This window comes from Triturus cristatus, chromosome 8 (genome assembly GCF_964204655.1).
Source record: "Triturus cristatus chromosome 8, aTriCri1.1, whole genome shotgun sequence".
Classification (NCBI taxonomy): Eukaryota; Metazoa; Chordata; class Amphibia; order Caudata; family Salamandridae; genus Triturus; species Triturus cristatus.
In genome coordinates, this window is record NC_140591.1 from 1572289962 (window position 1) to 1572362050 (window position 72089).

A 72089-nucleotide genomic window follows, 5' to 3' on the forward strand; every position below is an offset into this window, starting at 1 on the left:
GGAAACAAGCATCCTAGGACCGGTTTCGGGGTTTCACCCCTCTTCAGCCAGGATAGCTTGATTCCAGTGGCATGGAGAGCACAGGACCCACGTCTGGGCATACCCTTCCCACTCGGGGTGACAAATGCAAAAACAACAGTTGATGGACAGAATGCAGAACAATGTCATACATTCACCCCAGTACAGAGATCTGGGCCTAAATCCATTGTTGTTTTCCTCACCATTCCGTTCCAGTTTGTACCCAGCAATTTGCAAATCAGTCTAGACCCTAGGCCTCATGGGGACAGTCCAGCCTGAACTGCCAAGCCAGCTACACCCCGGACTGGAAACAAGCATCCTAGGACCGGTTTCGGGGTTTCACCCCTTTTCAGCCAGGACAGCTTGATTCCAGTGGCATGGAGAGCAGGGGACCCACGTCTGGGCAAACCCTTCCCACTCGGGGTGACAAATGCAAAAACAACAGTTGATGGACAGAATGCAGAACAATGTCATATATTCACCCCAGTACAGAGATCTGGGCCTAAATCCATCGGTTTTTTTCCTCACCATGCCGTTCCAGTTTGAACCCAGCCATATGCAAATCAGTCTTGACACTGTGCCTCATGGGTACAGTCTAGCCCAAACTGCCAAGCCAGGTCCTTTCTGGACTGGAAACAAGCATCCTAGGACTGGTTTCGGGGTTTCCCCCTCTTCAGCCAGGATAGCTTGATTCCAGTGGCATGGAGAGCACGGGTCCCACGTCTGGACATACCCTTCCCACTCGGGGTAACAAATGCAAAAACAACAGTTGATGGACAGAATGCAGAACAATGTCATACATTCACCCCAGTACAGATATTTGGGCCTAAATCCATCTTTTTTCTGCTCACCATGCCATTCCAGTTTAAACCCAGCTATTTGCAAATCAGTCTTGATCCTGTGCCTCATGGGTACAGTCCAGCCCGAACTGCCAAGCCAGGTCCTCCCTGGACAGGAAACAAGCATCCTAGGACCAGTTTCGGGGTTTCACATCTCTTCAGCCAGCATAGCTTGATTCCAGTGGCATGGAGACTACGGGACCCACGTCTGGGAATAAGCTTCCCACTCGGGGTGACAAATGCAAGAACAACAGTTGATGGACTGAAAGCAGTACAATGTCATACATTCACCCCAGTATAGAGATCTTGGCCTAAATCCATTATTTTTTTGATCACCATGCCATTCCAGTTTGAACCCAGCCATATGCAAATCAGTCTTGACCCTGTGCCTCATGGGTACAGTCTAGCCCAAACTGACAAGCCAGGTCCTTCCTGAACCGGAAACAAGTATCCTAGGACCGGTTTCGGGGTTTCACCCCTCTTCAGCCAGGATAGCTTGATTCCAGTGGCATGGAGAGCACAGGACCCACGTCTGGGCATACCCTTCCCACTCGGGGTGACAAATGCAAAAACAACAGTTGATGGACAGAATGCAGAACAATGTCATACATTCACCCCAGTACAGAGATCTGGGCCTAAATCCATCGTTGTTTTCCTCACCATTCCGTTCCAGTTTGTACCCAGCAATTTGCAAATCAGTCTAGACCCTAGGCCTCATGGGGACAGTCCAGCCTGAACTGCCAAGCCAGCTACACCCTGGACTGGAAACAAGCATCCTAGGACCGGTTTCGGGGTTTCACCCCTTTTCAGCCAGGACAGCTTGATTCCAGTGGCATAGAGAGCAGGGGACCCACGTCTGGGCAAACCCTTCCCACTCGGGGTGACAAATGCAAAAACAACAGTTGATGGACAGAATGCAGAACAATGTCATATATTCACCCCAGTACAGAGATCTGGGCCTAAATCCATTATTTTTTTGATCACCATGCCATTCCAGTTTGAAGCCAGCCATATGCAAACCAGTCTTGACCCTTTGCCTCATGGGTACAGTCCAGCCCGAACTGCCAAGCCAGGTCCTCCCTGGACTGGAAACAAGCATCCTAGGACCGGTTTCGGGGTTTCACCCCTCTACAGCCAGGATAGCTTGATTCCAGTGGCATGGAGACTACGGGACCCACGTCTGGGAATAAGCTTCCCACTCGGGGTGACAAATGCAAAAACAACAGTTGATGGACTGAAAGCAGTACAATGTCATACATTCACCCCAGTACAGAGATCTTGGCCTAAATCCATCGTTTTTTTGATCACCATGCCATTCCAGTTTGAACCCAGCCATATGCAAATCAGTCTTGACCCTGTGCCTCATGGGTACAGTCTAGCCCAAACTGCCAAGCAAGGTCCTTCCTGGACTGGAAACAAGCATCCTAGGACCGGTTTCGGGGTTTCACCCCTCTTCAGCCAGGATAGCTTGATTCCAGTGGCATGGAGAGCACGGGACCCACGTCTGGGCATACCCTTCCCACTCGGGGTGACAAATGCAAAAACAACAGTTGATGGACAGAATGCAGAACAATGTGATACATTCACCCCAGTACAGATATTTGGGCCTAAATCCATCTTTTTTCTGTTCACCATGCCATTCCAGTTTAAACCCAGCCATTTGCAAATCAGTCTTGATCCTGTGCCTCATGGGTACAGTCCAGCTCGAACTGCCAAGCCAGGTCCTCCCTGGACAGGAAACAAGCATCGTAGGACCAGTTTCGGAGTTTCACATTTCTTCAGCCAGCATAGCTTGATTCCTGTGGCATGGAGAGCAGGAGACCCACGTCTGGGCATACCCTTCCCACTCGGGGTAACAAATGCAAAAACAACAGTTGATGGACTGAAAGCAGAACAATGTGATACATTCACCCCAGTACAGATATTTGGGCCTAAATCCATCTTTTTCCTGCTCACCATGCCATTCCAGTTTAAACCTAGCCATTTGCAAATCAGTCTTGATCCTGTGCCTCATGGGTACAGTCCAGCCCGAACTGCCAAGCCAGGTCCTCCCTGGACAGGAAACAAGCATCCTAGGACCAGTTTCGGGGTTTCACATGTCTTCAGCCAGCATAGCTTGATTCCAGTGGCATGGAGACTACGGGACCCACGTCTGGGAATAAGCTTCCCACTCGGGGTGACAAATACAAAAACAACAGTTGATGGACTGAAAGCAGTACAATGTCATACATTCACCCCAGTATAGAGATCTTGGCCTAAATCCATTATTTTTTTGATCACCATGCCATTCCAGTTTGAACCCAGCCATATGCAAATCAGTCTTGACCCTGTGCCTCATGGGTACAGTCTAGCCCAAACTGACAAGCCAGGTCCTTCCTGAACCGGAAACAAGCATCCTAGGACCGGTTTCGGGGTTTCACCCCTCTTCAGCCAGGATAGCTTGATTCCAGTGGCATGGAGAGCACAGGACCCACGTCTGGGCAAACCCTTCCCACTCGGGGTGACAAATGCAAAAACAACAGTTGATGGACAGAATGCAGAACAATGTCATACATTCACCCCAGTACAGAGATCTGGGCCTAAATCCATCGTTGTTTTCCTCACCATTCCGTTCCAGTTTGTACCCAGCAATTTGCAAATCAGTCTAGACCCTAGGCCTCATGGGGACAGTCCAGCCTGAACTGCCAAGCCAGCTACACCCTGGACTGGAAACAAGCATCCTAGGACCGGTTTCGGGGTTTCACCCCTTTTCATCCAGGACAGCTTGATTCCAGTGGCACGGAGAGAACTGGACCCACATCTGGGTATACCCTTCCCACTCTGGGTGACAAATGCAAAAACAACAGTTGATGGACTGAAAGCAGAACAATGTCATACATTCACCCCAGTACAGAGATCTGGGACTAAATCCATTATTTTTTTGATCACCATGCCATTCCAGTTTGAACCCAGCCATATGCAAATTAGTCTTGACCCTGTGCCTCATGGGTAGAGTCCAGCCCGAACTGCCAAGCCAGGTCCTCCCTGGACTGGAAACAAGCATCCTAGGACCGGTTTTGGGGTTTCACCCCTCTTCAGCCAGGATAGCTTGATTCCAGTGGCATGGAGAGCACGGGACCCACGTCTGGGAATAAGCTTCCCACTCGGGTGACAAATGCAAAAACAACAGTTGATGGACAGAATGCAGAACAATGTCAAACATTCACCCCAGTACACAGATCTGGGCCTAAATCCATCCGTTTTTTCCTCACCATTGCATTCCAGTTTGAACCCAGCCATATGCAAATCAGTCTTGACCCTGTGCCTTATGGGAACAGTCCAGCCTGAACTGCCAAGCCAGGTCCTCCTTGGACTGGAAACAAGCATCCTAGGACTGGTTTCGGAGTTTCACCCCTCTTCAGTCAGGGTAGCTTGATTCCAGTGGCATGGAGAGCACGGGACCCACGTCTGGGCAAACCCTTCCCACTCGGGGTGACAAATGCAAAAACAACAGTTGATGGACAGAATGCAGAACAATGTGATACATTCACCCCAGTACAGATATTTGGGCCTAAATTCATCTTTTTTCTGCTCACCATGCCATTCCAGTTTGAACCCAGCCATATGCAAATCAGTCTTGACCCTGTGCCTCATGGGTACAGTCCAGCCCTAACTGCCAAGCCAGGTCCTCTCTGGACTGGAAACAAGCATCCGAGGACCGGTTTCGGGGTTTCACCCCTCTTCAGCCAGGATAGCTTGATTCCAGTGGCATGGAGAGCAAGGGACCCACGTCTGGGAATAAGCTTCCCACTCGGGGTGACAAATGCAAAAACAACAGTTGATGGACTGAAAGAAGAACAATGTCATACATTCACCCCAGTACAGAGATCTTGGCCTAAATCCATCGTTTTTTGATCACCATGCCATTCCAGTTTGAATCCAGCCATATGCAAATCAGTCTTGACCCTGTGCCTCATGGGTACAGTCTAGCCCAAACTGCCAAGCCAGGTCCTTCATGGACTGGAAACAAGCATCCTAGGACCGGTTTCGGGCTTTCACCCCTCTTCAGCCAGGATAGATTGATTCCAGTGGCATGGAGAGCACGGGACCCACGTCTGGGCATACCCTTCCCACTTGGGGTGACAAATGCAAAAACAACAGTTGATGAACAGAATGCAGAACAATGTCATAAATTCATCCCAGTACCCAGATCTGGGCCTAAATCCATAGTTTTTTTCCTCACCATGGCATTCCAGTTTGAACCTAGCCATATGCAAATCAGTCTTGACCCTGTGCCTTATGGGAACAGTCCAGCCTGAACTGCCAAACCAGGTCCTCCCTGGACTGGAAACAAGCATCCTAGGACCGGTTTCGGGGTTTCACCCCTCTTCAGCCAGGATAGCTTGATTCCAGTGGCATGGAGAGCACGGGACCCACGTCTGGGCATACCCTTCCCACTCGGGGTGACAAATGCAAAAACAACAGTTGATGGACAGAATGCAGAACAATGTGATACATTCACCCCAGTACAGATATTTGGGCCTAAATCCATCTTTTTTCTGCTCACCATGCCATTCTAGTTTAAACCCAGCCATATGCAAATCAGTCTTGACCCTGTGCCTCATGGGGACAGTCCAGCCCGAACTGCCAAGCCAGGTCCTCCTTGGACTGGAAACAAGCATCCTAGGACCGGTTTCGGGGTTTCACCCCTCTTCAGCCAGGATAGCTTGATTCCAGTGGCATGGAGAGCAGGGGACCCACGTTTGGGCAAACCCTTCCCACTCGGGGCGACAAATGCAAAAACAACAGTTGATGGACTGAAAGCAGAACGATGTCCTACATTCACCCCAGTACAGAGATCTGGGCCTAAATCTATCGTTTATTTGATAACCATGCTGTTCCAGTTTGAACCCAGCCATATGCAAATCAGTCTTGACCCTGTGCCTCATGGGTACAGTCTAGCCCGAAGTGCCAAACCAGGTCCTTCCTGGACTGGAAACAAGCATCCTAGGACCGGTTTCGGGGTTTCACCCCTCTTCAGCCAGGATAGCTTGCTTCCAGTGGCATGGAGAGCAGGGGACCCACGTCTGGGCAAACCCTTCCCACTCGGGGTGACAAATGCAAAAACAACAGTTGATGGACAGAATGCAGAACAATGTCATATATTCACCCCAGTACAGAGATCTGGGCCTAAATCCATCGGTTTTTTCCTCACCATGCCGTTCCAGTTTGAACCCAGCCATATGCAAATCAGTCTTGACACTGTGCCTCATGGGTACAGTCTAGCCCAAACTGCCAAGCCAGGTCCTTTCTGGACTGGAAACAAGCATCCTAGGACTGGTTTCGGGGTTTCCCCCTCTTCAGCCAGGATAGCTTGATTCCAGTGGCAAGGAGAGCACGGGACCCACGTCTGGACATACCCTTCCCACTCGGGGTTACAAATGCAAAAACAACAGTTGATTGACAGAATGCAGAACAATGTCATACATTCACCCCAGTAGAGCGATCTGGGCCTAAATCCATTGTTTTTTTCCTCACTATGCAGTTCCAGTTTGAACCCAGCCATATGCAAATCTGTCTTGACCCTGTGCCTCATGGGTACTGTCCAGCCCGAACTGCCAAGCCAGGTCCTCCCTGGACAGAAAACAAGCATCCTAGGACTAGTTTCGGGGTTTCACATCAATTCATCCAGCATAGCTTGATTCCAGTGGCATGGAGAGCAGGGGACCCACGTCTGGGCATACCCTTCCCACTCGGGGTGACAAATGCAAAAACTACAGTTGATGGACAGAATGCAGAACAATGTCATACATTCACCCCAGTACAGAGATCTGGGCCTAAATCCATCGTTGTTTTCCTCACCTTTCCGTTCCAGTTTGAACCCAGCAATATGCAAATCAGCCTTGACCTTATGCCTCATGGGGACAGTGCAGCCCGAACTGCCAAGCCAGCTACTCCCTGGACTGGAAACAAGCATCCTAGGACTGGTTTCGGGGTTTCACCCCTATTCAGCCAGGACAGCTTAATTCCAGTGGCATGGAGAGTACTGGACCCATATCTGGGCATACCCTTCCCACTCTGGGTGACAAATGAAAAAACAACAGTTGATGGACAGAATGCAGAACAATGTGATACATTCACCCCAGTACAGATATTTGGGCCTAAATCCATCTTTTTTCTGCTCAACATGCCATTCCAGTTTAAACCCAGCCATATGTAAATCAGTCTTGACCCTATGCCTCATGGGGACAGTCCAGCCCGAACTGCCAAGCCAGGTCCTCCCTGGACTGGAAACAAGCATCCTAGGACCGGTTTCGGGGTTTCACCCCTCTTCAGCCAGGATAGCTTTATTCCAGTGGCATGCAGAGCACGGGACCCACGTCTGTGCATACCCTTCCCACTCGGGGTGACAAATGCAAAAACAACAGTTGATGGACAGAATGCAGAACAATGTGATACATTCACCCCAGTTTGGGCCTAAATCCATCTTTTTTCTGCTCAACATGCCATTCCAGTTTAAACCCAGCCATATGCAAATCAGTCTTGACCCTGTGCCTCATGGGTACAGTCCAGCCCGAACTGCCAAGCCAGGTCCTCCCTGGACAGGAAACAAGCATCCTAGGACCAGTTTCGGGGTTTCACATCAATTCATCCAGGATAGCTTGATTCCAGTGGCATGGAGAGCAGGGGACCCACTTCTGGGCATACCCTTCCCCCTCGGGGTGACAAATGCAAAAACAACAGTTGATGGACTGAAAGCAGAACAATGTCATACATTCACCCCAGTACAGAGATCTGGGCCTAAATTAATGATTTTTTTGATCACCATGCCATTCCAATTTGAACCCAGCCAAATGCAAATCAGTCTTGACCCTGTGCCTCATGGGTAGAGTCCAGCCCGAACTCCCAAGCCAGGTCCTCCCTGGACTGGAAACAAGCATCCTAGGACCGGTTTCGGGGTTTCACCCCTCTTCAGCCAGGATAGCTTTATTCCAGTGGCATGCAGAGCACGGGACCCACGTCTGTGCATACCCTTCCCACTCGGGGTGACAAATGCAAAAACAACAGTTGATGGGCAGAATGCAGAACAATGTGATACATTCACCCCAGTACAGATATTTGGGCCTAAATCCATCTTTTTTCTGCTCAACATGCCATTCCAGTTTAAACCCAGCCATATGCAAATCAGTCTTGACCCTGTGCCTCATGGGTACAGTCCAGCCCGAACTACCAAGCCAGGTCCTGCCTGGACAGGAAACAAGCATCCTAGGACCAGTTTCGGGGTTTCACATCAATTCATCCAGGATAGCTTGATTCCAGTGGCATGGAGAGCAGGGGACCCACGTCTGGGCATACCCTTCCCACTCGGGGTGACAAATGCAAAAACAAAAGTTGGTGGACAGAATACAGAACAATGTCATACATTCACCCCAGTACAAAGATCTGGGCCTAAATCCCTCGTTTTTTTGCTCACCTTGCCGTTCCAGTTTGAACCCAGTAATATGTAAATCAGTCTTGACCCTGTGCCTCATGGGTACAGTCCAGCCCGAACTGCCACTGGACTGGAAAGAAGCATCCTAGGAGCGATTTCGGGGTTTCACCCCTCTTCAGCCAGGATAGCTTGATTCCAGTGGCATAGAGAGCACGGGACCCACATCTTGGCATAAGCTTCCCACTCGGGGTGACAAATGCAAAAACAACAGTTGATGGACTGAAAGCAGAACAATGTCATACATTCACCCCAGTACAGAGATCTGGGCCTAAATTAATAATTTTTTTGATCACCATGCCATTCCAATTTGAACCCAGCCATATGCAAATCAGTCTTGACCCTGTGCCTCATGGGTAGAGTCCAGCCCGAACTGCCAAGCCAGGTCCTCCCTGGACTGGAAACAAGCATCCTAGGACCGGTTTCGGGGTTTCACCCCTCTTCAGCCAGGATAGCTTGATCCCAGTGGCATGGAGAGCACGGGACCCACGTCTGTGAATAAGCTTCCCACTCGGGGTGACAAATGCAAAAACAACAGTTGATGGACAGAATGAAGAACAATGTCAAACATTCACCCCAGTACACAGATCTGGGCCTAAATCCATCAGTTTTTTTCCTAACCATGGCATTCCAGTTTGAACCCAGCCATATGCAAATCAGTCTTGACACTGTGCCTTATGGGAACAGTCCAGCCTGAACTGCTAAGCCAGGTCCTCCCTGGACTGGAAACAAGCATCCTAGGACCGGTTTCGGGGTTTCACCCCTCTTCAGCCAGGATAGCTTTATTCCAGTGGCATGCAGAACACGGGACCCACGTCTGTGCACACCCTTCCCACTCGGGGTGACAAATGCAAAAACAACAGTTGATTGACAGAATGCAGAACAATGTGATACATTCACCCCAGTACAGATATTTGGACCTAAATCCATCTTTTTTCTGCTCAAAATGCCATTCCAGTTTAAACCCAGCCATATGCAAATCAATCTTGACCCTGTGCCTCATGGGTACAGTCCAGCCCGAACTGCCAAGCCAGGTCCTCCCTGGACAGGAAACAAGCATCCTAGGCATCCTAGGACCAGTTTCGGGGTTTCACATCAATTCATCCAGGATAGCTTGATACCAGTGGCATGGAGAGCAGGGGACCCACGTCTGGGCATACCTTTCCCACTCTGGGTGACAAATGCAAAAACAACAGTTGGTGGACAGAATACAGAACAATGTCATACATTCACCCCAGTACAGAGATCTGGGCCTAAATCCATCGTTTTTTTGCTCACCTTGCCGTTCCAGTTTGAACCCAGTAATATGTAAATCAGTCTTGATCCTGTGCCTCATGGGTACAGTCCAGCCCGAACTGCCAAGCCAGGTCCTCCCTGGACTGGAAAGAAGCATCCTAGGAGCGATTTCGGGGTTTCACCCCTCTTCAGCCAGGATAGCTTGATTCCTGTGGCATAGAGAGCACGGGACCCACATCTTGGCATAAGCTTCCCACTCGGGGTGACAAATGCAAAAACAACAGTTGATGGACTGAAAGCAGAACAATGTCATACATTCACCCCAGTACAGAGATCTGCGCCTAAATTACTAATTTTTTTGATCACCATGCCATTCCAATTTGAACCCAGCCATATGCAAATCAGTCTTGACCCTGTGCCTCATGGGTAGAGTCCAGCCCGAACTGCCAAGCCAGGTCCTCCCTGGACTGGAAACAAGCATCCTAGGACCGGTTTTGGGGTTTCACCCCTCTTCAGCCAGGATAGCTTGATTCCAGTGGCATGTGGAGCACGGGACCCACGTCTGTGAATAAGCTTCCCACTCGGGGTGACAAATGCAAAAACAACAGTTGATGGACAGAATGAAGAACAATGTCAAACATTCACCCCAGTACACAGATCTGGGCCTAAATCCATCAGTTTTTTCCTCACCATGGCATTCCAGTTTGAACCCAGCCATATGCAAATCTGTCTTGACCCTGTGCCTTATGGGAACAGTCCAGCCTGAACTGCCAAGCCAGGTCCTTCCTTGACTGGAAACAAGCATCCTAGGACCGGTTTCGGGGTTTCACCCCTCTTCAGCCAGGATAGCTTTATTCCAGTGGCATGCAGAGCACGGGACCCACGTCTGTGCATACCCTTCCCACTCGGGGTGACAAATGCAAAAACAACAGTTGATGGACAGAATGCAGAACAATGTGATACATTCACCACAGTACAGATATTTGGGCCTAAATCCATTTTTTTTCTGCTCAACATGCCATTCCAGTTTAAACCCAGCCATATGCAAATCAGTCTTGACCCTGTGCCTCATGGGTACAGTCCAGCCCGAACTGCCAAGCCAGGTCCTCCCTGGACAGGAAACAAGCATCCTAGGACCAGTTTCGGGGTTTCACATCAATTCATCCAGGATAGCTTGATTCCAGTGGCATGGAGAGCAGGGGACCCACGTCTGGGCATACCCTTCCCACTCGGGGTGACAAATGCAAAAACAACAGTTGGTGGACAGAATGCAGAACAATGTCATACATTCACCCCAGTACACAGATCTGGGCTTAGATCCATCGTTTTTTTCCTCACCATGGCATTCCAGTTTGAACCTAGCCATATGCAAATCAGTCTTGACCCTGTGCCTTATGGGAACAGTCCAGCCTGAACTGCTAAGCCAGGTCCTCCCTGGACTAGAAACAAGCATCCTAGGACCGGTTTCGGGGTTTCACCCCTCTTCAGCCAGGATAGCTTTATTCCAGTGGCATGCAGAGCACGGGACCCACGTCTGTGCATAACCTTCCCACTCGGGGTGACAAATGCAAAAACAACAGTTGATGGACAGAATGAAGAACAATGTCAAACATTCACCCCAGTACACAGATCTGGGACTAAATCCATCAGTTTTTTCCTCACCATGGCATTCCAGTTTGAACCCAGCCATATGCAAATCAGTCTTGACCCTGTGCCTTATGGGAACAGTCCAGCCTGAACTGCCAAGCCAGGTCCTTCCTGGACTGGAAACAAGCATCCTAGGACCGGTTTCGGGGTTTCACCCCTCTTCAGCCAGGATAGCTTTATTCCAGTGGCATGCAGAGCACGGGACCCGCGTCTGTGCATACCCTTCCCACTCGGGGTGACAAATGCAAAAACAACAGTTGATGGACAGAATGCAGAACAATGTGATACATTCACCCCAGTACAGATATTTGGGCCTAAATCCATCTTTTTTCTGCTCAACATGCCATTCCAGTTTAAACCCAGCCATATGTAAATCAGTCTTGACCCTATGCCTCATGGGGACAGTCCAGCCCGAACTGCCAAGCCAGGTCCTCCCTGGACTGGAAACAAGCATCCTAGGACCGGTTTCGGGGTTTCACCCCTCTTCAGCCAGGATAGCTTTATTCCAGTGGCATGCAGAGCACGGGACCCACGTCTGTGCATACCCTTCCCACTCGGGGTGACAAATGCAAAAACAACAGTTGATGGACAGAATGCAGAACAATGTGATACATTCACCCCAGTACAGATATTTGGGCCTAAATCCATCTTTTTTCTGCTCAACATGCCATTCCAGTTTAAACCCAGCCATATGCAAATCAGTCTTGACCCTGTGCCTCATGGGTACCGTCCAGCCCGAACTGCCAAGCCAGGTCCTCCCTGGACAGGAAACAAGCATCCTAGGACCAGTTTCGGGGTTTCACATCAATTCATCCAGGATAGCTTGATTCCAGTGGCATGGAGAGCAGGGGACCCACTTCTGGGCATACCCTTCCCCCTCGGGGTGACAAATGCAAAAACAACAGTTGATGGACTGAAAGCAGAACAATGTCATACATTCACCCCAGTACAGAGATCTGGGCCTAAATTAATGATTTTTTTGATCACCATGCCATTCCAATTTGAACCCAGCCAAATGCAAATCAGTCTTGACCCTGTGCCTCATGGGTAGAGTCCAGCCCGAACTCCCAAGCCAGGTCCTCCCTGGACTGGAAACAAGCATCCTAGGACCGGTTTCGGGGTTTCACCCCTCTTCAGCCAGGATAGCTTTATTCCAGTGGCCTGCAGAGCACGGGACCCACGTCTGTGCATACCCTTCCCACTCGGGGTGACAAATGCAAAAACAACAGTTGATGGGCAGAATGCAGAACAATGTGATACATTCACCCCAGTACAGATATTTGGGCCTAAATCCATCTTTTTTCTGCTCAACATGCCATTCCAGTTTAAACCCAGCCATATGCAAATCAGTCTTGACCCTGTGCCTCATGGGTACAGTCCAGCCCGAACTACCAAGCCAGGTCCTGCCTGGACAGGAAACAAGCATCCTAGGACCAGTTTCGGGGTTTCACATCAATTCATCCAGGATAGCTTGATTCCAGTGGCATGGAGAGCAGGGGACCCACGTCTGGGCATACCCTTCCCACTCGGGGTGACAAATGCAAAAACAAAAGTTGGTGGACAGAATACAGAACAATGTCATACATTCACCCCAGTACAAAGATCTGGGCCTAAATCCCTCGTTTTTTTGCTCACCTTGCCGTTCCAGTTTGAACCCAGTAATATGTAAATCAGTCTTGACCCTGTGCCTCATGGGTACAGTCCAGCCCGAACTGCCACTGGACTGGAAAGAAGCATCCTAGGAGCGATTTCGGGGTTTCACCCCTCTTCAGCCAGGATAGCTTGATTCCAGTGGCATGGAGAGCAGGGGACCCACGTCTGGGCAAGCCCTTCCCACTCGGGGTGACAAATGCAAAAACAACAGTTGATGGACTGAAAGCAGAACAATGTCATACATTCACCCCAGTACAGAGATCTGGGCCTAAATTAATAATTTTTTTGATCACCATGCCATTCCAATTTGAACCCAGCCATATGCAAATCAGTCTTGACCCTGTGCCTCATGGGTAGAGTCCAGCCCGAACTGCCAAGCCAGGTCCTCCCTGGACTGGAAACAAGCATCCTAGGACCGGTTTCGGGGTTTCACCCCTCTTCAGCCAGGATAGCTAGATCCCAGTGGCATGGAGAGCACGGGACCCACGTCTGTGAATAAGCTTCCCACTCGGGGTGACAAATGCAAAAACAACAGTTGATGGACAGAATGAAGAACAATGTCAAACATTCACCCCAGTACACAGATCTGGGCCTAAATCCATCAGTTTTTTTCCTAACCATGGCATTCCAGTTTGAACCCAGCCATATGCAAATCAGTCTTGACACTGTGCCTTATGGGAACAGTCCAGCCTGAACTGCTAAGCCAGGTCCTCCCTGGACTGGAAACAAGCATCCTAGGACCGGTTTCGGGGTTTCACCCCTCTTCAGCCAGGATAGCTTTATTCCAGTGGCATGCAGAACACGGGACCCACGTCTGTGCACACCCTTCCCACTCGGGGTGACAAATGCAAAAACAACAGTTGATTGACAGAATGCAGAACAATGTGATACATTCACCCCAGTACAGATATTTGGACCTAAATCCATCTTTTTTCTGCTCAAAATGCCATTCCAGTTTAAACCCAGCCATATGCAAATCAATCTTGACCCTGTGCCTCATGGGTACAGTCCAGCCCGAACTGCCAAGCCAGGTCCTCCCTGGACAGGAAACAAGCATCCTAGGCATCCTAGGACCAGTTTCGGGGTTTCACATCAATTCATCCAGGATAGCTTGATTCCAGTGGCATGGAGAGCAGGGGACCCACGTCTGGGCATACCTTTCCCACTCTGGGTGACAAATGCAAAAACAACAGTTGGTGTACAGAATACAGAACAATGTCATACATTCACCCCAGTACAGAGATCTGGGCATAAATCCATCGTTTTTTTGCTCACCTTGCCGTTCCAGTTTGAACCCAGTAATATGTAAATCAGTCTTGATCCTGTGCCTCATGGGTACAGTCCAGCCCGAACTGCCAAGCCAGGTCCTCCCTGGACTGGAAAGAAGCATCCTAGGAGCGATTTCGGGGTTTCACCCCTCTTCAGCCAGGATAGCTTGATTCCTGTGGCATAGAGAGCACGGGACCCACATCTTGGCATAAGCTTCCCACTCGGGGTGACAAATGCAAAAACAACAGTTGATGGACTGAAAGCAGAACAATGTCATACATTCACCCCAGTACAGAGATCTGCGCCTAAATTACTAATTTTTTTGATCACCATGCCATTCCAATTTGAACCCAGCCATATGCAAATCAGTCTTGACCCTGTGCCTCATGGGTAGAGTCCAGCCCGAACTGCCAAGCCAGGTCCACCCTGGACTGGAAACAAGCATCCTAGGACCGGTTTTGGGGTTTCACCCCTCTTCAGCCAGGATAGCTTGATTCCAGTGGCATGTGGAGCACGGGACCCACGTCTGTGAATAAGCTTCCCACTCGGGGTGACAAATGCAAAAACAACAGTTGATGGACAGAATGAAGAACAATGTCAAACACTAAATCCATCAGTTTTTTCCTCACCATGGCATTCCAGTTTGAACCCAGCCATATGCAAATCTGTCTTGACCCTGTGCCTTATGGGAACAGTCCAGCCTGAACTGCCAAGCCAGGTCCTTCCTTGACTGGAAACAAGCATCCTAGGACCGGTTTCGGGGTTTCACCCCTCTTCAGCCAGGATAGCTTTATTCCAGTGGCATGCAGAGCACGGGACCCACGTCTGTGCATACCCTTCCCACTCGGGGTGACAAATGCAAAAACAACAGTTGATGGACAGAATGCAGAACAATGTGATACATTCACCACAGTACAGATATTTGGGCCTAAATCCATTTTTTTTCTGCTCAACATGCCATTCCAGTTTAAACCCAGCCATATGCAAATCAGTCTTGACCCTGTGCCTCATGGGTACAGTCCAGCCCGAACTGCCAAGCCAGGTCCTCCCTGGACAGGAAACAAGCATCCTAGGACCAGTTTCGGGGTTTCACATCAATTCATCCAGGATAGCTTGATTCCAGTGGCATGGAGAGCAGGGGACCCACGTCTGGGCATACCCTTCCCACTCGGGGTGACAAATGCAAAAACAACAGTTGGTGGACAGAATGCAGAACAATGTCATACATTCACCCCAGTACACAGATCTGGGCTTAGATCCATCGTTTTTTTCCTCACCATGGCATTCCAGTTTGAACCTAGCCATATGCAAATCAGTCTTGACCCTGTGCCTTATGGGAACAGTCCAGCCTGAACTGCTAAGCCAGGTCCTCCCTGGACTGGAAACAAGCATCCTAGGACCGGTTTCGGGGTTTCACCCCTCTTCAGCCAGGATAGCTTTATTCCAGTGGCATGCAGAGCACGGGACCCACGTCTGTGCATAACCTTCCCACTCGGGGTGACAAATGCAAAAACAACAGTTGATGGACAGAATGAAGAACAATGTCAAACATTCACCCCAGTACACAGATCTGGGACTAAATCCATCAGTTTTTTCCTCACCATGGCATTCCAGTTTGAACCCAGCCATATGCAAATCAGTCTTGACCCTGTGCCTTATGGGAACAGTCCAGCCTGAACTGCCAAGCCAGGTCCTTCCTGGACTGGAAACAAGCATCCTAGGACCGGTTTCGGGGTTTCACCCCTCTTCAGCCAGGATAGCTTTATTCCAGTGGCATGCAGAGCACGGGACCCACGTCTGTGCACACCCTTCCCACTCGGGGTGACAAATGCAAAAACAACAGTTGATGGACAGAATGCAGAACAATGTGATACATTCACCCCAGTACAGATATTTGGGCCTAAATCCATCTTTTTTCTGCTCAACATGCCATTCCAGTTTAAACCCAGCCATATGCAAATCAGTCTTGACCCTGTGCCTCATGGGTACAGTCCAGCCCGAACTGCCAAGCCAGGTCCTCCCTGGATAGGAAACAAGCATCCTAGGACCAGTTTCAGGGTTTCACCCCTCTTCAGCCAGGATAGCTTGATTCCAGTGGCATGGAGAGCACGGGACCCACATCTGGGCATACCCTTCCCACTCGGGGTAACAAATGCAAAAACAACAGTTGATGCACTGAAAGCAGAACAATGTCATACATTCACCTAAGCACAGAGATCTGGGTCTATATCCATCGTTTGTTTGATCATCATGCTGTTCCAGTTTGAACCGAGCAATATGCAAATCAATCTTGAGCCTGTGCCTCATGGGTACAGTCCAGCCCGAACTGCCAAGCCAGCTACTCCTGGACTGGAAACAAGCATCCTAGTACCGGTTTCAGAGTTTCACCCCTCTTCAGCCAGGATAGCTTGATTCCAGTGGCATGGAGAGTACGGGACCCACGTCTGGGTATACCCTTCCCACTCGGGGTAATAAATTCAAAAACAACACTTGATGGACTGAAAGCAGAACAATGTCATACATTCACCTCAGTACAGAGATCTGGGCCTAAATCCATCTTTTTTTTTATCACCATGCCGTTCCAGTTTTAACCCAGCCATATGCAAATCAGTCTTGACCCTTTGCCTCATGGGTACAGTCCAGCCCGAACTGCCAAGCCAGGTCCTCCCTGGACTGGAAAGAAGCATCCTAGGAGCGATTTCGGGGTTTCACCCCTCTTCAGCCAGGATAGCTTGATTCCTGTGGCATAGAGAGCACGGGACCCACATCTTGGCATAAGCTTCCCACTCGGGGTGACAAATGCAAAAACAACAGTTGATGGACTGAAAGCAGAACAATGTCATACATTCACCCCAGTACAGAGATCTGCGCCTAAATTACTAATTTTTTTGATCACCATGCCATTCCAATTTGAACCCAGCCATATGCAAATCAGTCTTGACCCTGTGCCTCATGGGTAGAGTCCAGCCCGAACTGCCAAGCCAGGTCCTCCCTGGACTGGAAACAAGCATCCTAGGACCGGTTTTGGGGTTTCACCCCTCTTCAGCCAGGATAGCTTGATTCCAGTGGCATGTGGAGCACGGGACCCACGTCTGTGAATAAGCTTCCCACTCGGGGTGACAAATGCAAAAACAACAGTTGATGGACAGAATGAAGAACAATGTCAAACATTCACCCCAGTACACAGATCTGGGCCTAAATCCATCAGTTTTTTCCTCACCATGGCATTCCAGTTTGAACCCAGCCATATGCAAATCTGTCTTGACCCTGTGCCTTATGGGAACAGTCCAGCCTGAACTGCCAAGCCAGGTCCTTCCTTGACTGGAAACAAGCATCCTAGGACCGGTTTCGGGGTTTCACCCCTCTTCAGCCAGGATAGCTTTATTCCAGTGGCATGCAGAGCACGGGACCCACGTCTGTGCATACCCTTCCCACTCGGGGTGACAAATGCAAAAACAACAGTTGATGGACAGAATGCAGAACAATGTGATACATTCACCACAGTACAGATATTTGGGCCTAAATCCATTTTTTTTCTGCTCAACATGCCATTCCAGTTTAAACCCAGCCATATGCAAATCAGTCTTGACCCTGTGCCTCATGGGTACAGTCCAGCCGAACTGCCAAGCCAGGTCCTCCCTGGACAGGAAACAAGCATCCTAGGACCAGTTTCGGGGTTTCACATCAATTCATCCAGGATAGCTTGATTCCAGTGGCATGGAGAGCAGGGGACCCACGTCTGGGCATACCCTTCCCACTCGGGGTGACAAATGCAAAAACAACAGTTGGTGGACAGAATGCAGAACAATGTCATACATTCACCCCAGTACACAGATCTGGGCTTAGATCCATCGTTTTTTTCCTCACCATGGCATTCCAGTTTGAACCTAGCCATATGCAAATCAGTCTTGACCCTGTGCCTTATGGGAACAGTCCAGCCTGAACTGCTAAGCCAGGTCCTCCCTGGACTGGAAACAAGCATCCTAGGACCGGTTTCGGGGTTTCACCCCTCTTCAGCCAGGATAGCTTTATTCCAGTGGCATGCAGAGCCCGGGACCCACGTCTGTGCATAACCTTCCCACTCGGGGTGACAAATGCAAAAACAACAGTTGATGGACAGAATGAAGAACAATGTCAAACATTCACCCCAGTACACAGATCTGGGACTAAATCCATCAGTTTTTTCCTCACCATGGCATTCCAGTTTGAACCCAGCCATATGCAAATCAGTCTTGACCCTGTGCCTTATGGGAACAGTCCAGCCTGAACTGCCAAGCCAGGTCCTTCCTGGACTGGAAACAAGCATCCTAGGACCGGTTTCGGGGTTTCACCCCTCTTCAGCCAGGATAGCTTTATTCCAGTGGCATGCAGAGCACGGGACCCACGTCTGTGCACACCCTTCCCACTCGGGGTGACAAATGCAAAAACAACAGTTGATGGACAGAATGCAGAACAATGTGATACATTCACCCCAGTACAGATATTTGGGCCTAAATCCATCTTTTTTCTGCTCAACATGCCATTCCAGTTTAAACCCAGCCATATGCAAATCAGTCTTGACCCTGTGCCTCATGGGTACAGTCCAGCCCGAACTGCCAAGCCAGGTCCTCCCTGGACAGGAAACAAGCATCCTAGGACCAGTTTCAGGGTTTCACCCCTCTTCAGCCAGGATAGCTTGATTCCAGTGGCATGGAGAGCACGGGACCCACATCTGGGCATACCCTTCCCACTCGGGGTAACAAATGCAAAAACAACAGTTGATGCACTGAAAGCAGAACAATGTCATACATTCACCTAAGCACAGAGATCTGGGTCTATATCCATCGTTTGTTTGATCATCATGCTGTTCCAGTTTGAACCGAGCAATATGCAAATCAATCTTGAGCCTGTGCCTCATGGGTACAGTCCAGCCCGAACTGCCAAGCCAGCTACTCCTGGACTGGAAACAAGCATCCTAGTACCGGTTTCGGAGTTTCACCCCTCTTCAGCCAGGATAGCTTGATTCCAGTGGCATGGAGAGTACGGGACCCACGTCTGGGTATACCCTTCCCACTCGGGGTAATAAATTCAAAAACAACACTTGATGGACTGAAAGCAGAACAATGTCATACATTCACCTCAGTACAGAGATCTGGGCCTAAATCCATCTTTTTTTTTATCACCATGCCGTTCCAGTTTTAACCCAGCCATATGCAAATCAGTCTTGACCCTTTGCCTCATGGGTACAGTCTAGCCCCAACTGCCAAGCCAAGTCCTTCCTGGACTGGAAACAAGCATCCTAGGACCGGTTTCGGGGTTTCATCCCTCTTCAACCAGGATAGCTTGATTCCAGTGGCATGGAGAGCACAGGACCCACGTCTGGGCATACCCTTCCCACTCGGGGTGACAAATGCAAAAGCAACAGTTGATGGACAGAATGCAGAACAATGTCATACATTCACCCCAGTACAGATATTTGTGCCTAAATCCAACCTTTTTTTTGATCACCATGCCGTTCCAGTTTGAACCCTGTCATATGCAAATCAGTCTTGACCCTGTGCCTCATGGGTACAGTCTAGCCCGAACTGCCAAGCCAGGTCCTTCCTGGACTGGAAACAAGCATCCTAGGACCGGTTTCGGGGTTTCACCCCTCTTCAGCCAGGATAGCTTGATTCCAGTGGCATGGAGAGCACAGGACCCACGTCTGGACATACCCTTTCCACTCGGGGTGACAAATGCAAAAACAACAGTTGATGGACAGAATTCAGAACAATGTCATACATTCACCCCAGTACAGAGATTTGGGCATAAATCCATTGTTTTTTTGCTCACCATGCTGTTTCAGTTTAAACCCAGCCATATGCAAATCAGTCTTGACCCTGTGCCTTATGGGTACAGTCCAGCCCGAACTGCCAAGCCAGGTCCTCCCTGGACAGGAAACAAGCATCCTAGGACGGGTTTCGGGGTTTCACCTCTCTTCAGCCAGGATAGCTTGATTCCAGTGGCATGGAGAGCAGGGGACCCACTTCTGGGCATACCCTTCCCACTAGGGGTGACAAATGCAAAAACAACAGTTGATGGACAGAATGCAGAACAATGTCATACATTCACCCCAGTACAGAGATCTGGGCCTAAATCCATAGATTTTTGCTCACTATGCTGTTACAGTTTGAACCCAGCCATATGCAAATAAATCTTGACCCTGTGCCTCATGGGTATAGTCCAGCCCGAACTGCCAAGCCAGGTCCTCCCTGGACAGGAAACAAGCATCCTAGGACCAGTTTCGGGGTTTCACATCAATTCATCCAGGATAGCTTGATTCCAGTGGCATGGAGAGCAGGGGACCCACTTCTGGGCATACCCTTCCCACTCGGGGTGACAAATGCAAAAACAACAGTTGGTGGACAGAATGAAGAACAATGTCATACATTCACCCCAGTACACAGATCTGGGCTTAAATCCATCGTTTTTTTCCTCACCATGGCATTCCAGTTTGAACCTAGCCATATGCAAATCAATCTTGACCCTGTGCCTTATGGGAACAGTCCAGCCTGAACTGCCAAACCAGGTCCTCCCTGGACTGGAAACAAGCATCCTAGGACCGGTTTCGGGGTTTCACCCCTCTTCAGCCAGGATAGCTTGATTCCAGTGGCATGGAGAGCACGGGACCCACATCTGGGCATACCCTTCCCACTCGGGGTGACAAATGCAAAAACAACAGTTGATGGACAGAATGCAGAACAATGTGATACATTCACCCCAGTACAGATATGTGGGCCTAAATCCATCTTTTTTCGGCTCACCATGCCATTCCAGTTTAAACCCAGCCATATGCAAATCAGTCTTGACACTGTGCCTCATTGGGACAGTCCAGCCCGAACTGCCAAGCTGAGTCCTCCCTGGACAGGAAACAAGCATCATAGGACCAGTTTCGGGGTTTCACCTCTCTTCAGCCAGGATAGGTTGATTCCAGTGGCATGGAGAGCAGGGGACCCACTTCTGGGCATACCCTTCCCACTAGGGGTGACAAATGCAAAAACAACAGTTGATGGACAGAATGCAGAACAATGTCATATATTCACCCCAGTACAGAGAGCTGGGCCTAAATCCATTGTTTTTTTGCTCACCATGCTGTTCCAGTTTAAACCCAGCCATATGCAAATCAGTCTTGACCCTGTGCCTTATGGGTACAGTCCAGCCCGAACTGCCAAGCTAGGTCCTCCCTGGACAGGAAACAAGCATCCTAGGACTGGTTTCGGGGTTTCACCTCTCTTCAGCCAGGATAGCTTGATTCCAGTGGCATGGAGAGCAGGGGACCCACTTCTGGGCATACCCTTACCACTAGGGGTGACAAATGCTAAAACAACAGTTGATGGACAGAATGCAGAACAATGTCATATATTCACCCTAGTACAGAGATCTGGGCCTAAATCCATCGTTTTTTTCCTCACCATGCCGTTCCAGTTTGAACCCAGCCATATGCAAATCAGTCTTGACACTGTGCCTCATGGGTACAGTCTAGCCCAAACTGCCAAGCCAGGTCCTTCCTGGACTGGAAACAAGCATCCTAGGACTGGTTTCGGGGTTTCCCCCCTCTTCAGCAAGGATAGCTTTATTCCAGTGGCATGGAGAGCACGGGACCCACGTCTGGACATACCCTTTCCAATCGGGGTGACAAATGCAAAAACAAACGTTGATGGAAAGAATGCAGAACAATGTCATACAATCACCCCAGTACAGAGATCTGGGCCTAAAGTCATCGTTTTTCTGCTCACCATGCTGTTCCAGTTTAAACCCAGCCATATGCAAATCAGTCTTGACCCTGTGCCTCATGGGTACAGTCTAGCCCGAACTGCCAAGCCAGGTCCTCCCTGGACAGGAAACAAGCAGCCTAGGACCGGTTTCGGCGTTTCACCCCTCTTCAGCCAGGATAGCTTGATTCCAGTGGCTTGGAGAGCACGGGGCCCACGTCTGGGCATACCCTTCCCACTCGGGGTGACAAATGCAAAAACAACAGTTGATGGACAGAATGCAGAACAATGTGATACATTCACCCCAGTACAGAGATCTGGCCCTAAATCCATCGTTTATTTGATCACCATGCCGTTCCAGTTTGAACCCAGCCATATGCAAATCAATCTTCACCCTGTGCCTCATGGTTACAGTCTAGCCCGAACTGCCAAACCAGTCCCTTCCTGGACTGGAAACAAGCATCCTAGGACCGGTTTCGGGGTTTCACCCCTCTTCAACCAGGATAGCTTGATTCCAGTGGCATGGAGAGCACAGGACCCACGTCTGGGCATACCCTTCCCACTCGGGGTGACAAATGCAAAACCAACGGTTGATGGACAGAATGCAGAACAATGTCATACATTCACCCCAGTACAGATATTTGTGCCTAAATCCAACCTTTTTTTTGATCACCATGCCGTTCCAGTTTGAACCCTGTCATATGCAAATCAGTCTTGACCCTGTGCCTCATGGGTACAGTCTAGCCCGAACTGCCAAGCCAGGTCCTTCCTGGACTGGAAACAAGCATCCTAGGACCGGTTTCGGGGTTTCACCCCTCTTCAGCCAGGATAGCTTGATTCCAGTGGCATGGAGAGCACAGGACCCACGTCTGGACATACCCTTTCCACTCGGGGTGACAAATGCAAAAACAACAGTTGATGGACAGAATTCAGAACAATGTCATACATTCACCCCAGTACAGAGATTTGGGCATAAATCCATTGTTTTTTTGCTCACCATGCAGTTCCAGTTTAAACCCAGCCATATCAAATCAGTCTTGACCCTGTGCCTTATGGGTACAGTTCAGCCCGAACTGCCAAGCCAGGTCCTCCCTGGACAGGAAACAAGCATCCTAGGACTGGTTTCGGGGTTTCACCTCTCTTCAGCCAGGATAGCTTGATTCCAGTGGCATGGAGAGCAGGGGACCCACTTCTGGGCATACCCTTCCCACTAGGGGTGACAAATGCAAAAACAACAGTTGATGGACAGAATGCAGAACAATGTCATACATTCACCCCAGTACAGAGATCTGGGCCTAAATCCATAGATTTTTGCTCACTATGCTGTTACAGTTTGAACCCAGCCATATGCAAATCAGTCTTGACCCTGTGCCTCATGGGTACAGTCCAGCCCGAACTGCCAAGCCAGGTCCTTCCTGGACTGGAAACAAGCATCCTAGGACCGGTTTCAGGGTTTCACCCCTCTTCAGCCAGGATAGCTTGATTCCAGTGACATGGAAAGCACGGGACCCACGTCTGGGCATACCCTTTGCACTCGGGGTGCCAAATGCAAAAACAACAGTTGATGGACAGAATGCAGAACAATGTCATACATTCACGCCAGTACAGAGATCTGGGCCTAAATCCATAATTTTTTTCCTCACCATTCCGTTCCAGTTGGAACCCAACCGTATGCAAATCAGTCTTGACCCTGTGCCTCATGGGTACAGTGCAGCCCGAACTGCTAAGCCAGGTCCTCCCTGGATTGGAAACAAGCATCCTAGGACCGGTTTCGGGGTTTCACCCCTCTTTAGCCAGGATATCTTGATTCAAGTGGCATGGAGAGCACGGGACCCACGTCAGAGCATACCCTTCCCACTCGGGGTAACAAATGCAAAAACAACAGTTGAGGGACTGAAAGCAGAACAATGTCATACATTCACCTAATCACAGAGATCTGGGCCTAAATCCATCGTTTTTTTGATCACCATGCTGTTCCAGTTTGAACCGAGCAATATGCAAATCAAACCTTGACCCTGTGCCTCATGGGTACAGTCCAGCCCGAACTGCCAAGCCAGCTACTCCCTGGACTGGAAACAAGCATCCTAGTACCGGTTTCGGGGTTTCACCCCTCTTCAGCCAGGATAGCTTGATTCCAGTGGCATGGAGAGTACGGGACCCCCGTCTGGGCATACCCTTCCCACTCAGGGTAACAAATGCAAAAACAACAGTTGATGGACTGTAAGCAGAACAATGTCATACATTCACCCCAGAACAGAGATCTGGGCCCAAATCCAACCTTTTTTTTGATCACCATGCTGTTCCAGTTTGAACCCTGTCATATGCAAATCAGTCTTGACCCTGTGCCTCATGGGTACAGTCTAGCCCGAACTGCCAAGCCAGGTCCTTCCTGGACTGGAAACAAGCATCCTAGGACCGGTTTCGGGGTTTCACCCCTCTTCAGCCAGGATAGCTTGATTCCAGTGGCATGGAGAGCACAGGACCCACGTCTGGACATACCCTTTCCACTCGGGGTGACAAATGCAAAAACAACAGTTGATGGACAGAATGCAGAACAATGTCATACATTCACCCCAGTACAGAGATCTGGGCCTAAATCCGACCTTTTTTTGATCACCATGCCGTTCCAGTTTGAACCCAGTCATATACAAATCAGTCTTAACCCTGTGCCTCATGGGTTTAGTCTAGCCCGAACTGCCAAGCTAGGTCCTTCCTGGACTGGAAACAAGCATCCTAGGACCGGTTACGGGGTTTCACCCCTCTTCAGCCAGAATAGCTTGATTCCAGTGGCATGGAGAGCACAGGACCCACGTCTGGGCATACCCTTTCCACTCGAGGTGACAAATGCAAAAACAACAGTTGATGGACAGAGTGCAGAACAGTGTCATACATTCTCCCCAGTACAGAGATCTGGGCCTAAATCCATAGTTTTTTGCTTACCATGCAGTTCCAGTTTGAATCCAGCCATATGCAAATCAGTCTTGACCCTGTGCCTCATGGGTGCAGTGCAACCCGAACTGCTAAGCCAGGTCCTCCCTGGATTGGAAACAAGCATCCTAGGACCAGTTTCGGGGTTTCACCCCTCTTCAGCCAGGATAGCTTGATTCCAGTGACATGGAGAGCACGGGACCGACATTTGGGCATACCCTTCCCACTCGGGGTAACAAATGCAAAAACAACAGTTGATGGACTGAAAGCAGAACAATGTCATACATTCACCTAAGCACAGAGATCTGGGTCTAAATCCATAATTTTTTCGATCATCATGCTGTTCCAGTTTGAACCGAGCAATATGCAAATCAATCTTGACCCTGTGCTCATGGGTACAGTCCAGCCCGAACTGCCAAGCCAGCTACTCCTGGACTGGAAACAAGCATCCTAGTACCGGTTTCGGGGTTTCACCCCTCTTCAGCCAGGATAGCTTGATTCCAGTGGCATGGAGAGTACGGGACCCACGTCTGGGCATACCCTTCCCACTCGGGGTAACAAATTCAAAAACAACACTTGATGGACTGAAAGCAGAACAATGTCATACATTCACCTCAGTACAGAAATCTGGGCCTAAATACATCGTTTTTTTTTATCACCATGCCGTTCCAGTTTGAACCCAGCCATATGCAACTCAGTCTTGACCCTGTGCCTCATGGGTACAGTCTAGCCCCAACTGCCAAGCCAGGTCCTTCCTGGACTGGAAACAAGCATCCTAGGACTGGTTTCGGGGTTTCACCCCTCTTCAGCCAGGATAGCTTGATTCCAGTGGCATTGCGAGCACGGGACCCACGTCTGGGCATACCCTTTCCACTCGGGGTGACAAATGCAAAAACAACAGTTGATTGACAGAATGAAGAACAATGTCATACATTCACCCAAGTACAGAGATCTGGGACTAAATCTAACCTTTTTTTTGATCATCATGCTGTTTCAGTTTGAACCGAGCAATATGCAAATCAATCTTGACCCTGTGCCTCATGGGTACAGTCCAGCCCGAACTGCCAAGCCAGCTACTCCCTGGACTGGAAACAAGCATCCTAGTACCGGTTTCGGGGTTTCACCCCTCTTCAGCCAGGATAGCTTGATTCCCGTGCCATGGAGAGTACGGGACCCACGTCTGGGCATACCCTTCCCATTCGGGGTAACAAATTAAAAAACAACACTTAATGGACTGAAAGCAGAACAATGTCATACATTCACCTCAGTAGAGAGATCGGGGCCTAAATCCATCGTATTTTTGATCACCATGCTGTTCCAGTTTGAACCGAGCAATATGCAAATCAGTTTCGACCCTTTGCCTCATGGGTACCTTCCAGCCCGAACTGCCAAGCCAGCTTCTCCCTGGACTGGAAACAGGCATCCTAGGACCGGTTTCGGGGTATCACCCCTCTTAAGCCAGGATAGCTTGATTCCAGTGGCATGGAGAGTACGGGACCCACGTCTGGGCATACCCTTCCCACTCAGGGTAACAAATGCAAAAACAACAGTTGATGGACTGTAAGCAGAACAATGTCATACATTCACCCCAGTACAGAGATCTGGGCCCAAATCCAACCTTTTTTTTGATCACCATGCCGTTCCAGTTTGAACCCTGTCATATGCAAATCAGTTTTGACCCTGTGCCTCACAGGTACAGTCTAGCCCGTACTGCCAAGCCAGGTCCTCCCTGGACAGGAAACAAGCATCCTAGGACTGGTTTCGGGGTTTCCCCTCTCTTCAGCCAGGATAGCTTGATTCCAGTGGCATGGAGAGCAGGGGACCCACTTCTGGGCATACCCTTCCCACTAGGGGTGACAAATGCAAAAACAACAGTTGATGGACAGAATGCAGAACAATGTCATACATTCACCCCAGTACAGAGATCTGGGCCTAAATCCATAGATTTTTGCTCACTATGCTGTTCCAGTTTGAACCCAGCCATATGCAAATCAGTCTTGACCCTGTGCCTCATGGGTACAGTCCAGCCCGAACTGCCAAGCCAGGTCCTTCCTGGACTGGAAACAAGCATCCTAGGACCGGTTTCAGGGTTTCACCCCTCTTCAGCCAGGATAGCTTGATTCCAGTGACATGGAAAGCACGGGACCCACGTCTGGGCATACCCTTTGCACTCAGGGTGCCAAATGCAAAAACAACAGTTGATGGACAGAATGCAGAACAATGTCATACATTCACGCCAGTACAGAGATCTGGGCCTAAATCCATAATTTCTTTCCTCACCATTCCGTTCCAGTTTGAACCCAACCGTATGCAAATCAGTCTTGACCCTGTGCCTCATGGGTACAGTGCAGCCCGAACTGCTAAGCCAGGTCCTCCCTGGACTGGAAACAAGCATCCTAGGACCGGTTTCGGGGTTTCACCCCTCTTTAGCCAGGATAGCTTGATTCAAGTGGCATGGAGAGCACGGGAGCCACGTCAGGGCATACCCTTCCCACTCGGGGTAACAAATGCAAAAACAACAGTTGAGGGACTGAAAGCAGAACAATGTCATACATTCACCTAATCACAGAGATCTGGGCCTAAATCCATCGTTTTTTTGATCACCATGCTGTTCCAGTTTGAACCCAGCAATATGCAAATCAATCTTGACCCTGTGCCTCATGGGTACAATCCAGCCCGAACTGCCAAGCCAGCTACTCCCTAGACTGGAAACAAGTATCCTACTTCCGGTTTCGGGGTTTCACCCCTCTTCAGCCAGGATAGCTTGATTCCAGTGGCATTGCGAGCACGGGACCCACGTCTGGGCATACCCTTTCCACTCGGGGTGACAAATGCAAAAACAACAGTTGATTGACAGAATGCAGAACAATGTCATACATTCACCCCAGTACAGAGATCTGGGACTAAATCTAACCTTTTTTTTGATCATCATGCTGTTCCAGTTTGAACCGAGCAATATGCAAATCAATCTTGACCCTGTGCCTCATGGGTACAGTCCAGCCCGAACTGCCAAGCCAGCTACTCCCTGGACTGGAAACAAGCATCCTAGTACCGGTTTCGGGGTTTCACCCCTCTTCAGCCAGGATAGCTTGTTTCCCGTGCCATGGAGAGTACGGGACCCACGTCTGGGCATACCCTTCCCACTCGGGGTAACAAATTCAAAAACAACACTTAATGGACTGAAAGCAGAACAATGTCATACATTCACCTCAGTAGAGAGATCTGGGCCTAAATCCATTGTATTTTTGATCACCATGCTGTTCCAGTTTGAACCAAGCAATATGCAAATCAATCTTGACCCTTTGCCTCATGGGTACCTTCCTGCCCGAACTGCCAAGCCAGCTTCTCCCTGGACTGGAAACAAGCATCCTAGGACCGGTTTCGGGGTTTCACCCCTCTTAAGCCAGGATAGCTTGATTCCAGTGGCATGGAGAGTACGGGACCCACGTCTGGGCATACCCTTCCCACTCAGGGTAACAAATGCAAAAACAACAGTTGATGGACTGTAAGCAGAACAATGTTATACATTCACCCCAGTACAGAGATCTGGGCCCAAATCCAACCTTTTTTTGATCACCATGCTGTTCCAGTTTGAACCCTGTCATATGCAAATCAGTCTTGAACCTGTGCCTCACGGGTACAGTCTAGCCCGAACTGCCAAGCCAGTTCCTTCCTGGACTGGAAACAAGCATCCTAGGACCAGTTTCGGGGTTTCACCCCTCTTCAGCCAGGATAGCTTGATTCCAGTGGCATGGAGAGCACAGGACCCACGTCTGGACATACCCTTTCCACTCGGGGTGACAAATGCAAAAACAACATTTGATTGACAGAATGCAGAACAATGTCATACATTCACCCCAGTACAGAGATCTGGGACTAAATCCAACCTTTTTTTTGATCACCATGCCGTTCCAGTTTGAACCCAGTCATATGCAAATCAGTCTTGACCCTGTGCCTCATGGGTACAGTCTAGCCCGAACTGCCAAGCTAGGTTCTTCCTGGACTGGAAACAAGCATCCTAGGACTGGTTTCGGGGTTTCACCCCTCTTCAGCCTGGATAGCTTGATTCCAGTGGCATGGAGAGCACAGGACCCACGTCTGGGCATACCCTTTCCACTCGAGGTGACAAATGCAAAAACAACAGTTGATGGACAGAGCACAGAACAATGTCATACATTCTCCCCAGTACAGAGATCTGGGCCTAAATCCATAGTTTTTTTGATCACCATGCTGTTCCAGTTTGAACCCAGCAATATGCAAATCAATCTTGACCCTGTGCCTCATGGGTACAGTCCAGCCCGAACTGCCAAGCCAGCTACTCCCTAGACTGGAAACAAGCATCCTACTACCGGTTTCGGGGTTTCACCCCTCTTCAGCCAGGATAGCTTGATTCCAGTGGCATTGCGAGCACGGGACCCACGTCTGGGCATACCCTTTCCACTCGGGGTGACAAATGCAAAAACAACAGTTGATTGACAGAATGCAGAACAATGTCATACATTCACCCCAGTACAGAGATCTGGGACTAAATCTAACCTTTTTTTTGATCATCATGCTGTTCCAGTTTGAACCGAGCAATATGCAAATCAATCTTGACCCTGTGCCTCATGGGTACAGTCCAGCCCGAACTGCCAAGCCAGCTACTCCCTGGACTGGAAACAAGCATCCTAGTACCGGTTTCGGGGTTTCACCCCTCTTCAGCCAGGATAGCTTGATTCCCGTGCCATGGAGAGTACGGGACCCACGTCTGGGCATACCTTTCCCACTCGGGGTAACAAATTCAAAAACAACACTTAATGGACTGAAAGCAGAACAATGTCATACATTCACCTCAGTAGAGAGATCTGGGCCTAAATCCATCGTATTTTTGATCACCATGCTGTTCCAGTTTGAACCGAGCAATATGCAAATCAGTCTTGACCCTTTGCCTCATGGGTACCTTCCAGCCCGAACTGCCATGCCAGCTTCTCCCTGGACTGGAAACAAGCATCCTAGGACCGGTTTCGGGGTTTCACCCCTCTTAAGCCAGGATAGCTTGATTCCAGTGGCATGGAGAGTACGGGACCCACGTCTGGGCATACCCTTCCCACTCAGGGTAACAAATGCAAAAATAACAGTTGATGGACTGTAAGCAGAACAATGTCATACATTCACCCCAGTACAGAGATCTGGACCCAAATCCAACCTTTTTTTTGATCACCATGCCGTTCTAGTTTGAACCCTGTCATATGCAAATCAGTTTTGACCCTGTGCCTCACGGGTACAGTCTAGCCCGAACTGCCAAGCCAGTTCCTTCCTGGACTGGAAACAAGCATCCTAGGACCAGTTTCGGGGTTTCACCCCTCTTCAGCCAGGATAGCTTGATTCCAGTGGCATGAAGAGTACGGGACCCACGTCTGGGCATACCCTTCCCACTCGGGGTAACAAATTCAAAAACAACACTTGATGGACTGAAAGCAGAACAATGTCATACATTCACCTCAGTACAGAGATCTGGGCCTAAATCCATCGTTTTTTTTTATCACCATGCCTTTCCAGTTTGAACCCAGCCATATGCAACTCAGTCTTGACCCTGTACCTCATGGGTACAGTCTAGCACCAACTGCCAAGCCAGGTCCTTCCTGGACTGGAAACAAGCATCCTAGGACTGGTTTTGGGGTTTCACCCCTCTTCAGCCAGGATAGCTTGATTCCCGTGACATGGAGAGTACGGGACCCACGTCTGGGCATACCCTTCCCACTCGGGGTAACAAATTCAAAAACAACACTTAATGGACTGAAAGCAGAACAATGTCATACATTCACCTCAGTAGAGAGATCTGGGCCTAAATCCATCGTATTTTTGATCACCATGCTGTTCCAGTTTGAACCGAGCAATATGCAAATCAGTCTTGACCCTTTGAAGTACTGGGTATTTTAGACCCAGCGGTGCAGGGGCACACACCCTATGACTTCTGGGTTCACCCTGTTCCAGACCTACAGAAACACAGAGTCTTCTGGGTGAAGTCAAAGATTTGTTTATTGGCTGCAGACCAATGACAGGTATCCTAGAAGTACAACAGCGTGTATGTTCTCAGGAGACTGCTGAAAATCATAGGCACGGACATCATCTTAAATACCCTTTTCCTTGCCTCAAGCATACATTCCTAGGTTTTATGATACGGCAATATACAAGTGTACATTACAAAGAAAAGGCAGAGTCATGATGACCATCCCACATTCCAGTTCGGCCAGCCCACAATGATTTACACAGTAAGGTTCAGATCCCACATCGGATGTCAATAGACCCCCCAATAAACATGAGCATCTCCTGTTTTGGGAAACAAGTCATAAAGCAGGAACAAGCAGGTGTGGAGGAGATTAGCCGGGGGATTGTGTACAATGAAAGGGTTTTATGACGGGTCAAGCCCTGATGCTAATCACAGGTGGACGGAGGAAGGGGAGCTCGTGAGACCGGTTTGACCTGGGGCAGCAGAGCCAGCTGCCCAGGTCACAGAGAAGTCAGAGGGAAAGCCCATGTACTGTGAGGCCCGTATTTACTCCATTATAGCCTATGTGAGGGCAATGACAAGATGGCCACTGCTTCCAAAATGGAACCCGCGTAGTGAAGCAGAATAACGTGTACACAGTGCATTTATAGCTAGAACGATATATAAAGCACTCGTACATGCCGCATTTACCATTTGCGGTTTGCTAATACCAAGATAGACAGGGGTAGGGCCCTGTCCCCTACGCGGTCCCGAATATTAAAGTACGACAGACCCTCCTTTTGCCCTTACATAGGCAATCACTATACTCATCTTAATCCGAGTCTAGGTCAATGTTCACAAAGTCATGGAGATGTTGCTGTAGCATCATCCTATTACTTAGTTCATCCCTCGATACAGGTTTCCTTACACATAAGGTAGCACAGAGGCCACATATCGCAGGAGCACACTGTATGCACAGACAGAACAGGAAAAGAATGGCTAAGATCATTCCAATGACCATCAGAACTTTCCAACCCCAGGCAGATATCAATTCCCAGAACCACCCCACCAGTGACCAATCTCCCTTATCCACGTGTATGGATTCAGATATTTTATGGAGTTTGGAGATGGCTTGATACACTGTTGGAGCATTATCTGGTATGAAAATGCAGCAACTGGATTGGATGACCTTGCATACCCCACTGCGGTCTGCAAGAATAACATCTAGAACCATGCGGTTCTGCAAAGTCATGAGGCGATCCGCTTGGAGCTCAGCCGTCAGATTACTAAGGGCACCAGCCGTTACATTGACAGTGGATTCAACCACACGAGTCAGCTGTCTCAGGTTCCTACTATTGACCATAGGTCCCCAAAACGGCAGGAAACCCAAGAAGAAGTCTCCCGCTTCCTGACCCGCAGTGTCCTCCTTACTAATCACGCCTCTCACAACTCTGGTCTTGTGATAGTCAGAGGCAGCAGTAAATGTCGGCGGTAGCAAGTTCGCAATATAACATGTGCCCGAGAAATCAGGGGGCAGCCATGTATATGCTCGGTCATTACAGATGAAATATGTGCCCTTGGCAGCCAAAAACGCAGGGGAAAACTGTGACGGGAAGGTGTACGTTTCAGTACAGTCACTTCTTCCCAGTTGAGCTCTAGGATTCTGACCATTACCCTGTAAGCAGAACCGACCCATGTGGGGTACGACCCAGATTGGAGATGAGATTTTTCGCTGTCTTTCACCCAGACTAATACTATACCCCGTCGCGTTCCATCCTACATAAGGTCTCAACTCTTCTTTGGGAATGGATGAGTATGCATCGATATCCCTACTCATATCGGCAACTCCTTTCATCAAAGCCTTATTATTGGTGATAGGTCTGATGGAACGCGGTTGGCGAGGGGAGTACGTATCTAGAGCATAAAGAAACATGGTCTGGAATGCCCATGACGATCCATTGTAACTAAAGGGCAGCACCAAATAGGGAATACCCTTGTTAATGGTATGTGGCATTAACCCACACACCCAGCAATTGGTCGTATTCATTACCAGTTGGTGCTGGTGCAAGAGTTGGATAAACGAGTTATTTACGAACTCTGATCGTCTGGTCTGTTCGTGCTCAGGCAAAGGGTGAAAAGAGTGAGAGGAGGCAGTAGAAAGAGGTATAGGCTGTTCAGTGGGTTCAATGGGCTTTTGAGCGGAGAAAAACACAAATCCTACAATAAACATTATTATGCTACACAGTGTAAAAAGGCACAAAAAGACAAAACATTTACTTTTTACAATTCTACACATCCTTGCGTTAAAGTTCATTTCCTCAATCTGTCTCTCCATCTTAAAAAACTCCATCCTCTACTCGGGCCGCTCGCGGTGGATGAGTTTCTTCTGCTAAGGAGTACGCCTGTCAGTCCAGGGAAACGTCCTAGACCAACCAGAACCGTTGACCTAGCGTCTTCGGCCTGTACCCCAAAGTCTTGGCACCGCGACCCTGCGGCAGAACCCGGATGGTGGTTCGAAAAACAAAAATCAAGAAAGTCCTTCAGATGGGAGAGCAAAAATGTTAAAAAGGAAATAGTGAGGAAATCTTTATTTGTCCATGGGCCTAGGTCTCAAATTATAGCGGAGACGGCCAGGTGCTGTTTGGTCTTGAAACAAAAGTTCAGGCTCAGTGGTGTCCAGTCGATTTGATGGTGGCACAGCTTCTTGCAGAATATTGTCACTCTCTTGGTCTGAAACTGTGCCTCTTATGCGTGAGTCACTGAATGGTACAAAACGAGGTACAGTGTCTGTCTCAGAGTCGGCGATACCCTCCTTGACCCACTGGTCATATGGCAGAGGCAAGGGGACTACTTTACAGTGGGTACCATGGATCCAGTGCTGCTTCCCTTTCACTCGCACTGCTGATCTTGTCGAAAGAAGAACAAGATGAGGGCCGATCCAGCGAGGTTCGTCGTTGCTCTTGCGCTGGAAATTTCGGACTAGCACCCACGTACCAGGGTTGATAGGGTGTCCAGGAGGTTCAGAAGCTTGGGGAAGAGTATCATGTACCTGTTGGTGCAAAACACGCAGTTTAACAGTCAAATTATACAGGTAATCGAGCAGTACTGGATGCTCTATCTCACTGAACTTCATGGGCCTCGGTACACCCCATACATTGGCCGGACGGCCAAAAACAACCTCGTAAGGACTAAGTCCCACTCGTGAGTGTATGGTCATTCTGGTGGACAGGAGTGCTAGAGGCAGAGCGTCAGGCCATTTAAGACCGGTGCTCGCCTGGATTTTAGCCAGCTTGAGCTTTAAGGCTCCATTGTAGCGTTCTACTAGTCCAGCTGATTGGGGGTGATTTGCAGCGTGGAACTTCTGCTTTATTCCTAGCCCTTCACATACATTCTTCATCACTTTACCCACAAACTCACTTCCGTTATCACACCACACCATTCTTGGCATCCCAAACCTAGGGAAAAATTCCTTCACAAGGGCTTTGGCTGTGGATAGGGCAGTGTTATCTTTCAGAGGATAAGCCTCTATCCATTTTGAGAAAGCACAAACAACCACCAGTACATATTTCAGGTTGTTGCATCTTTCCATGTGAATAAAGTCCAGCTGCAAAACTTCGAATGGACATGATGGGGGTGCAAAGTGACCAGCTGGAGTTGGGGTTCCCCTACCAGGGTTGTACTTCAAACATACTATGCAATTCTTGACCACATTCTCTGCACACTTGGGAATCCCAGCATTCTGCCATACTGGAGCCAACAACTTGCATATACCTTTCGTACTGATATGTGCCATTCCATGTGCCATAGTAACCACTGGAAGCACATATGCATCAGGCAACAACCATCGCCTATGTTCTGTCAGATCAACCCAACAACCATTCTCATCCAACTTACCCATACTTTCTCTCCACTTGCTTAACTCTTCTTCTGTGGCTTCAGCTTGAAGCGACTTCACACTCTCTATTGTGTTCTCACACATTCCCACATCATTAACCCATCTTGCGGGGCCTGCAACATACATTCTAGTCTTCACATTCTGTGCTGTTTCTCTCGCGGTCTCATCAGCAAACGCATTCCCACGTCCAACATCATCTGTGACTTTCCTGTGCGCACTGCATTTCATGATCGCAACTTGCAACGGTAGGGTCAGTGACTCAAGGAGATCATTCACCAACTTGCCATTCTGAATTTTAGCTCCATGCGACGTCAGGAACCCATGCTCCTTCCACAGTCGCCCAAAATTATGAGCCACGCCAAAGGCGTACTGGCTATCTGTGTATACGTTTACTCTCATTCCTTCAGACAACACACATGCTCTCGTGAGGGCGATTAATTCCGCTACTTGGGCCGAATTATGTGGCACTCGTGCAGTTTCCACGACCGTGTGCAAAGTCGTGATAGCATATGCAGCAGTCGTGTCACCATTAGGGAGCTTGAAACATGAACCATCTACCCATAAAGTGCCATCACACTCAGTCAGGGGAGTATCTTTTAGATCTACTCTCCCTTTCGTCTCTTCTTCTGTTCTGAACAGACAGTCATGTTGCTCAATCTCATCTGAGTCTGCTGGAATTGGCAACAATGTAGCTGGATTCAGCGTATTGCATCTTTTTATGTGTATGTGATGTGCTAACAGTGTAAGTTCATAACCTGATAATCGCGCACTAGTCAAGTGTTGTGTCTTGGTCCTATTTAATAATGTGTCTACAGCGTGTGGAACCATAACAATCAATGTATTGTCCATTACCAAACCAGCAGATTGTCGGATAGACATCGCTGCAGCAGCTGTCGCTCTCAGACAGCTTGGCAATGCCCTCGCTACAGGGTCCAAGGTTGATGAGAAATATGCGCATGGGCGCGGTCTGTCGCCAAAAGGCTGTGTTAACACTGACAACGCACATCCATCTTTCTCGTGAACATACAATGTAAAAGGCTTACTATAGTCGGGGGTACCCAACACAGGTGCCGAACATAATGCATTACGCAATTCCACAAAACTTTTCTGGCACTCTTCAGACCATGGGATAGGATTCGGTGTGTCTTTGCATGTTAAGGCTAACAAAGGTTTTGCCAATAAAGAAAAACTAGGGATCCAATGCCTACAGTATGAAGTGATGCCCAAGAAAGCACGTACTTCTCTCTGTGTTTTTGGCACACTCAACTGTGCAATGGCTTGAATTCTTTCTGGGGTCAGTTTCCTTCCCTCCTTCGATAAGAGATGACCTAAGTAGGTCACTTCTTGTCGACAATATTGCAGCTTAGAGAGAGACACTTTGTGATGGAAAGCGGATAAATGGCGCAACAGTGACAATGTGGCTTCTTTACAGATCTTCTCAGTATCCGCAGCGATTAGTAAATCGTCCACGTACTGAATCAGGATAGCGCCACTAGGCAAAACAAGTGCATCAAGCTGCGCTTTCAAAGCTTGACTATATATTGATGGACTTTCACAGTAGCCCTGGGGAGCGCGTTTGAAGCGGAAGCTTCGGCCTCCCAGACTAAAACCAAAAATATCTCTGCTCTCTTCTGCAATTGGGATGCTAAAGAAAGCATTCTTTAAATCAATCACTGAAAACCATGCAGCAGAGGCTGGAATCATCGTTAACAAGGCGGTTATATCGGGGACAACCGGAAACTGTGGCACAACAATCTTATTAACCTCTCTGAGATCGATCACAAATCTGTAAACAGGTGGCTGTGAAGGATCCGTTCGTTTTAAGACAGGTAAAATCGGACTATTGCAAACGTTGCCTCTTGTCTCTTCAATCACACCCTTATTAATCAAGTCACTGACAATGTCTAACAATGCTTTCTGCCCTTCATTAGAGATCTTGTACTGGGGAATACGTGGCAGTCTGACATTAGCTTTTAAAGTCACCACATATGGCGGTATCTCCAAGAGGCCCACATCATTGGGACCAGTAGCCCAAAGGGCATCCGGAAGGGATGACAATTCAGGTGGCATTGTATTTTTAGACAAATACATTGGGGAAATCACTTTCCTGCCTAATGTAAGTTGTACTCCTGAAGGAGAACAATACAGTGTAGCGTGCAATCGTTTCAACAAATCTAATCCCAGCAAATTCTAACCACAACCTGTTGTCAGAATCAGGGGTGCTTTCAGCTCGCAAGGTCCAACAGAAATTGACATGGGACTAGAAATCGGGTTCCTAACTGGGGCGCCAGAAAAACCTACCGAAACATTTATATCGCCAGACAAAGGTGCGCCAGGGAGTTTTGAATGCATGATTGAACTCTTTGCAGCACCAGTGTCTAGCAGAAAAGGCTCCGTTACATTTGCTGTAGTCACCTCAACATACGGTCCACTCTGATCCACTGGCACTGAAACAACTCCCTCTCTCTGTCTATGGCTGTCCTAGTAATCATTACTTTCTGCATCACCGTCCTCTGCATAATAATCATTATTGTAATACTGGGCCGTATTACTAGTCGTGTTAGCTTGCTGATCAAAGCTATTGATGGTACTTTGAGGCGGCAGAGGACGCGCGTTCTGGGGAACACTTCCACGCCCTCTGCCTCTAGGAGCTTGCTGACCACCCCTACCTCTTGCGCCATACACATTACCGTTCCGCTGCATTAATTTAGGGCAACTATATTTAAAATGACCTTCCTCTTTGCAGTATGAACATTGGTTGGGACCTACAGGGACACGTGGTTGATAATACCCGTTCATTTGCTGATTGTTTTGAAACTGTTGGGGTTGGTGATAGACACCTTGGGGTTGCCTATAATTATTCTGAGCTCCACGTGGCGGATAGGCCTGCTGTAAAAGGACCTTTGTCTTTAGTTCCTTCGTTTTCTTTTCTGTTCTATCTTTCTCGTCTTTATCTCTATTTTCATAGTACTGTGCAGTAGCCAGTATTTGCGCTGAAGAAGAAACAGCCCAAGAACTTTCTGAATCTTTTAACTTTTTACACAGGTCAGGAAGTAGATTCTGCACAAACTTATCCACAAATAACCGTTGGCCACCCTCAGTACTCATATCCTGCCCACTGTGATCAATAAACGTTTCTTCAAACCTAGTAAAGAAGTCTGACACTGTCTCATCTTTCTTCTGCTTGCATGCAGATAACTTGTCCCAATTTACGCGCATCGCAGGCATTATTGTCTTCATATACGTGATGATTCTACCAGGCAGTTCAGCTACTAAAGGTTCTGGTTTCGCACCACCCGTTTGTCTAGCATCAGCAGCAACAATGTTAGCCCATGTATCCCCTAGTTCTGCATTGTGATCTACATTACGAATTGACCCCCATAGAGGCTGTGGAACAACATTACCAAACAACATGTCTATGTCGGCCAGATTCATAATGCATGACCCTGCCGTCTGTGACAACTCTTTATAATAACCTGCTGGGTTTTTACGGGGATCAGGCAAGGACTGCTTAAGCGCTAACACCTCAGAGCGCTTCCATGGAACATGCACCCAAACACGCTGGAAATGCGCTGCCACAGCGGGGTTACCACCTGCAGCTGCAACCGCTTCCTTCCATACCGGGGAAACTTCTCTCATAGGGTATTGTCGCGCTTTTACCTTTTTCCCCACAAGGACATCTTGTTCAAACAACGATTGTTGGCAATCATCATTCCTAAAGGACAATACAACCGCAACTGCTTTATCTACTCCGCGGTCCACAATTATACCAGTTCCAAAATCGAACCTCACTCTACACAACTCCTGCGGGTTCGGATTTTTACCACTATCCTCCAATTCTTCACAGAGAATTTCGCACATTTTCTCGAACACATATCTCTGTTTTGGGGCATCCCACTGATGGAAAACGTTGACAACTGATTCCACATCATACAGTGAAGGAAAAACAATCCATCTACGCGCCATGTTATCTATTACCTTTTTCTCATCGGGGTTAGGCAATTGACTACGCAATTGCTTACGCTGTAAACCAGGAGTCGCACCAGATGACTCAAAGAGAGGAGACATTAATGTAGTAACCACATTAGCTAAGCGCTGTCGCGCTGAAGGAGAAGCTGAGGCGAGAACAGGGGGAAAAACAGAGGGAAGAAAAGAGGATGTAGAGACAGGTACTGGAGTGGTGGAAGGAAAAGTGTCAGGGGAGGCAGCTGCTGTATTAGGCAAAGTCGCAGGAAGTGCGGGGGCAGTTGGAAGCACAAGTGGCGGCGCTTGAGAGGGCTGCGCTACATGGATAGGAACCGGCTGCAAAGCAGCTGGCGGTAGCGGCAAGGCTTGCAGTATATGCACTGGAGGTGGCATATATACAAGCTGGGGAGGCGCCGTGGCATTTTGAGCATACGGGGGTGGCGAACTCAACAAATGTGACATCAGGGGATCTTTCTCCTTTTCTTCTAACTCATTCTGCTTAGAATATGGTAAAGCTGGGTAACATTTGTCAATCCCTAACTTGCGCTGCCTATGCAATTGCTCACTCATCTGCTCCTCTTCATTGTCTTTAAATTGTACAGCTGCTTGCATTACTGTCATACCTTTCTCTCTCTTATTCTTTTTCGCTAACTTAATTTCCTTTTGTTTGGCTTCCTTTCGCCATAAGCGGAAAGAGTCAAACATCGCCGGCCGGGCTTTCTTCTTAAACAATTTAATTTCCAAATTATCTAAAATATCGGTATCAAAACTACCATTTTGGGGCCATTTTAAAACACCATCTTTCCTGGTGTAGTGGATCCATACTTCGTTATATGCAATGGGGCCTACGCCATGTTTTACATAGAGCTCATAAGTTGGAGTTCCAACCGGAGAAACTGGACATGATTCCTCTAGCTGGAAATCTTTTCCACAACCCAAACAGAATAATCTACCAAATAGTCCAGAACCAGGCATCTTTGCTCACTAGTCTAGATCCAAACGTCAAAGGATTATCGAATACGATATTCTCGTGAATACACGAGTCCTCTGGCTTTGGCGTTTGCAAACTCCAAAGTACCAAATTACCAAATCAAACGATCCCGAAGGATACCAAAAACAAATAGGAGACGCTCCACTTATACTTAACTGAATATTGCTGATCGATGGCGTCACCAGAAGACTCTCTCGATTGTTTCGCTCTCTCAGATTCGTCAAGGGTCCAAAACAGGTCGATTAATCAGGGCAGCAGTCCTTCGTAGCCGTCGGGACGCGGAGAACCTCGCAGAAAAGACTTTCGGACCACGTCGACATGCAGGGGTCGATGAAGTGGCGGCCTTCCTCCGGAATTTCCACACGAAGCTCCTCACGAACCTCTGGCTTGGACTGGTACCGCTGAAATCGTCCCGAGTTGGGCGCCAAACTGAAGTACTGGGTATTTTAGACCCAGCGGTGCAGGGGCACACACCCTATGACTTCTGGGTTCACCCTGTTCCAGACCTACAGAAACACAGAGTCTTCTGGGTGAAGTCAAAGATTCGTTTATTGGCTGCAGACCAATGACAGGTATCCTAGAAGTACAACAGCGTGTATGTTCTCAGGAGACTGCTGAAAATCATAGGCACGGACATCATCTTAAATACCCTTTTCCTTGCCTCAAGCATACATTCCTAGGTTTTATGATACGGCAATATACAAGTGTACATTACAAAGAAAAGGCAGAGTCATGATGACCATCCCACATTCCAGTTCGGCCAGCCCACAATGATTTACACAGTAAGGTTCAGATCCCACATCGGATGTCAATAGACCCCCCAATAAACATGAGCATCTCCTGTTTTGGGAAACAAGTCATAAAGCAGGAACAAGCAGGTGTGGAGGAGATTAGCCGGGGGATTGTGTAGAATGAAAGGGTTTTATGACGGGTCAAGCCCTGATGCTAATCACAGGTGGACGGAGGAAGGGGAGCTCGTGAGACCGGTTTGACCTGTTGCAGCAGAGCCAGCTGCCCAGGTCACAGAGAAGTCAGAGGGAAAGCCCATGTACTGTGAGGCCCGTATTTACTCCATTATAGCCTATGTGAGGGCAATGACAAGATGGCCACTGCTTCCAAAATGGAACCCGCGTAGTGAAGCAGAATAACGTGTACACAGTGCATTTATAGCTAGAACGATATATAAAGCACTCGTACATGCCGCATTTACCATTTGCGGTTTGCTAATACCAAGATAGACAGGGGTAGGGCCCTGTCCCCTACGCGGTCCCGAATATTAAAGTACGACACCTTTTCCTCATGGGTACCTTCCAGCCCGAACTGCCAAGCCAGCTTCTCCCTGGACTGGAAACAAGCATCCTAGGACTGGTTTCGGGGTTTCACCCCTCTTCAGCCAGGATAGCTTGATTCCAGTGGCATGGAGAGTACGGGACCCACGTATGGGCATACCCTTCCCACTCAGGGTAACAAATGCAAAAACAACAGTTGATGGACTGTAAGCAGAACAATGTCATACATTCACCCCAGTACAGAGATCTGGGCCCAAATCCAACCTTTTTTTTGATCACCATGCCGTTCCAGTTTGAACCCTGTCATATGCAAATCAGTCTTGACCCTGTGCCTCACGGGTACAGTCTAGCCCGAACTGCCAAGCCAGTTCCTTCCTAGACTGGAAACAAGCATCCTAGGACCAGTTTCGGGGTTTCACCCCTCTTCAGCCAGGATAGCTTGATTCCAGTGGCATGGAGAGCACAGGACCCACGTCTGGACATACCCTTTTCACTCGGGGTGACAAATGCAAAAGCAACAGTTGATTGACAGAATGCAGAACAATGTCATACATTCACCCCAGTACAGAGATCTGGGACTAAATCCAACCTTTGTTTTGATCACCATGCCGTTCCAGTTTGAACCCAGTCATATGCAAATCAGTCTTGACCCTGTGCCTCATGGGTACAGTCTAGCCCGAACTGCCAAGCTAGGTTCTTCCTGGACTGGAAACAAGCATCCTAGGACTGGTGTCAGGGTTTCACCCCTCTTCAGCCAGAATAGCTTGATTCCAGTGGCATGGAGCGCACAGGACCCACGTCTGGGCATACCCTTTCCACTCGAGGTGACAAATGCAAAAACAACAGTTGATGGACAGAGCGCAGAACAATGTCATACATTCTTCCCAGTACAGAGATCTGGGCCTAAATCCATCGTTTTTTTTTTTGATCACCATGCTGTTCCAGTTTGAACCGAGCAATATGCAAATCAATCTTGACCCTGTGCCTCATGGGTACAGTCCAGCCCAAACTGCCAAGCCAGCTACTCCCTGGACTGGAAACAAGCATCCTAGTACCGGTTTCGGGGTTTCACCCCTCTTCAGCCAGGATAGCTTGATTCCCGTGCCATGGAGAGTACGAGACCCATGTCTGGGCATACCCTTCCCACTCGGGGTAACAAATTCAAAAACAACACTTCATGGACTGAAAGCAGAACAATGTCATACATTCACCTCAGTAGAGAGATCTGGGCCTAAATCCATCGTATTTTTGATCACCATGCTGTTCCAGTTTGAACCAAGCAATATGCAAATCAGTCTTGACCCTTTGCCTCATGGGTACCTTCCTGCCCGAACTGCCAAGCCAGCTTCTCCCTGTACTGGAAACAAGCATCCTAGGACCGGTTTCGGGGTTTCACCCCTCTTAAGCCAGGATAGCTTGATTCCAGTGGCATGGAGAGTACGGGACCCACGTCTGGGCATACCCTTCCCACTCAGGGTAACAAATGCAAAAACAACAGTTGATGGACTGTAAGCAGAACAATGTTATACATTCACCCCAGTACAGAGATCTGGGCCCAAATCCAACCTTTTTTTTGATCACCATGCTGTTCCAGTTTGAACCCTGTCATATGCAAATCAGTCTTGAACCTGTGCCTCACGGGTACAGTCTAGCCCGAACTGCCAAGCCAGTTCCTTCCTGGACTGGAAACAAGCATCCTAGGACCAGTTTCGGGGTTTCACCCCTCTTCAGCCAGGATAGCTTGATTCCAGTGGCATGGAGAGCACAGGACCCACGTCTGGGCATACCCTTCCCACTCAGGGTAACAAATGCAAAAACAACAGTTGATGGACTGTAAGCAGAACAATGTTATACATTCACCCCAGTACAGAGATCTGGGCCCAAATCCAACCTTTTTTTTGATCACCATGCTGTTCCAGTTTGAACCCAGTCATATGCAAATCAGTCTTGACCCTGTGCCTCATGGGTACAGTCTAGCCCGAACTGCCAAGCTAGGTTCTTCCTGGACTGGAAACAAGCATCCTAGGACTGGTTTCGGGGTTTCACCCCTCTTCAGCCAGGATAGCTTGATTCCAGTGGCATGGAGAGCACAGGACCCACGTCTGGGCATACGCTTTCCACTCGAGGTGACAAATGCAAAAACAACAGTTGATGGACAGAGCACAGAACAATGTCATACATTCTCCCAAGTACAGAGATCTGGGCCTAAATCCATAGTTTTTTTGATCACCATGCTGTTCCAGTTTGAACCCAGCAATATGCAAATCAATCTTGACCCTGTGCCTCATGGGTACAGTCCAGCCCGAACTGCCAAGCCAGCTACTCCCTAGACTGGAAACAAGCATCCTACTACCGGTTTCGGGGTTTCACCCCTCTTCAGCCAGGATAGCTTGATTCCAGTGGCATTGCGAGCACGGGACCCACGTCTGGGCATACCCTTTCCACTCGGGGTGACAAATGCAAAAACAACAGTTGATTGACAGAATGCAGAACAATGTCATACATTCACCCCAGTACAGAGATCTGGGACTAAATCTAACCTTTTTTTTGATCATCATGCTGTTCCAGTTTGAACCGAGCAATATGCAAATCAATCTTGACCCTGTGCCTCATGGGTACAGTCCAGCCCGAACTGCCAAGCCAGCTACTCCCTGGACTGGAAACAAGCATCCTAGTACCGGTTTCGGGGTTTCACCCCTCTTCAGACAGGATAGCTTGATTCCCATGCCATGGAGAGTACGGGACCCACGTCTGGGCATACCCTTCCCTCTCGGGGTAACAAATTCAAAAACAACACTTAATGGACTGAAAGCAGAACAATGTCATACATTCACCTCAGTAGAGAGATCTGGGCCTAAATCCATCGTATTTTTGATCACCATGCTGTTCCAGTTTGAACCGAGCAATATGCAAATCAGTCTTGACCCTTTGCCTCATGGGTACCTTCCAGCCCGAACTGCCAAGCCAGCTTCTCCCTGGACTGGAAACAAGCATCCTAGGACCGGTTTCGGGGTTTCACCCCTCTTAAGCCAGGATAGCTTGATTCCAGTGGCATGGAGAGTACGGGACCCACGTCTGGGCATACCCTTCCCACTCAGGGTAACAAATGCAAAAATAACAGTTGATGGACTGTAAGCAGAACAATGTCATACATTCACCCCAGTACAGAGATCTGGGCCCAAATCCAACCTTTTTTTTGATCACCATGCCGTTCTAGTTTGAACCCAGCCATATGCAACTCAGTCTTGACCCTGTACCTCATGGGTACAGTCTAGCACCAACTGCCAAGCCAGGTCCTTCCTGGACTGGAAACAAGCATCCTAGGACTGGTTTTGGGGTTTCACCCCTCTTCAGCCAGGATAGCTTGATTCCCGTGACATGGAGAGTACGGGACCCACGTCTGGGCATACCCTTCCCACTCGGGGTAACAAATTCAAAAACAACACTTAATGGACTGAAACCAGAACAATGTCATACATTCACCTCAGTAGAGAGATCTGGGCCTAAATCCATCGTATTTTTGATCACCATGCTGTTCCAGTTTGAACCGAGCAATATGCAAATTAGTCTTGACCCTTTTCCTCATGGGTACCTTCCAGCCCGAACTGCCAAGCCAGCTTCTCCCTGGACTGGAAACAAGCATCCTAGGACTGGTTTTGGGGTTTCACCCCTCTTCAGCCAGGATAGCTTGATTCCAGTGGCATGGAGAGTACGGGACCCACGTATGGGCATAACCTTCCCACTCAGGGTAACAAATGCAAAAACAACTGTTGATGGACTGTAAGCAGAACAATGTCATACATTCACCCCAGTACAGAGATCTGGGCCCAAATCCAACCTTTTTTTTGATCACCATTCCGTTCCAGTTTGAACCCTGTCATAAGCAAATCAGTCTTGACCCTGTGCCTCATGGGTACAGTCTAGCCCGAACTGCCAAGCCAGTTCCTTCCTAGACTGGAAACAATCATCCTAGGACCAGTTTCGGGGTTTCACCCCTCTTCAGCCAGGATAGCTGGATTCCAGTGGCATGGAGAGCACAGGACCCACGTCTGGACATACCCTTTTCACTCGGGGTGACAAATGCAAAAGCAACAGTTGATTGACAGAATGCAGAACAATGTCATACATTCACCCCAGTACAGAGATCTGGGACTAAATCCAACCTTTTTTTTGATCACCATGCCGTTCCAGTTTGAACCCAGTCATATGCAAATTAGTCTTGACCCTGTGCCTCATGGGTACAGTCTAGCCCGAACTGCCAAGCTAGGTTCTTCCTGGACTGGAAACAAGCATCCTAGGACTGGTGTCGGGGTTTCACCCCTCTTCAGCCAGAATAGCTTGATTCCAGTGGCATGGAGCGCACAGGACCCACGTCTGGGCATACCCTTTCCACTCGAGGTGACAAATGCAAAAACAACAGTTGATGGACAGAGCGCAGAACAATGTCATACATTCTTCCCAGTACAGAGATCTGGGCCTAAATCCATCGTTTTTTTTTTTTGATCACCATGCTGTTCCAGTTTGAACCGAGCAATATGCAAATCAATCTTGACCCTGTGCCTCATGGGTACAGTCCAGCCCAAACTGCCAAGCCAGCTACTCCCTGGACTGGAAACAAGCATCCTAGTACGGGTTTCGGGGTTTCACCCCTCTTCAGCCAGGATAGCTTGATTCCCGTGCCATGGAGAGTACGGGACCCACGTCTGGGCATACCCTTCCCACTCAGGGTAACAAATGCAAAAACAACAGTTGATGGACTGTAAGCAGAACAATGTCATACATTCACCCCAGTACAGAGATCTGGGCCCAAATCCAACCTTTTTTTTGATCACCATGCCGTTCCAGTTTGAACCCTGTCATATGCAAATCAGTCTTGAACCTGTGCCTCACGGGTACAGTCTAGCCCGAACTGCCAAACCAGTTCCTTCCTGGACTGGAAACAAGCATCCTAGGACCAGTTTCGGGGATTCACCCCTTGTGGTAAATAAAATATCACGCTGTCATAATTTTTCAGATATCAATAAGATCATGCATAAAGCAAGAGGCTGAGTCTGTGGTATCAGATTCATAAAGGGCTTTATTCCAATAACTCGAGTCAAAGGGAGAATATCTCCATCACCAAAAAGGATCTGGACGGGGCTGAAAAGTATTCTCAATATTCTCAAAACATTATTCACAGAGTACAGTATATATACATTTCTCAATTGTACGTAAGCAAGAGAGCAAGAGAGAATGAGATAAGAGCATGTGGGCGTGTAAGTAGGCGTGAAGGTGGGCGTCCATGTGGGCGTCCACTTGATGATAATGGGTACATTTCCATGTGTGGGTGGATACCTGGAGATGATTTCGCAATGTCAGCAGAAATACTTGGCAGAGATGCGCGCGCAGCAGTATGACGTGTGATAGACGTGCAACTAGAGGGTGAAAGGGACTTGACATTTAGCTCTACATGTGGAGACAAAAGTCTGGGGTTATGTCAACCTAATCCCAAATCATATCTAATATCCTATGTTTAAAGAACTATGTTATCCACAAGGGAAGGGCTCTCGGACAGAATCTATTCTATACTGACTGTGTGTGCGTGCACAAGCGTCTAAGTGTCTACACTAAATGCGAGGGGGTAGGAATATTCCATGGTAACAGGGCTATGAATTACTTGCATGAGGACAGCGAGGCCGGGCCTTTTGCTTGGTAGCTGGAAGAATGTTTACTTAAACTACTAGACAGGAATGCATCGGCTGAGGGGGAAGCAGATAATTCGAAGGTGAAATACAGTTCTTGGCAGGCAGGCAAAACTGGCCGAGGCAGGCACCGTTAGCCGCACAGGGAGTAGGACAAAGTTCATGGATACAGATGCGAGCTCAAGCTGAAGCTGTCAGAGGCAGAGAGCAGGGAAAGGCTTGAGGACAGAATCGGGCCTACTCTGCCTGAACTGCAAAAATGGAGTAACTTAGCCATAAAAAGTCGGTGGCCTTTCATACTTAGGAATCGAATATCCAGCCCATTCATGGCGGATCTGACAGAGGACATGTTAACGGTGGACGCACATGTGTTTGCGTCTTCGAAACTGGAACTGGAGGGAACATACATGTACTTGTAACATGCATATAGAACCGTTGGGGTCCAAGATAGGGGACATAACTGGTCAGGAGAATCCACATTTCCACATTCCCTCCTTGTCCCCTACTTGCCCTTCAAGAGATATCAATCTTCATCAATCCATTGATCTGTTCATATAGCATCATTTGTTCTTCTTTCTTCTTCCGTGATCTTGAATGAAATCTTGGTGGTGGAATACACGATGTGGCACCCAGACCACAGATCGCTGGTCCACATTGTAGACATAGACAGCAACTGAATAGTATGAGAAGGCCAATACCTAGGAAGGATAGGACCCTCCATCCAAAGGTAGATAATACACTCCAAAACCAACCGGACCAAGTCCAGGTGCCTGGATTCTGGTGTATCTGGCTTACAATCTTATGAAGGCGAGTTATGGCTTTATATACAGATGGCGAATTTTCTGGTATGAAAAATGCAATGGCTTGATCCGATGACCCTACAAGCTCCGCCCCTATCGGCCAGGATAACGTCAAGGACAAGACTATTTTGAAGCACAACAATCCGCATAGCAGACTGCTCTTCTGTTAAATTGCCTAAGGCGGAAATAGTTTCGTTCACTACTGCTTCAAGGGTTCTGGTTAATCTACGTATCAGTTTACTATTGGTAACTGTACCTATATAGGGAAAGAAACCTTTATTGAAATCTGTGTATTTTTCCCATGCTGTTTCAGTGTAATTGACAATTGGGAGATCTCTCTGCTGTCTATTGTGTACTAAATGAGTATTTTTATGATAATCAGGAGGAGCTAGGAAAACAGGTGGTAGGAGGAATGCTATGTAACAGGTACCATCCCAATCTAGAGGTAGGCGTATATATGCGGTCTGGCCACATATAAAGTAGGAATGACGAGAAGCTCTAAATGTAGACTTGCCTTGATCACTGAATTTTATTACAGTGGTGCATTTACTATGGCCCATGTGTATGGAGCCATTCTTTCTTATACATAATTCCTCTTTTACTGGGAATACGGACATGGCGGGCAAGATTGGTGTAGCTTCAGATTCAATGTTCAGGATCATGAGGTTAAGTGTAAAATTACCTAATCCATATACTTCATTTCTTAGATCAGTTCCTGTTCTTTTGGGAAGTCCCTCCTTGTTAGGGTAGCAGACTTTAAGCAAAACTAAGTTCAGGTTTCCCCATACCCAGTTGTCTTGATAAACTGCGGAATTCGAATCTAGGGAATTAATCAAACTAAACCATGCTCCACAGGAGCCATTGTGTGTGAACGGATAGAGAATAAAGGGGCAAAACTCCCTTATAGTTCTGATAGGGGGGGAGTCGGCCACAGACCCAGCAGTCTGTAGCATTGCTAGTCTGATGTGAATGGTGCAGCATCTGAATAAAGGTATTGTTGCGTAAGGCAAGTCGATATGATAGCTCATAGGATGGCAGATCACTAAATGTGTGCTTTATGGTGTGCTTTATGGTATCATTAGTGGAGGAGTATAAGAGTGAGGCAATAGGAGGAAAAATAGCATGTAGTATTAAGCTGATACATATAATCGTGATGCACGTAAGAGATTGAAAAATTACAGTCACTATACATCTATTTGCTTCTTATCTAGCTCTCTTATTCTTGCTTTATGTTATTGTCCAAGATCTTATGCGAGCCAGAATACATGTTCAACCGCTTCACCACCTAGTGGACTTAATTGATCAAACGGGTTCTGACTTTTTGAATCAAGGTTTAGCTTTGTGGAAACTTCTGGGCATTCTCCTCTAGAAAATGTTGTTCAAAATCCAAGTTCAAAGTTTTTTTTTTCCTTTGTAAAAGAGTGGTGAAGGTGCACTTTGACTTTAACGGCCGTCCCCGTGGTCCAGAGCACTGACTTTGGCGCCTGTCATCCAGGAGCGATGGAGTATTCTTTGACCTGGGTGTTGTCAGGGAAGGCGGCAGCAACCTGCGAACAACAAGAGAGTAGTGCAGACATCAAGGAAGCCAGGTAATCTGTCAGCATGTTACTGTCAACATAAGTAATCTTTTAGGCATTGTAGTGCCCATATATTTTGGTGGTCTACCAAAGACCACTTCATAGGGAGATAAGCCTGTTCTAGAATGAGCTACAATTCGCATGTAAAAGAGGGCAACCGGCAGGGCTACCATCCAGTCTATACCTTTGTCTGCGCAAAATTTTAATGTCTGATTATGTCTTTCTACAAGGCCTGCTGCTTCAGGATGTCGCACACAATGGAATTTCCAGGTATACCCTAACAGAAGGGACACCTGCTTCATTAGTACCAGGACATATTTGTAACCTCTACATCTGTTTATTTGGATATAATCCATTTGGAGCACTTCAAAAGGGTGGTCAGGTGGATGGAATCCACCTTGTTCCATCGGAATGCCTTTACCTGCATTGAATTGGCAACAGATCATACATGTTCTGACCTTTTGTTTCGCTGCTGCACGCAGGTGCTTGTTGAACCATATATTCTGTAAGCTATCTATCATTGCTTTCTCTCCTAAGTGTGCAGGACTATGTGCGGTATTTATAATCACTTGTACCATGGTATCAGGAAGAAACCATGTGGATTTGCCCTTTGTCATCCAACCTTGATCAGTCAGTACCCCTCCTTGTTCCGATCATTTCTTTAATTCGTCTACAGTAGCATGTGTCTGAATGTCTTGTACATCCCTGGAAGGATCCCTAACTGTCATGGCTTTGGACACTTATTGAACCTGTAACTTTGTCATGTCTAGTGGGGTCTGAGCTGTCTGTTTAGCAGTTCGGTCTGCCAGATCATTGCCTTGGGAAATGGTATCTGTGGCTCTAGTATGTGCTTTACATTTTAGGATAGCTATGGCTGTTGGTAAATGTATTGCTTCCAGTAGGGCTTGAATAAGGGGGCCATGCTGTATCTTGGCCCCATGAGAGGTCAATAAACCTCTTTCTCTCCACAAAATCGGTGTAAATGTTTACTCTCAGGTGCTTAGCTCTTATGCACGCTTGTGTCAGGGCGATGAGCTCTGCTGCTTGTGCTGACAATATGTCTATTCTTTTAGTCTCTATTATTACAGTATCAGCAGTCACTGCATATGCTGCCACTAATTCTACCGCCCCTGTCCTCATGCATGAGCCGTCAACATATAGTGTTAGCTCGGGGTCTGGGAGTGCAACATCTGTCAAGTCTTGTCTTGGTTTAGTCACGGTATGTATTACTTCAACACAGTTGTGTGGTGAAACGCTTTCTGTACTGGAGGGCAAAAGGGTAGCAGGATTCAGTATGTTGCATCGTCTGATCTCTATGTGTGGTTGAAATAACGTCAGCTCATAATCCGTCAGTCTAGCTACAGTCAGGTGTTGTGTTTGTGTCCGGTTCAAGAGAACCTCTACTGCGTGTGGTACTTGTACTGTCAGAGGGTGGCCCAGCACTATCGAGTCACTTTGTCTTATGGCTAAGGCCGTTGCTGCAACTGATTTTAGGCACGCAGGCAAAGCCTGTGCTACTGGGTCTAATGTACTAGAAAGATAAGCACAGGGCTCGTGTTTTCCTGCATGATCTTGTGTTAGGACAGATAGTGCTGTTCCATCCCGCTCTGTCACAAAAACATAAACGATTTGTTGTAATCAGGGTTTGCTAAAACTGGTGCTTGACATAAAGCTCTCTTTAATTCTTCAAATGCCACAGTGTGTTCTTGTGTCCAAGGGAGGACTTTAGTAGAAGCTGTATTAGGGGCTTGGACTAATTCCCCTGAAAGATCACAATAAAACATGAGAAAAAGGGGAAAACACCATACCTATTTCCTTGGCTTAATTTCTAAGGGGGCTAATTTCTAAGGGGCTTAATTTCTTAAGGGGCTAGCGGGAAGCGAACCTCCTCAGGGGCCAGCAGAAAGCCAATATTCTCCTCCTTCCCCCCCTTTTTGACAGGAGGAAATCTGAAACAGATTTCACTGCTGTCAAACACTATCAAACCCTGTGTCTTGTCAACACTATTAATCCCTGTGTGTAGCTACTGGGCGTAAGCAAAATTATAGGAGATACACAGCGTATGTGAAACGGCGAGAAATCCTTCAAATTAATGTACAAACCTCATTGTGTTAGCTCATAAGCTGGCCAAATGACATCTCATATGCAAATGTCCCTATTACATGAACCTACACCAACCTGAAGTCAATATTAATGCTAGGAGGCCCTAATAGGAATGCTAAATTACCTAAATATTCGGAAAACCAAGTTTAAGAACAGTTGTTAATGTTGATAATTAATAATTTATCTGCTAAAGAAATCAGTCAATGTGCAATAATTTCCACCTATACAATAAATAGCCTAATTCAAAAACAAGTCAACTTTTGGGGCCACCACTCACAAGAATGAGCTTACTAAAGCAAACTTTAAAAAGGAAATCCTGTCAGATATTTTCTCATTACCCTAAATACCGAGCCTTATTTGTCACTCTGTGGTGGCAGTCCTTATTTAAAACAGGCCTTCAAGAGTTAAGATGCGAGTGCACAGATCATAATTGTTCCTTAATGTCCAATCTGGAAACATATGACCGAGGCTGCCTGTCTATAAGAGAAAGGCAGTTATGTGAAAAATATTTTAGTCTTGCATAGCCTTTTTCTTTTGTTTCATTCATCTCCAACACCAATTAGACATACACTGATAACGTGTTGTCTGCTATTTTGACAGCATGATAATGGTAATATCATGTCTGTGAAATTTAGTAATTGTGCCAAGCCATCAGTATACCGGGCACAGAAAGCATAGATAATTACACTAACATATATAAATGAGCAGCGATGCGTAATTACAGTACCTACAGCTCAGATGCGAACATTCTGGCCTGCTTAATTTGTCAGGCTTATAATCAATAACTTATTTACCTGCCCTATACAACCCCATCTGGCAGTGGGTCATCCCAATGATGACCGCGTCAAGTCTGACACACAGGATCAGCAACAATAATCAAAAAATGACGAACACACGAACCTGTCTCTTTTTTTTTTTTTTTTTTTTTTTTTTTATAAAAATGTGCTATGCTTCTTTGTACACAATGTACCCTCATGTCCTAGTCGAAGATGCATCTCACATCTTTCCTCACAGACCCGTAACCACTGGATCATTTATCCAATGCAACTGGTGGCAGCTTGTGGCCACAATTCAAAAATGTCTGAATTTGAAAATCGTTTTTATATAGGCACATAGCCCTTAAAATTCCAAACAAGAGCAACATTTTACTTTCTGACCAGAAGCAATATAACAATTGCTAAAAAATAAAACAAATCTTCTCCATAGACATTTCCTCGGGGCACTTGTTTTGCACAGAATAGAACAAGGGAATCTTTCTCGACTTACATTTCTCAGCTGCCCTGTCTTATCAGAGAAGTTAAAAATAGCCCCTCAGCGCGGCCTGAGCCTGGGCTGCCAGCCATCTTTTTTTTGTTTTTCTTACTCCTGGCCCCAAGGCTCTCCAGCTGCAGGCATTACACAGATGCGATGTCAGAGAAGCCTTCTAAGCAGTGCCCTGTTCTGCTCCTCTCATCGGCCCCCACCTACACTGGCTACAAGGTCAGAATCTGTCTCCGATTTCTGTATCACATTCTGCTCTACACGGCCCCCACCTTCTCCTCACTCTGAAGCTGTCAAAGACAAAAAGACTACTCAATTCCATAAAAACTGCAATAATTCGCTCAATTGAAAAATTATTTTTACATACAATTTGCACTCAGGGGGTCATAATCTTACCGACTTGACCCAGCACATTGGCTCACTGGACCATCAAGAACACAAACCTGTATTCATGAAAAATTTGCAAATTCGAAATACCCACAATTCTTTTTCCAAGCTAAACTTGTCACTAATTATTTTTCGTTAACACTTTGTACATTAGGGGTGTCATCAAATCACAGGAGTTGCTCCTTCTATAGCTGCACCCCTCTCAATTTCCTATTGACAATGTAGTCAAATGTTGGACCATGTAAACACCAGCTATGCGCTGTTCATTTGGTGGGGGGCTCAAGAACCTTTGGGCTACTATGTAATTAATATATGTATTATAACTGGTCTTTTTACTGGGGCCACTCTTGCTAGGTCCTCTGAAAGGACGGGATAAATACCAGCAACGTCAGTATTTCTTTTTCTGTCAGCCTGCGCTCATTTTACCAGCTCAAATTCCTCCTGTAACATCTCATCCTTGGCTTTTCCAGACACCAGTCCACTTCTCTCTGCTTCGTGAAACACTTACTCTGCCCTTCTATGTCACTCCGTGCGCCAAAAACTCAATGGCATCCTTCCAAGCTGGTCTACATTTCCTCTTTCATAAGAGTGTTTCGTTGTCTGTCTACTTGTTCTGCTTTTACTCAGATACCTTCCTCAACTAACACGTTTTCTCGGGCTTTGTCTGAATCCTCCCTACTTTTCTCTTCTTTTCTGAGCGCTTACTCTGTGCGTCTATGCTATTCTTTACGCCATAATTCAACAGCGTCTTTCTGTGACTGTCTAGCTTTCCTCTTCCACAACTCTTCTTCGACTTTCATGATACATTCGGCATCCCAGGTCCCAGCTACGGGCCATCTCTGACTTTCTGGTAACTCTTTGGTGTAGTCCACCCATAGATCAAGGAATAATATGGCGTCTAAGCCATGCTTGTGATACATTATTTGCCCTGGAGTGTCCCTAGGAGGAATAGGAACTGCTTCTTCAAGCACCCCTTTTCTAGTAATAATCTGTCTTAACTTCGAAAAGAGCGGCATATTGACAACTGATCTGATACTTAATCTGGAACACACTTAATACAAAAAGCACAAAAATGAACAATGAACAATCATTCATACCACAATATTTGAACACTTTAAACATTAAACATTAAACATTTTAACAACGACCGACAATGATGACAGTCTGCCTAACTAATCACCACGCTGAATTCTTGACAATAACTGAATACTTCGGAATACTTGATATACTGCTAAACAGTACATATACACTGCTAAACAGTGCAGACCGGATTTGTGTACCCAAATCCGTCTTGACCGGCACAACCTATGTGCGCGTCAACACGCCTCCCCGGCGATGGTACTCACCGAGTAGCTCCTTGAAACGGAAGGCCTCAGAGAATGGACTGGACTCGACGACTGCGGACATCGGACCCTCTGGACATCGGGACTTTGAAAACCTGGTGGGCCTCTGTATACCTCGGACGCAGCTCTCTCGCAGGTGGGCTCTGGGTAGACAATCTGCGTTCCTCACCGCCTCGTATGGATGCCTGGTCACAGTCTGTCCCCTTCGGTGGCCTGAGGGAGTTGGCGGGAAAACCCGCGACGTGCACGCTTGAAGTCCATCACGGCTATGGAAGGGGGCAAAACAGGACCTTCATCTCCGGCGTGTGGGGAAAGAGATTAAACTGTTCGGGCGCCATTCTGTGGTAAATAAAATATCACGCTGTCATAATTTTTCAGATATCAATAAGATCATGCATAAAGCAAGAGGCTGAGTCTGTGGTATCAGATTCATAAAGGGCTTTATTCCAATAACTCGAGTCAAAGGGAGAATATCTCCATCACCAAAAAGGATCTGGACGGGGCTGAAAAGTATTCTCAATATTCTCAAAACATTATTCACAGAGTACAGTATATATACATTTCTCAATTGTACGTAAGCAAGAGAGCAAGAGAGAATGAGATAAGAGCATGTGGGCGTGTAAGTAGGCGTGAAGGTGGGCGTCCATGTGGGCGTCCACTTGATGATAATGGGTAAATTTCCATGTGTGGGTGGATACCTGGAGATGATTTCGCAATGTCAGCAGAAATACTTGGCAGAGATGCGCGCGCAGCAGTATGACGTGTGATAGACGTGCAACTAGAGGGTGAAAGGGACTTGACATTTAGCTCTACATGTGGAGACAAAAGTCTGGGGTTATGTCAACCTAATCCCAAATCATATCTAATATCCTATGTTTAAAGAACTATGTTATCCACAAGGGAAGGGCTCTCGGACAGAATCTATTCTATACTGACTGTGTGTGCGTGCACAAGCGTCTAAGTGTCTACACTAAATGCGAGGGGGTAGGAATATTCCATGGTAACAGGGCTATGAATTACTTGCATGAGGACAGCGAGGCCGGGCCTTTTGCTTGGTAGCTGGAAGAATGTTTACTTAAACTACTAGACAGGAATGCATCGGCTGAGGGGGAAGCAGATAATTCGAAGGTGAAATACAGTTCTTGGCAGGCAGGCAAAACTGGCCGAGGCAGGCACCGTTAGCCGCACAGGGAGTAGGACAAAGTTCATGGATACAGATGCGAGCTCAAGCTGAAGCTGTCAGAGGCAGAGAGCAGGGAAAGGCTTGAGGACAGAATCGGGCCTACTCTGCCTGAACTGCAAAAATGGAGTAACTTAGCCATAAAAAGTCGGTGGCCTTTCATACTTAGGAATCGAATATCCAGCCCATTCATGGCGGATCTGACAGAGGACATGTTAACGGTGGACGCACATGTGTTTGCGTCTTCGAAACTGGAACTGGAGGGAACATACATGTACTTGTAACATGCATATAGAACCGTTGGGGTCCAAGATAGGGGACATAACTGGTCAGGAGAATCCACATTTCCACACCCTCTTCAGCCAGGATAGCTTGATTCCAGTGGCATGGAGAGCACAGGACCCACGTCTGGACATACCCGTTCCACTCGGGGTGACAAATGCAAAAACAACAGTTGATTGACAGAATGCAGAATAATGTCATACATTCACCCCAGTACAGAGATCTGGGACTAAATCCAACCTTTTTTTTGATCACCATGCCGTTCCAGTTTGAACCCAGTCATATGCAAATCAGTCTTGACCCTGTGCCTCATGAGTACAGTCTAGCCCGAAGTGCCAAGCTAGGTTCTTCCTGGACTGGAAACAAGCATCCTAGGACTGGTTTCGGGGTTTCACCCCTCTTCAGCCAGGATAGCTTGATTCCAGTGGCATGGAGAGCACAGGACCCACGTCTGGGCATACCGTTTCCACTCGAGGTGACAAATGCAAAAACAACAGTTGATGGACTGAGCACAGAACAATGTCATACATTCTCCCCAGTACAGAGATCTGGGCCTAAATCCATAGTTTTTTTGATCACCATGCTGTTCCAGTTGGAACCCAGCAATATGCAAATCAATCTTGACCCTGTGCCTCATGGGTACAGTCCAGCCCGAACTGCCAAGCCAGCTACTCCCTAGACTGGAAACAAGCATCCTACTACCGGTTTCGGGGTTTCACCCCTCTTCAGCCAGGATAGCTTGATTCCAGTGGCATTGCGAGCACGGGACCCACGTCTGGGCATACCCTTTCCACTCGGGGTGACAAATGCAAAAACAACAGTTGATTGACAGAATGCAGAACAATGTCATACATTCACCCCAGTACAGTGATCTGGGACTAAATCTAACCTTTTTTTTGATCATCTTGCTGTTCCAGTTTGAACCGAGCAATATGCAAATCAATCTTGACCCTGTGCCTCATGGGTACAGTCCAGCCCGAACTGCCAAGCCAGCTACTCCCTGGACTGGAAACAAGCATCCTAGTACCGGTTTCGGGGTTTCACCCCTCTTCAGCCAGGATAGCTTGATTCCAGTGCCATGGAGAGTACAAGACCCACGTCTGGGCATACCCTTCCCACGCGTGGTAACAAATTCAAAAACAACACTTATGGACTGAAAGCAGAACAATGTCATACATTCACCTCAGTAGAGAGATCTGGGCCTAAATCCATCGTATTTTTGATCACCATGCTGTTCCAGGTTGAACCGAGCAATATGGAAATCAGTCTTGACCCTTTGCCTCATGGGTACCTTGTTATGTTATGTTAAGCCGCACTTTTTGAGCGCACGGCTACCCCAGAAGGGTGTCCCGGCGCTTTGGCAAAGAGGCCCAGAGAAACAAGAAACCAAAGGCAAAAACCTACTACCGTCACAGCGGGTTACTTAGTAAAAAACAGAGTTTTCAACTCCTTCCTGAAAGCCAGGAGGTTGTTCGCTTTCCGAAGGGAGAGTGGGAGCTCGTTCCACAAGCAGGCTGTCACGTATTGGAAGGAACGACCTCCCATCCGAACACGTTTGACCACAGGTATCTCCGTTTTAGCCTGGTCCGCCGACCTCAGCAGCCTCCGCGGCACATAGAAAACAATACGCTTCCTCAAATAGTTAGGGCCAATTGCATGAAGGGCTTTAAATGCCAGAGTGAGGAGCTTAAATCTAATTCTCCCCGAAATTGGGAGCCAGTGCAGCCTAGCCAAAAGCGCAGAGGCACTAGCTCTCCTGGGCAGCCCATAGATAGCTCTGGCCGCCGAATTCTGAACAATCTGCAGTCTAGATAACAGATACTTAGGTAGGCCTGCAAAAAGAGCATTCGCATAGTCCAGGCGGGAGCCCACAAGCGCCTGGACCACCTTCCTCCGGTACTGCAGTGAGAGTAGAGGAAGAAATTTCCTGAGCATCTTGAGGATGCTGAAACATTTCCCTGCTAATCCCAGAATGTGTGGACGAAAAGATAGATCATCGTCAAACACCACTCCGAGATTTTTTACCTGAGAAGAAGGCTTCTCAGGGGGGGACATGTCCTGGGGCCACCATGTCTTCCAGCCCGGATCAGGGGCACAGCCGAAAAAGAGCAGCTCAGATTTGTCTGAGTTGCATTTCAGGCTGTGCCGCTGAAACCACGCAAAGACTGCACTCAGACAGTCCTTGATTCTGCCGCCGCTGAAGGCCTCTCCCTTCCTGCAGGTGAACAAGAGCTGGGTGTCATCAGCGTATGAGATGACCCGGGCCCCAAACGCCTCTGCTACCTCCGCAAGAGGGGCCATATATATGTTGAAAATGGTGGGGCTCAGGATAGAACCCTGAGGCACCCCCACCTCCAGCGAAAGCATTTCGGCCGAGAACGGCGGAGCCCAGATCACCTGTCGGCGGTCGGCAAGAAAGGATTGAAACCAATCCAGCACCGTCCCTCGCAGACCGATCTCCCTAAGTCTTGAGAGAAGACCTGCGTGTGGGACGGTGTCGAATGCCGCCGATAGGTCCAACATAACTAGCATAGCCTTTCCCCCATGATCGAGCGTCTCCCTGATGGCGTCGGTAACCTCTACCAGAGCCGTCTCCGTGCTATAATTCGCACGAAAGCCGGACTGGGAATCATGCAGCAGTTTGTTGTTCTCAATAAAGGTGGTCAAAGTATGCTGAACATGTTTCTCCAACACCTTCGCCAGAGCAGGGAGGAGGGAGATTGGTCTATAGTTAGCGCATTGCAGGGGGTCAAGCAGAGGCTTCTTAATCAGCGGCAGAATGAGTGCGTGTTTCCATTGGCGTGGAACCACCCCTGAACTCAATGAAAGATTAAGCAGGGAGTTCAGCAAACTGTTCAACGCCGAGGCCACCTTGCCCAAGCATTTCGCCGGACAAACATCCAAAGGCGAACCAGATTGCAGCCTGGAAAACAGCTCAAGCGAAGTCTCACAGGACAACTGGGGAAAAACAGATAATAAGGGCCCAGATTCAGCCTGAAAGGGAGCTAAATAGGTCAACTTGTCCCCTAACACAGCATCAGCCGTTTGGGAATCCACCGTTGGAAAAGTGGCCTGGATCTTTGAGATTTTAGTCACAAAAAAGTCGGCGAGCTGTTTGATCCATTCTTCCGAATGAGAATGGACCGGGGTCCCTGCTACCGGGTTGACAAACTCCTTCACAATCCTAAAGAGTTCCCGGCTCGTATTCTCGGCTTTATCAATTCTCTGCTCCAGATAATTCTTTTTGGCTGCGGCAATCTGCTTATAATAAGATGTTATCGCGTCTCGGTAGTTCATTCGCTCCACAAGATCGTACTCGCGCCGCCACCGCCTTTCCAACTTTTTGCAGTCTTGTCGCATTGTACGTAAAGTGGAAGAGAACCAAGGAGCAGAATTGAGATGAGGTGCTGTTCTAGCAGGCTTCAAAGGGGCCAGCTCCTCGAATCTTGCCTGCATCCAGTTCTGGACCAGGATGAGGTCGGTTTCCAGAACCCCTGTCAATAGACACGGATATTGGCAGAGAGCCTCGGAAAGCATATCTGCTGTCACTAGGTGGTAGGCTCTAAATTGCCGGGGGCCTTCCTCCCGAGCCCTTTGACTAAGCTTATATTCAAGCACTAAGACAAAGTTTATCAGATAATGATCTGACCAAAGGACCGGGAGTGGAGGGGACACCTCCATAGGCTTGGTGGAAAAGATCACATCTAATGTGTGGCCTTTCTCGTGAGTGGGGCTATGGATAAAAGGGGCTAGCCCTAACATCTCTGTAACCTCACGGAGTTTGGTAGCCTCAACATCGGTAAGGCAGTCCATGTGCAAATTCAAGTCGCCTAATAACAAGCAGTGCGCCGAACGCATACAGGGTACTGATAGGGCCGACTGAAGGTCCTCAAAAAAGGACCCAATGGGTCCAGGGGGTCTATAGAGGAGAATTCCAGTACAGGTCTGGGACGCCGATAGATGGAGTGTGAAACCTAATGCTTCACATCCGGCAATGTTGTCCACCACAAAGGAGGAGCAGTCAAAGACCTTGTCCACTATCAGAGCCACCCCACCGCCTCTTCCCTCAGTTCTATCCCTCCGTAAGATGGAATAGTTAGGCGGGACAGCACAGGCGATGTCGGGTTCAGAACCCACTCCCAGCCAAGTCTCAGTTAAAAATAAACAAGAGATCTTGGAGTGCGCGAGAAGATCCCATATATCCGAAGTATGACGAGGCAGGGACCTAGTGTTAAGCAACGCGCAATGACAGTATTGAGGAGGGGTAGATGGATTATGAGTAGATGATAATGTGGGGAGCCAATTACACACGGGGCAGCCCTTACCCAAACGGCGACCGCCGGGGAAAAGGGACAAACAGGCCGAGCGAGTGGGGCGCAAAGCACACAAGGAAGCAGCGCTGTACGTAATCATCCCGTAGCTGCAGGTAGTCACCTCTGATCCAGCAGACAGCAGGAGCCGTAAGCCAGAGTCCGACCTCGTCCGCCTCCGAGACGCTGACGAGCACAGACGGGCAGGACTCTGGCACGACTCAGGCGCTGGGAAGGCGCTCCGCTGCGCGTTACCGCTGCGCGAGACCAGCGAGCATTAAATAGCGTCGTCTCGGCGTCCCAGGTGACCTGGACGCTCAATGATGCCGCTCGCGCTTCCTCCCCAATGCAAGATGGCGCTGAACCCAGTGAAACCCACAACCTCCCGGTAACCCGGACCCGCCAAACAGCGGTGGTGATTCCAGATTATGGTGCAAGGTAGGGGCCAGGAGCGCGTTTTAAAAGCAGGGGAGAAGGCAAAGTAAAACAAACAAAAGTCCACAAAACGGGGTATTTTAAAAACTAGGCTGAATAAGAATAGCGCGCGACCAGCGCGAACAGCAGCGGGGCACCGATAGTATTCTCGCCCTCAAGGGCAACTAAGCAGACTCACCTTCCGCTCAGCTCGCCCTAAATAGCGTCGTCTCGGCGTCCCAGGTGACCTGGACGCTCAAAGATGGCGCTCGCGCTTCCTCCCCAATGCAAGATGGCGCTGAACCCAGTGAAACCCTCAACCTCCCGGTAACCCGGACCCGCCAAACAGCGGTGGTGATTCCAGATTATGGTGCAAGGTAGGGGCCAGGAGCGCGTTTTAAAAGCAGGGGAGAAGGCAAAGTAAAACAAACAAAAGTCCACAAAACGGGGTATTTTAAAAACTAGGCTGAATAAGAATAGCGCGCGACCAGCGCGAACAGCAGCGGGGCACCGATAGTATTCTCGCCCTCAAGGGCAACTAAGCAGACTCCCCTTCCGCTCAGCTCGCCCTAAATAGCGTCGTCTCGGCGTCCCAGGTGACCTGGACGCTCAAAGATGGCGCTCGCGCTTCCTCCCCAATGCAAGATGGCGCTGAACCCAGTGAAACCCACAACCTCCCGGTAACCCGGACCCGCCAAACAGCGGTGGTGATTCCAGATTATGGTGCAAGGTAGGGGCCAGGAGCGCGTTTTAAAAGCAGGGGAGAAGGCAAAGTAAAACAAACAAAAGTCCACAAAACGGGGTATTTTAAAAACTAGGCTGAATAAGAATAGCGCGCGACCAGCGCGAACAGCAGCGGGGCACCGATAGTATTCTCGCCCTCAAGGGCAACTAAGCCCTTCCAGCCCGAACTGCCAAGCCAGCTTCTCCCTGGACTGGAAACAAGCATCCTAGGACCGGTTTCGGGGTTTCACCCCTCTTAAGCCAGGATAGCTTGATTCCAGTGGCATGGAGAGTACGGGACCCACGTCTTGGCATACCCTTCCCACTCAGGGTAACAAATGCAAAAACAACAGTTGATGGACTGTAAGCAGAACAATGTCATACATTCACCCCAGTACAGAGATCCGGGCCCAAATCCAACCTTTTTTTGATCACCATGCCGTTCAAGTTTGAACCCTGTCATATGCAAATCAGTTTTGACACTGTGCCTCACGGGTACAGTCTAGCCCGAACTGCCAAGCCAGTTCCTTCCTGGACTGGAAACAAGCATCCTAGGACCAGTTTCGGGGTGTCACCCCTCTTCAGCCAGGATAGCTTGATTCCAGTGGCATGAAGAGTACGGGACCCACGTCTGGGCATACCCTTCCCACTCGGGGTAACAAATTCAAAAACAACACTTGATGGACTGAAAGCAGAACAATGTCATACATTCACCTCAGTACAGAGATCTGGGCCTATATCCATCGTTTTTTTTTATCACCATGCCTTTCCAGTTTGAACCCAGCCATATGCAACTCAGTCTTGACCCTGTACCTCATGGGTACAGTCTAGCCCCAACTGCCAAGCCAGGTCCTTCCTGGACTGGAAACAAGCATCCTAGGACTGGTTTTGGGGTTTCACCCCTCTTCAGCCAGGATAGCTTGATTCCAGTGGCATGGAGAGCAAAGGACCCACATATGGGCATACCCTTCCCACTCGGGGTGACAAATGCAAAAACTACAGTTGATGGACAGAATGCAGAACAATGTTATACATTCACCCCAGTACGGAGATCTGGGCCTAAATCCATCGTTGTCTTCCTCACCAATCTGTTCCAGTTTGAACCAAGCAATATGCAAATCAGTCTTGACCCTGTGCCTCATGGGTACAGTCCAGCCCGAACTGCCAAGCCAGCTACTCCCTGGACTGGAAACAAGCATCCTAGTACCGGTTTCGGGGTTTCACCCCTCTTCAGCCAGGATAGCTTGATTCCCGTGCCATGGAGAGTACGGGACCCACGTCTGGGCATACCCTTCCCACTCGGGGTAACAAATTCAAAAACAACACTTAATGGACTGAAAGCAGAACAATGTCATACATTCACCTCAGTAGAGAGATCTGGGCCTAAATCCATCGTATTTTTGATCACCATGCTGTTCCAGTTTGAACCGAGCAATATGCAAATCAGTCTTGACCCTTTTCCTCATGGGTACCTTCCAGCCCGAACTGCCAAGCCAGCTTCTCCCTGGACTGGAAACAAGCATCCTAGGACTGGTTTCGGAGTTTCACCCCTCTTCAGCCAGGATAGCTTGATTCCAGTGGCATGGAGAGTACGGGACCCACGTCTGGGCATACCCTTCCCACTCAGGGTAACAAATGCAAAAACAACAGTTGATGGACTGTAAGCAGAACAATGTCATACATTCACCCCAGTACAGAGATCTGGGCCCAAATCCAACCTTTTTTTTGATCACCATGCCGTTCCAGTTTGAACCCTGTCATATGCAAATCAGTCTTGACCCTGTGCCTCACGGGTACAGTCTAGCCCGAACTGCCAAGCTAGGTTCTTCCTTGACTGGAAACAAGCATCCTAGGACTGGTGTCGGGGTTTCACCCCTCTTCAGCCAGAATAGCTTGATTCCAGTGGCATGGAGAGCACAGGATCCACGTCTGAGCATACCCTTTCCACTCGAGGTGACAAATGCAAAAACAACAGTTGATGGACAGAGCGCAGAACAATGTCATACATTCTTCCCAGTACAGAGATCTGGGCCTAAATCCATCGTTTTTTTTTTTTTTGATCACCATGCTGTTCCAGTTTGAACCGAGCAATATGCAAATCAATCTTGACCCTGTGCCTCATGGGTACAGTCTAGCCCGAACTGCCAAGCTAGGTTATTCCTTGACTGGAAACAAGCATCCTAGGACTGGTGTCGGGGTTTCACCCCTCTTCAGCCAGGATAGCTTGATTCCAGTGGCATGGAGAGCACAGGACCCACGTCTGGACATGCCCTTTCCACTCGGGGTGACAAATGCAAAAACAACAGTTGATTGACAGAATGCAGAACAATGTCATACATTCACCCCAGTACAGAGATCTGGGACTAAATCCAACCTTTTTTTTGATCACCATGCCGTTCCAGTTTGAACCCAGTCATATGCAAATCAGTCTTGACCCTGTGCCTCATGGGTACAGTCTAGCCCGAACTGCCAAGCTAGGTTCTTCCTGGACTGGAAACAAGCATCCTAGGACTGGTTTCGGGGTTTCACCCCTCTTCAGCCAGGATAGCTTGATTCCAGTGGCATGGAGAGCACAGGACCCACGTCTGGGCATACCCTTTCCACTCGAGGTGACAAATGCAAAAACAACAGTTGATGGACAGAGCACAGAACAATGTCATACATTCTCCCAAGTACAGAGATCTGGGCCTAAATCCATAGTTTTTTTGATCACCATGCTGTTCCAGTTTGAACCCAGCAATATGCAAATCAATCTTGACCCTGTGCCTCATGGGTACAGTCCAGCCCGAACTGCCAAGCCAGCTACTCCCTAGACTGGAAACAAGCATCCTACTACCGGTTTCGGGGTTTCACCCCTCTTCAGCCAGGATAGCTTGATTCCAGTGGCATTGCGAGCACGGGACCCACGTCTGGGCATACCCTTTCCACTCGGGGTGACAAATGCAAAAACAACAGTTGATTGACAGAATGCAGAACAATGTCATACATTCACCCCAGTACAGAGATCTGGGACTAAATCTAACCTTTTTTTTGATCATCATGCTGTTCCAGTTTGAACCGAGCAATATGCAAATCAATCTTGATCCTGTGCCTCATGGGTACAGTCCAGCCCGAACTGCCAAGCCAGCTACTCCCTGGACTGGAAACAAGCATCCTAGTACCGGTTTCGGGGTTTCACCCCTCTTCAGCCAGGATAGCTTGATTCCCGTGCCATGGAGAGTACGGGACCCACGTCTGGGCATACCCTTCCCACTCGGGGTAACAAATTCAAAAACAACACTTAATGGACTGAAAGCAGAACAATGTCATACATTCACCTCAGTAGAGAGATCTGGGCCTAAATCCATCGTATTTTTGATCACCATGCTGTTCCAGTTTGAACCGAGCAATATGCAAATCAGTCTTGACCCTTTGCGTCATGGGTACCTTCCAGCCCGAACTGCCAAGCCAGCTTCTCCCTGGACTGGAAACAAGCATCCTAGGACCGGTTTCGGGGTTTCACCCCTCTTAAGCCAGGATAGCTTGATTCCAGTGGCATGGAGAGTACGGGACCCACGTCTGGGCATACCCTTCCCACTCAGGGTAACAAATGCAAAAATAACAGTTGATGGACTGTAAGCAGAACAATGTCATACATTCACCCCAGTACAGAGATCTGGGCCCAAATCCAACCTTTTTTTTGATCACCATGCGGTTCTAGTTTGAACCCTGTCATATGCAAATCAGTTTTGACCCTGTGCCTCACGGGTACAGTCTAGCCCGAACTGCCAAGCCAGTTCCTTCCTGGACTGGAAACAAGCATCCTAGGACCAGTTTCGGGGTTTCACCCCTCTTCAGCCAGGATAGCTTGATTCCAGTGGCATGAAGAGTACGGGACCCACGTCTGGGCATACCCTTCCCACTCGGGGTAACAAATTCAAAAACAACACTTGATGGACTGAAAGCAGAACAATGTCATACATTCACCTCAGTACAGAGATCTGGGCCTAAATCCATCGTTTTTTTTTATCACCATGCCTTTCCAGTTTGAACCCAGCCATATGCAACTCAGTCTTGACCCTGTACCTCATGGGTACAGTCTAGCACCAACTGCCAAGCCAGGTCCTTCCTGGACTGGAAACAAGCATCCTAGGACTGGTTTTGGGGTTTCACCCCTCTTCAGCCAGGATAGCTTGATTCCCGTGACATGGAGAGTACGGGACCCACGTCTGGGCATACCCTTCCCACTCGGGGTAACAAATTCAAAAACAACACTTAATGGACTGAAAGCAGAACAATGTCATACATTCACCTCAGTAGAGAGATCTGGGCCTAAATCCATCGTATTTTTGATCACCATGCTGTTCCAGTTTGAACCGAGCAATATGCAAATCAGTCTTGACCCTTTTCCTCATGGGTACCTTCCAGCCCGAACTGCCAAGCCAGCTTCTCCCTGGACTGGAAACAAGCATCCTAGGACTGGTTTTGGGGTTTCACCCCTCTTCAGCCAGGATAGCTTGATTCCAGTGGCATGGAGAGTACGGGACCCACGTATGGGCATACCCTTCCCACTCAGGGTAACAAATGCAAAAACAACAGTTGATGGACTGTAAGCAGAACAATGTCATACATTCACCCCAGTACAGAGATCTGGGCCCAAATCCAACCTTTTTTTTGATCACCATTCCGTTCCAGTTTGAACCCTGTCATAAGCAAATCAGTCTTGACCCTGTGCCTCATGGGTACAGTCTAGCCCGAACTGCCAAGCCAGTTCCTTCCTAGACTGGAAACAAGCATCCTAGGACCAGTTTCGGGGTTTCACCCCTCTTCAGCCAGGATAGCTGGATTCCAGTGGCATGGAGAGCACAGGACCCACGTCTGGACATACCCTTTTCACTCGGGGTGACAAATGCAAAAGCAACAGTTGATTGACAGAATGCAGAACAATGTCATACATTCACCCCAGTACAGAGATCTGGGACTAAATCCAACCTTTTTTTTGATCACCATGCCGTTCCAGTTTGAACCCAGTCATATGCAAATTAGTCTTGACCCTGTGCCTCATGGGTACAGTCTAGCCCGAACTGCCAAGCTAGGTTCTTCCTGGACTGAAAACAAGCATCCTAGGACTGGTGTCGGGGTTTCACCCCTCTTCAGCCAGAATAGCTTGATTCCAGTGGCATGGAGCGCACAGGACCCACGTCTGGGCATACCCTTTCCACTCGAGGTGACAAATGCAAAAACAACAGTTGATGGACAGAGCGCAGAACAATGTCATACATTCTTCCCAGTACAGAGATCTGGGCCTAAATCCATCGTTTTTTTTTTTTTGATCACCATGCTGTTCCAGTTTGAACCGAGCAATATGCAAATCAATCTTGACCCTGTGCCTCATGGGTACAGTCCAGCCCAAACTGCCAAGCCAGCTACTCCCTGGACTGGAAACAAGCATCCTAGTACCGGTTTTGGGGTTTCACCCCTCTTCAGCCAGGATAGCTTGATTCCCGTGCCATGGAGAGTACGGGACCCACGTCTGGGCATACCCTTCCCACTCAGGGTAACAAATGCAAAAACAACAGTTGATGGACTGTAAGCAGAACAATGTCATACATTCACCCCAGTACAGAGATCTGGGCCCAAATCCAACCTTTTTTTTGATCACCATGCCGTTCCAGTTTGAACCCTGTCATATGCAAATCAGTCTTGAACCTGTGCCTCACGGGTACAGTCTAGCCCGAACTGCCAAGTCAGTTCCTTCCTGGACTGGAAACAAGCATCCTAGGACCAGTTTCGGGGATTCACCCCTCTTCAGCCAGGATAGCTTGATTCCAGTGGCATGGAGAGCACAGGACCCACGTCTGGACATACCCGTTCCACTCGGGGTGACAAATGCAAAAACAACAGTTGATTGACAGAATGCAGAACAATGTCATACATTCACCCCAGTACAGAGATCTTGGACTAAATCCAACCTTTTTTTTGATCACCATGCCGTTCCAGTTTGAACCCAGTCATATGCAAATCAGTCTTGACCCTGTGCCTCATGAGTACAGTCTAGCCCGAAGTGCCAAGCTAGGTTCTTCCTGGACTGGAAACAAGCATCCTAGGACTGGTTTCGGGGTTTCACCCCTCTTCAGCCAGGATAGCTTGATTCCAGTGGCATGGAGAGCACAGGACCCACGTCTGGGCATACCGTTTCCACTCGAGGTGACAAATGCAAAAACAACAGTTGATGGACTGAGCACAGAACAATGTCATACATTCTCCCCAGTACAGAGATCTGGGACTAAATCCATAGTTTTTTTGATCACCATGCTGTTCCAGTTTGAACCCAGCAATATGCAAATCAATCTTGACCCTGTGCCTCATGGGTACAGTCCAGCCCGAACTGCCAAGCCAGCTACTCCCTAGACTGGAAACAAGCATCCTACTACCGGTTTCGGGGTTTTACCCCTCTTCAGCCAGGATAGCTTGATTCCAGTGGCATTGCGAGCACGGGACCCACGTCTGGGCATACCCTTTCCACTCGGGGTGACAAATGCAAAAACAACAGTTGATGGACTGTAAGCAGAACAATGTCATACATTCACCCCAGTACAGAGATCCGGGCCCAAATCCAACCTTTTTTTGATCACCATGCCGTTCCAGTTTGAACCCTGTCATATGCAAATCAGTTTTGACCCTGTGCCTCACGGGTACAGTCTAGCCCGAACTGCCAAGCCAGTTCCTTCCTGGACTGGAAACAAGCATCCTAGGACCAGTTTCGGGGTGTCACCCCTCTTCAGCCAGGATAGCTTGATTCCAGTGGCATGAAGAGTACGGGACCCACGTCTGGGCATACCCTTCCCACTCGGGGTAACAAATTCAAAAACAACACTTGATGGACTGAAAGCAGAACAATGTCATACATTCACCTCAGTACAGAGATCTGGGCCTATATCCATCGTTTTTTTTTCATCACCATGCCTTTCCAGTTTGAACCCAGCCATATGCAACTCAGTCTTGACCCTGTACCTCATGGGTACAGTCTAGCCCCAACTGCCAAGCCAGGTCCTTCCTGGACTGGAAACAAGCATCCTAGGACTGGTTTTGGGGTTTCACCCCTCTTCAGCCAGGATAGCTTGATTCCAGTGGCATGGAGAGCAAAGGACCCACATATGGGCATACCCTTCCCACTCGGGGTGACAAATGCAAAAACTACAGTTGATGGACAGAATGCAGAACAATGTTATACATTCACCCCAGTACGGAGATCTGGGCCTAAATCCATCGTTGTCTTCCTCACCAATCTGTTCCAGTTTGAACCAAGCAATATGCAAATCAGTCTTGACCCTGTGCCTCATGGGTACAGTCCAGCCCGAACTGCCAAGCCAGCTACTCCCTGGACTGGAAACAAGCATCCTAGTACCGGTTTCGGGGTTTCACCCCTCTTCAGCCAGGATAGCTTGATTCCAGTGCCATGGAGAGTACGGGACCCACGTCTGGGCATACCCTTCCCACTCGGGGTAACAAATTCAAAAACAACACTTAATGGACTGAAAGCAGAACAATGTCATACATTCACCTCAGTAGAGAGATCTGGGCCTAAATCCATCGTATTTTTGATCACCATGCTGTTCCAGTTTGAACCAAGCAATATGCAAATCAGTCTTGACCCTTTTCCTCATGGGTACTTTCCAGCCCGAACTGCCAAGCCAGCTTCTCCCTGGACTGGAAACAAGCATCCTAGGACTGGTTTCGGAGTTTCACCCCTCTTCAGCCAGGATAGCTTGATTCCAGTGGCATGGAGAGTACGGGACCCACGTCTGGGCATACCCTTCCCACTCAGGGTAACAAATGCAAAAACAACAGTTGATGGACTGTAAGCAGAACAATGTCATACATTCACCCCAGTACAGAGATCTGGGCCCAAATCCAACCTTTTTTTTGATCACCATGCCGTTCCAGTTTGAACCCTGTCATATGCAAATCAGTCTTGACCCTGTGCCTCACGGGTACAGTCTAGCCCGAACTGCCAAGCTAGGTTCTTCCTTGACTGGAAACAAGCATCCTAGGACTGGTGTCGGGGTTTCACCCCTCTTCAGCCAGGATAGCTTGATTCCAGTGGCATGGAGAGCAAAGGACCCACGTCTGGACATACCCTTTCCACTCGGGGTGACAAATGCAAAAACAACAGTTGATTGACAGAATGCAGAACAATGTCATACATTCACCCCAGTACAGAGATCTGGGACTAAATCCAACCTTTTTTTGATCACCATGCCGTTCCAGTTTGAACCCAGCAATATGCAAATCAATCTTGACCCTGTGCCTCATGGGTACAGTCCAGCCCGAACTGCCAAGCCAGCTACTCCCTAGACTGGATACAAGCATCCTACTACCGGTTTCGGGGTTTCACCCCTCTTCAGCCAGGATAGCTTGATTCCAGTGGCATTGCGAGCACGGGACCCACGTCTGGGCATACCCTTTCCACTCGGGGTGACAAATGCAAAAACAACAGTTGATTGACAGAATGCAGAACAATGTCATACATTCACCCCAGTACAGAGATCTGGGACTAAATCTAACCTTTTTTTTGATCATCATGCTGTTCCAGTTTGAACCGAGCAATATGCAAATCAATCTTGACCCTGTGCCTCATAGGTACAGTCCAGCCCGAACTGCCAAGCCAGCTACTCCCTGGACTGGAAACAAGCATCCTAGTACCGGTTTCGGGGTTTCACCCCTCTTCAGCCAGGATAGCTTGATTCCCGTGCCATGGAGAGTACGGGACCCACGTCTGGGCATACCCTTCCCACTCGGGGTAACAAATTCAAAAACAACACTTAATGGACTGAAAGCAGAACAATGTCATACATTCACCTCAGTAGAGAGATCTGGGCCTAAATCCATCGTATTTTTGATCACCATGCTGTTCCAGTTTGAACCGAGCAATATGCAAATCAGTCTTGACCCTTTGCCTCATGGGTACCTTCCAGCCCGAACTGCCAAGCCAGCTTCTCCCTGGACTGGAAACAAGCATCCTAGGACCGGTTTCGGGGTTTCACCACTCTTAAGCCAGGATAGCTTGATTCCAGTGGCATGGAGAGTACGGGACCCATGTCTGGGCATACCCTTCCCACTCAGGGTAACAAATGCAAAAATAACAGTTGATGGACTGTAAGCAGAACAATGTCATACATTCACCCCAGTACAGAGATCTGGGCCCAAATCCAACCTTTTTTTTGATCACCATGCCGTTCCAGTTTGAACCCTGTCATATGCAAATCAGTCTTGACCCTGTGCCTCACGGGTACAGTCTAGCCCGAACTGCCAAGCTAGGTTCTTCCTTGACTGGAAACAAGCATCCTAGGACTGGTGTCGGGGCTTCACCCCTCTTCAGCCAGAATAGCTTGATTCCAGTGGCATGGAGAACACAGGACCCACGTCTGGGCATACCCTTTCCACTCGAGGTGACAAATGCAAAAACAACAGGTGATGGACAGAGCGCAGAACAATGTCATACATTCTTCCCAGTACAGAGATCTGGGCCTAAATCCATCGTTTTTTTTTTTTTGATCACCATGCTGTTCCAGTTTGAACCGAGCAATATGCAAATCAATCTTGACCCTGTGCCTCATGGGTACAGTCTAGCCAGAACTGCCAAGCTAGGTTCTTCCTTGACTGGAAACAAGCATCCTAGGACTGGTGTCGGGGTTTCACCCCTCTTCAGCCAGGATAGCTTGATTCCAGTGGCATGGAGAGCACAGGACCCACGTCTGGACATACCCTTTCCACTCGGGGTGACAAATGCAAAAACAACAGTTGATTGACAGAATGCAGAACAATGTCATACATTCACCCCAGTACAGAGATCTGGGACTAAATCCAACCTTTTTTTTGATCACCATGCCGTTCCAGTTTGAACCCAGTCATATGCAAATCAGTCTTGACCCTGTGCCTCATGGGTACAGTCTAGCCCGAACTGCCAAGCTAGGTTCTTCCTGGACTGGAAACAAGCATCCTAGGACTGGTTTCGGGGTTTCACCCCTCTTCAGCCAGGATAGCTTGATTCCAGTGGCATGGAGAGCACAGGACCCACGTCTGGGCATACCCTTTCCACTCGAGGTGACAAATGCAAAAACAACAGTTGATGGACAGAGCACAGAACAATGTCATACATATTCCCCAGTACAGAGATCTGGGCCTAAATCCATAGTTTTTTTTTATCACCATGCTGTTCCAGTTTGAACCCAGCAATATGCAAATCAATCTTGACCCTGTGCCTCATGGGTACAGTCCAGCCCGAACTGCCAAGCCAGCTACTCCCTAGACTGGAAACAAACATCCTACTACCGGTATCGGGGTTTCACCCCTCTTCAGCCAGGATAGCTTGATTCCAGTGGCATTGCGAGCACGGGACCCACGTCTGGGCATACCCTTTCCACTCGGGGTGACAAATGCAAAAACAACAGTTGATTGACAGAATGCAGAACAATGTCATACATTCACCCCAGTACAGAGATCTGGGACTAAATCTAACCTTTTTTTTGATCATCATGCTGTTCCAGTTTGAACCGAGCAATATGCAAATCAATCTTGACCCTGTGCCTCATGGGTACAGTCCAGCCCGAACTGCCAAGCCAGCTACACCCTGGACTGGAAACAAGCATCCTAGTACCAGTTTCGGGGTTTCACCCCTCTTCAGCCAGGATAGCTTGATTCCCGTGCCATGGAGAGTACGGGACCCACGTCTGGGCATACCCTTCCCACTCGGGGTAACAAATTCAAAAACAACACTTAATGGACTGAAAGCAGAACAATGTCATACATTCACCTCAGTAGAGAGATCTGGGCCTAAATCCATCGTATTTTTGATCAGCATGCTGTTCCAGTTTGAACCGAGCAATATGCAAATCAGTCTTGACCCTTTGCCTCATGGGAACCTTCCAGCCCGAACTGCCAAGCCAGCTTCTCCCTGGACTGGAAACAAGCATCCTAGGACCGGTTTCGGGGTTTCACCCCTCTTAAGCCAGGATAGCTTGATTCCAGTGGCATGGAGAGTACGGGACCCACGTCTGGGCATACCCTTCCCACTCAGGGTAACAAATGCAAAAATAACAGTTGATGGACTGTAAGCAGAACAATGTCATACATTCACCCCAGTACAGAGA